Source organism: Lactuca serriola, chromosome 9 (genome assembly GCF_051521515.1).
Source record: "Lactuca serriola cultivar US96UC23 chromosome 9, Lser_US96UC23_V15, whole genome shotgun sequence".
Taxonomy (NCBI): Eukaryota; Viridiplantae; Streptophyta; class Magnoliopsida; order Asterales; family Asteraceae; genus Lactuca; species Lactuca serriola.
The window spans coordinates 134,202,091-134,274,179 of NC_136416.1; positions in this window are offsets into that span (position 1 = coordinate 134,202,091).

Genomic DNA, 72,089 nt, shown 5'->3' on the forward strand with positions numbered 1-72,089 from the left:
CCTATAAATAATCATTAGGTTTACTTTTGGTGTAAGCTTTTTACTAGATTAGGGTTTTTCTCTGTACGTTCATGAGATAATCAATATACAAAAACCCTTTATCAGATTACTTGCATATTATGGTGATTGATTCTTGATTGTTCATGATATTCCGCATTCGTCATCTCGGATTTATTCCCAACACTCCTCTTACCAAATGGACCAGAGATCATCCTATCTCTCAAGTGGTTGGCGATGTCTCTGAGAAGGTTCTGACCCGATCACAACTGAAGGCAAAACAGACATCCTTATTTTCAAAGGTTGAATTTTGCATGTTTAACTCATTTGTATCAAAAGTTGAACCGAAGACAGTTAACACTGCCCTCGATCACTCTGATTGGGTTCAAGCAATGCAAGACGAACTGAACGAATTTGAAAGGAACAAAGTCTGGCGCCTTATTCCAACTCCTCCAGATGCTTCGGTTGTTGGTCTCAAATGGGTCTTTAGGAACAAAATGGACAAGGAAGGGAATGTTATAAGGAACAAAGCTCGTCTGGTTGTAAAGGGATACTGTCAGGAGGAAGGAATTGATTATGAAGAAACCTTCGCTCCTGTAGCTAGGCTCGAATCTGTAAGAATATTTCTTGCTTATGCTGCCCACAAAAACTTTGAAGTTTTCCAAATGGACGTCAAATGTGCATTTCTTAATGGAGAACTCGAAGAAACCGTGTATGTGGAGCAACCTCCTGGGTTCGTGAACGAAAAGTATCCAAACCATTGCTATATTCTGGATAAAGCTGTGTATGGCCTTAAACAAGCTCCGAGAGCCTGGTATGAAACGCTGACTAAATTCTTAAAAATGTCTAAATTCAAACAAGGTTCGGTTGACCCAACCTTCTTTCGCAAAAAGGAAGGTAACCACCTTATGATAGTTCAAATTTATGTCGATGACATCATCTTTGGCTCTACGAATCCCAGCTTAACAGCTGAATTCAGAAAGTTGATGGAGACTAAATTTGAAATGAGCTCAATGGGTCCTATTAACTTTTTCCTTGGTTTAAATATTAGACAGGGACCCGAAGGCATCTTTATCAATCAGGAAGCTTACACGAAGACTCTCCTAGCAAAGTTTGGTATGATGGGAGACTCGAAAGTCAAAGTCCCAATGGCATTCGGCACCAAGCTAACTCCATCCCTAGACAAACCGGCTGTTGATATCACGCTCTATCGTCAAATGATAGGCTCACTAATGTATCTTACTGCTAGCAGGCCTGACATCATGTTTTCTGTGTGTTATTGTGCTCGATTTCAGGCAAACCCACGCGAACCTCACATGCTTGCAGTGAAGAACATTTTACGCTATCTCAAGCGAACCACCTCCTTAGGTCTATGGTATCCATCCAACTCAGGCTTCTTCGTTCAAGCCTATTCTGATGCTGACCTTGGAGGATGTGGACTCGACCGAAAAAGCACTACTGGTTGCTGTCAATTCCTTGACGGGAAGTTGGTCAGCTGGCAATCCAAGAAACAAACGTGTGTGTCGTTGTCTACTGCCGAAGCGGAATACATAGCCGCTGCTTCTTGCACCTCACAAGTGATTTGGATCCAGAGTCAACTTCGAGACTACGGACTCAATATGAAGAAGATCCCACTATATTGTGACTCTGAAAGTGCAATTAGGATCTGTCATAACCCAGTGCAACACTCTAAAACCAAACACATAGCACTGAGGTATCACTTCATCAAAGATCATGTGGAAGATGGAAACGTCGAAGTTCACTTCGTAAGAACCACTAATCAACTGGCTGACGTCTTTACCAAAGCTCTTCCTGAAGCATCATTCAATAGAATATTGCAAGGGCTAGGTATGATGGAATCAGAGTCAGTACCTCACACTACCTCTCAACCTCAAACATAAGAAGCGAAACCAACCGAACGCTCGGGTTCGGTTAAACCATCTGACTCGCTCATCACTTCAAAGGTAGTTTTTCTTTGTTGTATATTACTTGTACAAAATTGTTTTTCTTAGTGTTGAAAATATTTTCCAATTGCATGTCTAAAATCCTTGGTTTCTTAAAATTTTCCAAAACCGAAACCTACCGAAGGTTCAGGTTCGGTTTCTTAAAATTTTCCAAAACCGAAACCTACCGAAGGTTCAGGTTCGGTTTTTCAAAATTTTGTTGAACCGAAACCTACCGAAGGTTCGGGTTCAATTTCTTAAAATTTTCCAAAACCGAAACCTACCGAAGGTTCGGGTTCGGTTTTTCAAAATTTTGTTGAACCGAAACCAACCGAACGTTCGGGTTCGGTTTTTCAAAATTTTCTGGAACCAAAACCAACCGAACGCTCGGGTTTCGGTTTTTCAAAATTTTCTGCAACCGAAATCAACCGAACGCTCGGGTTCGGTTTTTCAAAATTTTCTGCAACCGAAATCAACTGAACGCTCGGGTTCGGTTTTTCAAAACTTTTCCCAACCGAAACCAACCGAACGTTCGGGTTCGGTTTTTAATATTTTTTTCCAAAGTTTTTTTAAGCCTTATTTTTTTTCTCTTACTATTTTTTTAATTTTATTAAATTTTTTTCTTTTCTTTTATTTCTTTATTATTTCTTTAATAAATCTCAAAAACTCCAAAAATATTTTTTTATTTTTCTTGATGTGTGTTCGTTCGTTTATGAGGGTATAATTGATGAATTACTTAAGTGTCCCTAGAAGCATGCTGCTGTATGTGTCCCAAGCCTCATAAGATTTTGAATAACAGCCTTCATGACCTGGTATACACAAACCTTGTCTTCCCAATAAGGCTACCTCATTTATTCTAATCATGAGCTACCTCACTCTCTTCTCACATGAGTTAAGAGTTTTTCTGCTTGGTCCTTATTTTCGCAGCAGAGGTACTTTATCTTCTTACACCATCTCCATTACACTTCTCCATTACATTCGTTTCATCAAACGTAACCCTTGAGACTCTTAGAAATTACCACTGAGGTTTATGGTTACACAACATCTGTGTTTATGATCTTAGTTTCGTGTCACTACGAGCTGAGTGAAACCCAAAATTCAACACCAAAACTGAATTGACGGTGATCAATTAATTTGCTCAAGTTTTCACCAAAGAATTGACGAATAACCTTTCATGAAATCTCAAATTTTATTTTGTGTGATTCCTATGAAATCGTTAAATACCATAACATTTCTTCCCTTGGGATCCAGTTTCTATTTTTTTTTGAGATTTTATATTTTCCAAGCCAATTTTAAATACATTCCTACCTACTTGTTCAACAGACTACACCGGTCTCACAAGTACTTTGATCACTTTCTTTCTTATTTCAAGATTAGAATTGTTGCATCAAAGCGAAAGCCACCCTAAAGTAGCCGAATTAAACGAAGCCTTTCAACATTTCTTAAAAAGTGTTTGATCGTAATTCAACGGGAATCCACATTAACACTTTAAGGTCTCTCTTGACCTTGAAGGAAGAGATTCATGCCCGGGATCATCAGTTTCGTGTCATTATTGACATCACAGTTAATCCTAAAAAGAGTTGCTTTATTTCTTTTCTTTTTACACTCTTTGCACGAAAATCCTTGATTTTCCAAAATTCCGTTACTAATTAATTTCAGGCTGATTTATTGAATTGGTGGTTAATAATTAAGACGTGGTCAACAATCCTCCACGTGGGCAGTTAATTCAAAAGATGCGATTCAAAAAGATAAGGCGAAGAGTTGCTGACTCAGGCGGGAAATTAAAAGGATTGAATTTCAACCGGCAATTAAAATGGGCGCGTGTGAATTTGAAACGGCCACACTTTTACTGACAAAGTGGACGCGTGTGCGAAATCCAAGCGTCATCTCTCTGGCAATTAAAGGCGCGTGAGGAATTGAAACGGTTTTCTCCCTGAAACGGTGCTTGTTGGGCGGCGTGATCCTAGGAATCTGACACTCTCTCTCCTACGTGATCATCGCACGCCTCAACTGTCATCCATCTGTCACTCAGGAAACCTTTTCGTATTTCCATAAAAGATTTGAAACGATTTTTCTCTCTCCTATCACCCACTATAAAAGGCCGTCTTCACCACCATTTACCTCTTTACTGCCTCCGAAATTTCAAGCGAACAAATACTCCCAAAAAGCTTTCCTGTTCATCATCTTCTTCATACCTTCAACAATGGCAAAATCCTCTTCCGTCCATGCTACCTCACAAATCCTTCCCATCCGTCCACAATAATGTTTGGTGATTGATCTCAACCCTCTGGCGTACGACTCCTACATGTCGCCGATCATTGAGTGCTTGAAGTACTCCCAAATAGCTCCAGCTCTCTCAAGGATTGATTCTGTACCAATGGTGGCTCTCTCACAGGTGTATGCAACTGCGTATTACGACAAAGCAGTTGAGCGGGTATTCTTTGAAGTTGCCGATCACAAGACCTCAATTTCAAGGCAGTGATTCTGCACTATGCTAGGGTTTGCTGCTGACTCTTCAAGAATCCATCCGGAATCGATTCCAGTGGGCCATCTTTACAACATGTTTTATAACATGGGGTACACGGAGGCGCTCGTCTCCGTTGCAAAGTTCAAGAAGTCATGCTTGCCGCCGCAGTGGAATGGCATGTTCACAGTCCTCTTCAAGGGCTTGTCGGAACGGAGCTCAGGATCCGACGGTGCCAGTCGACTTTTCTTGTCGATCATGTATGCGGTCTACAACGGGATTAACTTGGACTTTGGGTTGGTCCTCTGGCAACAGCTCATCCAGAGCCTTTCTTCTTCATCTCGACATTCTGAGGTGTCGCTGGCCCGGTTCTGGATTCTCATCACCAAGTGGGCGATGGATAAGCTGGATATCCCTACTGCTGCTGGTGCAGTGATGTCTTCGGTTGGTACTTTTCATACCACCAAGATAATCGTCTCTGATGCGTCCAAATTTTCCTTCATTGGCTCAATTCCGGAGACAATGTATGGCGATGTTCCTTCTGACAGCAGGATCATCAGGACGATCAAGGAGTTCAAACAGTCAGGACCAAGGGAACTCACACCGGAAATGCTCAAGTCCATCCACGATGCTGACAAACCGGTGCCAAGGGGCAAAAAGGCGGACAAAGGGAAGCAAGCGACCAAAGCTACTAAGGGTCCTTCTCCCAAGAAGAGGAAACAGACAAAGGCTGCACAGTCCCCACAGCCGAAGAGGAGGAAGACTCAACCGAAGCGCAAGCTTGTCATCCCTTCCTCTTCAAGTGAATCGGAAGGTGAGAGTTCGGGTTCGGACGACTCTCAAGGAGGCGAAACCCCTCAAAGAGGCAACACCCCACCCCGTTCTCCTACTCCAGATATGGAACTCCACAACTCACCCATCCCTTCACCCACACAAACTATCCTTACTTCCATTCCGACCATAAACCCCACTACCACTATTCCCCCAACCTCTTTCCCTATACCACCACCCATTTTCACTACTACAACAACAACCACTGCAAAGGTTACAACCAACGTATCTGATACGAGGGTTCATACCAGTGCAACCGAAACCTCACCCGCAACCGAACCACCACAAACCAAAACCCATACAACCGAACATACCCACACTCAACCACCACCCGAAACTACCCCACCCCATACTCAACCTGAATCCTCAAAACCCACAACACCCCCAGCTTCACCACCCTCCATCTCCAGAAAATGCCTCTGATGGAGAAAACCCTTTCCTTGGCGGTGATCACATGACCTTTGATTCGGTCTACTTCAGTCCGTTTCAGGTTCAGAGTGATGAAGAAGATGATGCTCCAGTGACAAAGAAGCATCTTAAGGAGCTCAACGAGAAGGTTGACTTACTTCTCGCCTCCTCTTCCAACCAACAGTCCTCCTTATCTGAAGCTGCTCTTCAGAAGATTGTTGATGCGTTCTCCAGGGCTCAACATGATTCGGTAGCCTCAGCAACCGCCGCCATCGAAGCCTCTACCAAAGCCTGTGAGGCTGCGACCGCAAAAGTCGATAAACTATTCTCAGACGCCTCTTCTTTGCTGAAGTCATTGCAGGAGAGTGCGAATTCCACCAAGACAACTTTAGAACCGATTGTTCAGCAATTGGCAAAGTTCGTCTCCACGGAGTTGACTTCGTTTGCTGCCCTTTGCCAAACCATAAGCGACGACAACTCGGCCCTTCGTGCCTCCATCGATCAGCGTCTTGCTAAGCTACAAGAGGATCTTGCGGCTGAAAACTCTTTGATGGACGTTCTCGCAAGCAAAACCACCGCCCTAAAGGTCAAGAGCACTCAGCTATCCAACTCTCAACAACAGCTGGAAGCTCTTCGATCCGAAAGGGAGGTCATCAAGACATGTGTTTCGGATGTACACACTGCCTTATCCAACATCCTAGAAGCACATGATCCGATTCTAAACCATTCGGTAAGGCGAATCCTTGCTGAAAAGCTCTCTCCGGCCATGGACCTTCTCAGCAAAATAGAAGGCCTACCTAGTTTCGTGTCCATTCCGAAACAAGGGGGAGAAGAGAAGAAGACCGGATCGAAACCACCTCCTTCCTCCAAAGCTACTCACACAACCGAACCACCTCCGACTGGTCAAGCTTCGGGTTCGGGTGTGAAGGACAAAGGGAAAAATATAGCTAAGGAAGAAGATGAAGATGAAGAAAAGGAGACCATTGCAGACATGTTGAAACGAAAGAACAGTCGCAATGTGGATGAAGACGTAAATCGTGTGGCGCGAGAGGCTGAAGAAGCCGAACGCAAGCAGAAGGAAGCCCACGATCTCCTCGAGAGCAGGAAGACTCTCTTCCCTGCATGGACTCGAGAGAGAATGATCAAAGAGGCCATAGACACTCCCAGCATATTATGGATCGAGCCGGTGATTTCGTTCGACTGCGATAATTCTGTCGATTCGCAGTTCGACATGCCGTTGACTCGAAAGGCATTCATCTTCCATGCCTTCTCAAATATCTTTGAAGTCCCTCATCCGAACGCTGAGCTTGATAGGGAGCTCATCGACTTCTATCTGAAGGCTGCTCGTCCTCAATATCTAACTTGGAGCACCCAGAAGATAGTAAGCGTTCGGGTACTGAAGGCTTACACCGAAGGTCGATTCATAAACGTTCGGTTCAAGGTGATTCGGGGATCTGCAAGAACTTCACATCATATCTCCCTGGCGGATCTACCGAATTTAAATCCTCATGATTGGATTGTTCTGCACAACATCCTCTTGACAAATGAAGCTGAATATGGTCCGATTATAGACCATATCAAGAGGATGATTGTCTGTTATATCATGGAGGTTGCCCTGATGGATCAGGAGGTTGCTACTGTCTTCAAGAAGAAACCGAAGATAGCTCCTGTGGGATCGGCCAGTGATCTCAATCAGATGAAGATGGGCAAGATCGACCCGAGACGCAATTCGGTCATGTTCACTAGAGCAGAAGGACATAAATGTCTCTTTGCTTTAGCTGACAAACATCTCTACACCAATGCTTGTCTAGAGCATGTATTATCGATCATTCGAAGGTGTAAAGAGAATACAGCGGATGATGTTAAGTAGAATGACATGATCCAGTGGTACATCAGGTTTAGGCAGACAATTCTGTCTCTAATCTCTCGTCTGTTTAACACTGTGAAGAAGAAGGTACCTGGCTCCGCTGCTGGCCCAAGTAACAAATGAAGGTCTCGCTCCAATTGACGCAAAGGGGGAGATTGTTGGGTTGAAGATTTGCTCAAGTGTTGCGTCTTTGGGCTCGAATGTTTATTTATTTTATTTGTATTCCGGTTTGGGCCTGTCCAACCGAGAGCCCATTATGTTTAATATATAAGTATATGCTTGCATGCATATTAGGTTAACGATAATTCTAGAGCGTAACGATAGTATTATAGATTTCTTTGATCGTTCTTGTAACCTACCAATCCTCTACAGTTGATGTTCTTAATCGAGCTCTTATGAGGATTTTGTTTAATCATTCGACACGTTTGATTCTCTCTTGTCTCGTTCTTATTTTCGTGTTCTTACAGTTTTATATTTACTTACCTGTTTCAGATCTAATCGATCTTCATAGATTAAAGATTTTTAATCTCATCATATAGCTTGGATTACGGCATACCTCTTCTAAGTTATAAAATAGTTTGTTGGGTCCTAGCCTTAATATTTCATATTGGGTGTCATATTAAGGACTTTAAATCAACTATCTTGAATATCTCCCAAAAGATGTTTGGTTTAGACACCTATGATCTTCCCAAATCTCTTGAAACAAGGTTTCCTAATGAAGATGATGTCCCATAGATATCATACTTCTTTCACCTTCTCCAATTATTCTCCCTAACCCACAAGTTCTTGAAAAGTTTAAGGTCACTCAAGCCCTATTGGCAAGTAAAGGTCTATGTGTGGTCACATCTTGGAGATGTAGTCACATATTGACAAGCCGGGAGAGTTGGGTGTCAAAGTCTTGAGAAAGTTGGTGGTTCAATCACTTTCTAAGTCACATAGTGAGTTCCTTTGGGACACCTATGAAACAGACTATGACAAGACCCTTAATGATCTTATCTATTTGCTAGGATCAACTTCCTAAAACTTTATGGACAATTACAATGATAACATTGGATATCTAGTAAAGCTCTCTCTTCCCAATGGAAAGGGATCGGCCATAGTCAACTCGGTTGACCAAATGGTAAAGAGAAAAGCTAAGTCTGTGATAGTCTCGTGTACCATTATCAAAGGGTCCATATGTTTATATTGCCAAAGGAAGGGGCATTGGTTGCGAAGCTGCCAAAATTTACCTAAGGATGTTAAAGTCAATAAGTTTGACTCTACTTCAGGTAAAGTCCACTATCTAACTCTGTTAAGTTTCTATTATGAGATTCTTGATACATGATGTGACTAGGTCACATGGTGATGTTTTAAGAATCAAAGAAAAAGTGGAGAAACTTAAAGAAAGAATATGCTGAATCTGATAGCATAGATGGATTTCTATCGCATAGTTTGAAAAATCGGATTCTTGAGCTACTTCTTAGGAGTTATGAGATATTGCCTAGGAATAGATAACAACAAGTTTTCATATGGATTGTAAGGATAAGTTTTTCCGCAAAGTTTTAAAATAAAAGAAAATTTTTGATTTTATTTATTTTAAAATATCCTTACAATGGCATTTGAGGAAAAATTGTTGCTTATGTGATTCCATTAAGAGCAAGAGTGGAAATATGAAATTGATTCTTTCATTTGTGGTAATGTATAAATTTACCAAATAAGGAAAGATTCTCATCACCCAAGTTTCAATTGGACCGGAACTTGGAATCATGCAAGTTGTATAGCATGATGAATGAGAACTTTCAAGTTTTGGAAAAATTAAGACTAATTACTTGTTCACATGGATGTGTGAGTCAAGTAAAGGACTAAAGGATCAAGTACACATTCTTGTGCACTGATTAAGTCCACCACAAAAGTTTGATAAGACTATTCGTCATAGTTTACTAAAGCTCAGTAAATATGGTTATACTTACAAGATTAAGTGTAATTCTGAGACATTGTAAAAGGTTCCAATGTATGGCAGAGCGAATAAGAAGAATCAAATAAGGCAGAAGGATAAAAGTTTCTCAAATCTGAAAAGATGGGAGAGTACTTTAGTATCAGTTTTGTGATCATCTTAATGATTAAGAAACCATAGCACAATTAGTTCTCTAAGGAAGTCTTAGTGCATTCTTATGACTAAGAAGAGGGATCTTGAATTGTTGAAATGGTTAAATCAAGAAGATGAGTCATACTTCATTCCAATACAAGTTTTAGAGTCATACTCCAAGATTGTAACTTGAGTGACATGTCTCAAAGAAGGTTTAAAACACTTGTCAAATGTAAGAGTAAAAGTTTTCTACTCTTGTACATTTGAAATTGGTAAGTTGTGATGTTTTGGATAAAACAAAGACCAACTAAGGCCAATTATGTGAAGTGTTTGTCTTGATTAGAATCTGCACTATCTCTTGGATGTTTGACAAGGGAGTCTTATAGGTCAAGAGGACAGTGGGAGTCTTAAAGGTCTTGAAAGTCTCAAGAACTAATCAAGAATAAAACCTGAAGTTCTTCACTAGCACACGACTTGAGGTTTATAACCTATTGTGTTGACTTATTCTATGCCCATTCCAGTTAAAGTTGGCTTTGCATATGAGTTCTTAGAGTCCTCAAAGTGTTGGACAAACAACTTGGAAGCAATGGCAGGCCCTTGAGCTGCCAGGTGGCAAGAAATTAAGATTGAGTTCAGTCCATATGAGTTTGGATTTGTCATTATCTTTGTCTTGTGATTATGGTTTTGACAAATTCATATGGGTAGGAACTCATACACCATATAAATCTAAGTGTCATAAGGTTTCTCTCCGATTCATGAAAATGATGGTGAGGAAACACTTTCACTAAGTAGATTTTATCTAGATAGCAATGGTGATATTTGCATTCTCAAAGTCGTTAGTGGAGCGTGTGTGGTTTACCGGCACACTAACCTGGACTTGTGAGAAGTGGCAAAAAGGTCTAACCATTATGATTACGGCATCCCTCTTCATAATTGTTTAGACACACAAGTGTGCTATCTAAGGGAAGGTGTATGAGTTTGATAAAGTTTTATCAAAACAATCTAGTATCAGAAATCTGAACTTTGGAAGAAAGTCAGCTGATTTCTGAATACATGTCAGAGCTAGTGGGAGCATAAGTGTTATGCTAATAATCATCATGTTAGTGGGAGCATGATAATTATGATAAATATTGCAAGTTAGCAATGTTAATTATAGAAAACAAAAGGTTTCAATTGGGAAACGTTGTTTTGCTATAATTAAGGGAGAGGAAATTATACTTCATCTCAAATCTATAAGCTTAGATCGTGAGGTTTTAATCATTTAGTCAAGGATATATATGAATTTCATGTTGGAATGGCTCAACATAAGGAAATTCTGTATATGGGTCCATTATTTGCGTTCTAAAATTCGATTATGATTACGGCATCCCTTTTCATAATCTGAATTATGAGAACTTGGCAAATAGAAATGGAAATGTTATAGCAAAAGACTGGTTTAGTCTTTATGTGAGACATCATGAATCGTGTCCCATATGCTTCGGATATAGGATTGATTACATGTGCTATAATCATCCGTTCTAAAATTTTCCAAATGCCTGGGGCATTAAGAAGGGAAAAGGTTTAGAACTGGATATGACTAAAAGGATTAAACAATTGTCGAGAACAATCTAAGGTTTACAAAAGATTGCTTGCTCAAGGACGGTTGGAAGTACAGTGATAATTCTGGAAGGACCATATTGACATAATCTATAAGGAGGCAACTCTTTTTCAGAAGTGATAGTCAAAATGGAATCTGGAAATGTTTCAAAGTTAGAATTTTCAATCTGTGTAAGATTAAGGAAACTTAATGCTAGAAGGATATTTCCAAGGAGTTGATCTCCTTTGGAATACTCTGTAATGATTGTTGCCAAGTCTTTGTGAGTTTGTGCATAATCGTTACAAGAGGATCAATGCATATAAGTTTAGAATCTAACAGATTTCAGTAAATGGCATTGAATTTGGAATTCTTGCATTTGCAGTAAGGATTTGGGAGTGTGAAAAGAGAATCATTGAAGGTATGTTCAATTGATCTAGTTCACAAAGTAAAGATCATAGACAAACATAGTATGCATACTTGGTGTATGGCATGACTAGTGTTTAGAAAACATAGTGTACATGGTTGGAGCATGGGACAACTATTGTTTTAAATTCAAGAATAAAGTTGATAGCTGAAACAATATACAATGAATAATGTGTAATCATATGGTGATAAATAAAAGGTGTTTTATTTATGTTCAAAGGGTTGATACCATCTTGGATTCAATTATTATTGTGTTTCATTTTGCATGTTTTGACTTCCCGAATAAACTAGGTTATTCTTCTGGAATGACTAAGTTATTCAAACCATCCACAGTCGGTCATATGTTGGAAGTAGATATGAATTAAGACTGTCATGGGTTGGCTTGTAGAGGTCTAAGGTGTTGGACAAAGGGCTACAACACTCATGAGTGCTCATAAGTTCTGAGTATTGGATTCAACCCGCGCTCATTGGAATCACTTCATGGATTTTATCACGAGTGATCATGAGACGATAATATCTTATATTCTTCAAAACTAGAGATATGAGTTGTTACTATGAGTTGATAGTACATTGATTGCACGAAAACGCATACGGTAGCTTGGTGTTATAAAACGTGCCTTTGTGTATGATTCAACAAGTAGTAGAACAAGCCATATGAGTCGAAGTTTATCCGTTCCTTTTACCTTCGGGATAAAAGCGATATCTGTGGGCCCCTCGATGATTTGATGATGACAAATGGAAGTGCTCGGCCTGGCCAGGACTGATTTGATTTGTTCAATTAGTCAGTCGTCATAAATCGAAAATCGGGAAACAACAAATGGACAGAGAGAATGATTATAATCCATGTCTCAGTCCATATGATATCTAGAATGGAGGAATATATGATCCCTTATCTAATGGACAAGTCATTGACAAAGGTCAGAGTTCACCGACAAGGTCAGAGTTCGACAACGGCTTTAAGAGCTATGATTGCCAGTTAGGTTTGAAGTCATACGCAATAATAGTTTTAGACTTATCCAAGTGGGAGACTGTTGGATTAATGTCTAAGTCCATAACTATATTTGGTATGTACTTGACCCGACCCGGCATGGTCCATTTGGGTTGCACTTCACCGACACAATTTATATGGATAATCTTTTGAGAATAGTATGTTTATGATTAATATTAATATATTATAAGTTCTAATATATTATTATGGAATCATATTATTTAATTAGTATTGATCAAGAATTAATTTATAATTAATTAAGTGATCAAAAGGAACTAATTAAATATGGACTCTTATATATATGGAATGGGCCAAGGTCATTTAGGTTGGGCTAAGCTTTCATGGATAGTCCATGGAGTGTTTAACCCATGGATCCTAGGAAATGATAGGTCATGGGTATTAGGGTTTAACCCTAATCCTCCATACTATATAAAGATGTCCTTGGTTAGTGAAATGGGCACTAGTGTGGATACACTAAGAGGGCTAGCCGATTTCACTAAGAGAAAACCAAGTATTCATATTCTCTAAAGTCTTCCAAGGTGTCTTGGTGATTTGTGATTCCACTTGAGGCTTCCACACTATTGGGGCTAAGCTCTTAAAGCTTGAAGACATCAAGCTACATCAAAAGAGGTATGTATTCTATCTTGCTAAGTCATTGTTTTGTATGCTAGATTAGGATAATACCTTGGAAGTTCTTATTTGCATGTATAATAGAGAAAACATAGATCCAAGGTATTTAGGGTTGCATGTACACTTAGGAGTGTTAGAATGCTCAAAACCCAACATGTTGTTCCAAGGTTTCCAATAGTTCTTTTATACATATTATTATAATCTTCTATTAATCTAACACCCTGTTCCAAATCATTTCTTAATTCGGGGTCATGACCAGAAGATCAGTTATCATAAGGCTTAGGGCCTTTGGGAAAGAAAGATCTAGACCCATTTGGGTGTGGGTGATGTAACTTAGATGATCTAAGAGTCCAGGTTGTGATTTGGATCCTAAGGGTATATCTGTAGATTAGCGGTTCATACCTTTTATGAATTTTGGATTTTTGTTCAGAAAGTTTTATGGAAAGGATGAGTTGATAGAAGTGTCGAGCTTCTTGTTAACCTTTTGGGGATATAAGGATCGTCGAAAACGGACTTAGAACAAGGAAGTTGTGGCCTTCAGAAGATTGAGGGTTTGAGGTCTAAGCCTGGTATGCTGGGCGTACTTGGGAAGTTCGTTGGGCATACTAGGCGGAGATGTCGCGGGTGACCCTTGGAGAATGGTGGGCGTACCAAGAGTACGTTGGGCATACTCCAGTCTGAACCAAACCCTAATTTAGGGTCTTGGACCCTATTTAAGCTCCTTAGCTCAACACCAAACCCTATTATATTCAACCTCCATCCCTTTAAAATCTATAAATGAAGCCCTAGCCCCCATTTTGGTGGTTTTTGAGCTTTTGGTGGTATTTCATGCATTTTGGTGTTCATAGATGAAAAGGGAGTTTCTTAGAGAAGTGTGGGATTGCTTGAAGCTTTTGGATCCATACTTTGTGCACCTTGATCTATCTTCTAGATGTATAATGTTTCTATCTTGATGACAATATTCTTAGATCTTGTTATGGCATAGTTTCATAAGATTTTTGTCCTAAATTTTTTTATCTTTGTGAGTGTGGAGTACTCTAGGGCATATTAGCGTCCTTTTCTGTGGTCTTGGAGTGTTATGAGTTATAAAAATGTTTTCTTGATTGTTTCCATAGAACCATGGAAAAGTTAAATGGTTTAGAGTATTTTGAAAGTAAGGATTTTGGAGATTTAGCCCTCTTTATCCATGTAAAGGCTTAAAGTTTCTAACTTTATGGTTTAAGACATCATTTACCGTCAAAATAAGTGTTTTTATGCTTTTGTCTTAAACATTAAGAGCGTATTTAAGATTTTTGGGTCCCTGATGAGTACGTTGGGCGTATGTAGGAAGTACACTCAACGTAATGCTGGTTTTTTATAGACGAATTGTACCTTGTGCTTCGTGGGTGTGTAGGTGGGACGTACACCCTAATAAGTCTATTTTTGGCCTTCCAAGGTTTGGGCCTGGTTGGGGCATTAGACTTCTGTCTTTGGGCCATGGACAGACTTAGGGCTTTCTTGGAATTAGGTCCATGATGGTTTTTGGGCCCAATTGGGAAGACATGCCATATTGGGCCTTGGGATGCTATTAGGGATTTGAGATTTTTGAGCAAATGGGTTGGTCCTGGTTTTGGGCCTAGTAAGAAAATGGTAAAATGGTCTTTTTCCCTTTCGGAAGTTAGATTATGGAGTGGGCCTTAGATTTTGGGTTATCGGGTTAATTATTAATTAAAGTTGTATTTATTGTTAGCAATGGATTGAGGTGAGTCTTCCTTCGCGTTATCCGTAGGTCGAAGGCACAATGTCGGACCACTAGTTAATGATGTAGTGTGATGATTGTCTTTGTGACAAATGTCAGTTATGCTTGTATTTGTTTGATGAATTTGTGATTTCTACTATGCTATTATGCGGTAGTAGTAGGGGTGAAATATACCCGGTATTCAGTTGGAATTGACCAAAGGGGATTGCAAGTACCCAAATATGCTTGATAGTATCCATTTAAAATAGACCGAAGGGGTAGGCAATCACTTAGATATGCTTGAGAGTATCCAGTTGAAATAGACCGAAGGGGTAGGCAAGCACCCAAATATGGTAGGCAGTATGTTTTTTTTAGTATGTGGTATTCTGATGGAACTCACTAAGCTTTGTTCTTACAGTTTTCAGTCTATGTTTTAGGTACTTCCAGTTCGAAGGGGAAGGGCACGACTCGATCGCACCGCATCACCCTATGATTTTCGCATTTAGTGATTTTGGGAACTTGTACTCCTGATAACATGTTACTATGATACTCTTTCGATTATTTTGATAAGTGTTTTCATATGAGTACACTTTTGAATGTTTGTAAATAATAAGTGGTGTTTTATGGTTGAATTAAAAATGAAAATTTTACCTCATAATTTTTGGGACGTTACAAGCTGGTATCAGAGCCTTAGTTTGAGGGATTCATGCACACTCTCGGGTATGTCTGAACTAAAACTGAGGAATTGATAATCTTTTGAAAGAAATTGAGTTTCTAACAAGATTTTGTAAAGGGAATAAATTTCTAAAAGGATTTTATAAAGACAAAGGGGGTGTGATGCGTGCAATCAGACGGGCTCAAGTAAGTGATTCCCAGAATACCCATACTTGTTGATATGTTATATGATATGAATGTTTGCATGCTAGGATAAGGCTAGGGATACTTTCAAGAATTGCATGATAGATTGGCCTGATATGTCATGCCTTGTAACCTAGTAAGCAGTAGATGCTAGAATGTAAATATGTAACGGTATCAACAATTGCTAAGAGTATGCTTTATAAACATGTATACGATTAGGATCACATAGCCTTAGAATGATTGATTTGACGTTATTTCCTGTTCCTCATTTGGTTGTGATCCTGGGGTAGAATCTTTTATTTGATAGTCTATTTGAACCTATATTATGTATAATTTGCATGCATGAGGCAACTGACAGCGAGAGTGGAAGTTTCTAGCATGAGTTGTATGTTCCTTGGGTATTCTATGGCTGAAATATTATTGCATGAATGTCGCTTGCTTTGTGCATTGTGGAACTCTTAACGATACCAGTTAACTATTAATTGATATGTTGAGTCACATGTTGTAAATATTAAATAATCTCAGAGTGATGGATTTGACTCTATTGCACGACTTTCGTTTGAGTCTAGCCGTTGTAGGGTCGAGTCTATTACTCGAAGGATTATATAATCTCTATGGCATGTGATTCTTTTCATGTGGTAGTTAACTAATATGAGCGGGAGTTCTTCAGCAGCTGATGGCAGGGTGAGGTCGGAAACCTAGGAAAGCCTAGGAAGTGCTTCAGTGGGTTTAGCTGAGCTCTTTAGCGAGTACTTAGAGTACCAGTTTGAGAAGGTGACCTGGAGGATTCGAATGATTCTTGAGGAAAGTATGGATATGTGTGGAAGGTAGTATTGGGCCCGTACTACTGATAGCACAAGTTCCATACTCGAATTGAGGAGAGTCTTGGAAAATCTAGGAAGCTTGTGGGATCAGGATTCATGGTTTTGCTCTGATCATTTGTATGGTTGTTTTCAGAATAGTGATGAGCAATCATGAAGGGGGTTTAGGTTTTGGTTTAGGATCTAGTCCAAGTATCGAGCCGGATTATGAGCGGATACGGGAGTTCATCTCATTGGAGGTTACCCACAGTGTTTTGGATCAGACTCCGATGGTTTTCGGTGTATTGAAGGAGGGGATCACGAAGTTATTGGATGGTCATCTTGGGGCTTTTAGGGCCGAGATTGAAGTAGGACAGTTGGGGGTTCATCGGGAGCTCGAGGCTTTTGGAGCCCTAGAATCTTTCATGGAGAAGAATCTTATTGCTAGCCCTTGTCTTGAGGGATCCAATGTGGTTGATGCATCATGCATTTCCGGAGGATCGATTCCATGATTGGATTGCCAATGAGGTTTCACATTCCGCACACAGGGAGTTACCTGGCATTATGTGTCACTGGCAGATTGATCGGCAGGTTCGAAGATTAGATTTTGACTATTCAGGGAGTTGATGGGTTGGTCATGGTGACTCAAGAGCAGGAGATTGGTTTGGAGAGGTAACTGGGGAAGAGGAAGTGGAATCTTGGTCCGACTCTGCTAGCAGCATCTGACTAGTTGGAAGTTGCCATGTATAATGTAAGAGGCCTGAGGGGGCACGATGTTGATGCGAAGAATTAAGGAACACATGAGCGTGTTTGTGGAAAGTATAAATGTGGCAGGTGCGGAGAGAAGGGCCATCTCCACCTGAAATGCACTCTAGAGGTATAATTGTGTCATCGTTGTCATCAACCTGGCCATGTTAGCGCGAATTGCCCATGCTTAGTAGTTGGGACAGCTCGGGTTCCATCGTAGGTTCTTCGACAGGATAATGGGAGTAGTATCCTGAGGCACTATGAATATGTATTGTACTCTTCTCTTTCAAGTTTACTCTTTATATTTATAATTCCATGCTGGTGGATCTGTGAAATGTTATGTCCTGATGGAAGCACTTGTATGTCAATTTATGCGAAAAGTTATCATATGCCATTTCGTGTACCCGGAGAAGTGTTTAAGGGGGTTTTAGCTGAGCCATATATGAATTGTGATGTGGGAGGCATTGGCTATCGTCGGGGTAAGGGGAAGCAGATCGACAGTCGAATTAATCTTTAGTAGTTTCGGCAAGGATTTCGTGAGGTGGTCATGTAGGGTTCAGATGTAGAGTATATAGGGGTCCCTCGTGATTTCAAGCAATAATGAATGGGTTGATCGTGGGCTTGAGATCATTAGTTACCAAGTTTGTACATCTGTCTCGCGGCTAGTTCAGGTTCGATTGGAAGTGCTCCAAGTGCTAGAAGGTCGTGGGATCAATATGTTACCCGCTTTGATGTTTGTGATGTTTTCTTTTGTTATCTGATAAGTTGCCAAGGTCTTGTAGTGGGGTCAGTGGTAGGTACTTTGGATTATTGAGCTTAGTGGCATTTCAAAAAGTATTCGATTTTAGAAAGTGCATGTGCTTATGAAGATCGGCTAGTAATAGAATGTTAGTATGAGGGTTCAAGTTGCTGTTAGTTTGAATTATTGGATTGTAAGTTTGGTTGAAATCCATCAAATCTTGAGGATTGGAAGAGCGTAATAGAATCCAAGTAGGGGAGAATTATTTGGTCTATGGGTTTTCTTAGGAGTGGATATTCAGGTCTCATTTCATATCAGTGTTGAGGCATGGTGGGTAAGTGGATGGTTGAGTAATAGTCAGACGCGGGTTTGACTCAGGCTGATTTTGGTTGGAATAATACATGAGTGGTAAGACCATAGACGGTGACCATGGCAGAGTAGGAGTGTTGTAAGACTACAGGATGGTCGTAACATTCACTCAAAAGGCATAAGTGGTAGTGTGGTAGTGATGTAAGACTGTGGGGAGGTTAGGCAAGTTATGGAGCCTCAAAATTATAGTAGTAACGTAATGGATCAACATTTGAGGGATAAATAGTTTACTCAGCATTAAGAGGTTCTGTCCAGAACGTTGGTTTCCAGGAGGGTGGTAAAGACTGACTTCGAGGATGAAATCTAATTTAAGTGGGGGGGAGTTGTAACACCTTGTTCCAAATCATTTCTTAATTTGAGGCTGTTGTTCACACGCTGTCGTGCACGTATCAAGCAGATAAATTATCACTGCTGGTTGCACTAAAAATATAGCACATGGAAGCAGGGTTGAATCCGCAGGGACACAACCTAATGGTCAATGCCTTTTTGCAACAGGCACAGTATAGTCAAGACATAAATTATTAAATGGGGGATTTGAATTAAACTAAAAACTAAAACTGCAGTGATATTGTAACGCCCGGGTTTCAGGGCTAAGCATTTTTGTCAATGTAATAGTCTAGGTCAACTCCTATAACTCTTTTTGAAGTAATAAAGATGAAATATTTGAGTATTATGTGAATTATGTGTGTTTATGTGTTTATTATTTAATTATAAATGTATAATTAATAAAGAATAAAAATGAGCGTCAAAATTAATGTGTGAGATAATCCCGATATCTCTACATAAAGTTGTAGAATATGTCTCAAGGTTTCCGTACATATAAAGAATGCCGAAATCCGAGTTATAACGAAGAAGTTATGACCCGTCGAAGTTTCGCGACAGAACCGACACGATACCGGAAAGCGTAAATAGTGAATTTACGATAAAGCGAGATGTAGCCTTAGCGATCTAAACGAAATTCGTAGAATATGTTAAACTAAGAACATCGATAAAAGAACGCCCAAATCTGACTTCGTATGAAGAAGTTATGATTTTTCGTAGTTTCGGAATAGCAGTGTACAGCCCAAAATTCGAATATTAGATCGAACAATTTTTAGCCGACACGACCTAAATGAGAATCGAAGATCTCGTTGAGAGTAGCGTAACGAGAAAAAGATGGGCGAAAACGGATGTCGTATGAAGAAGTTATGAGGATTTAACGGACCAATCGTGTCCCGGCCCGTTAATAATATAAAATTTAAAATCGAGCCAAAATTAACCGACGGAGTCTAAATGAAAGTTGTAGAGTACGTTCCCACCTTCGTGTGGATATAAAGAACGTCGAAAACGGAGGTCGTACGCGAAAGTTACGAATTTTTAAAGTTGAAGTATGAAAATGCGAAGTCTGTTGCGAGGTTGATGACGTGGCTGTATCTGGGCCGCCCATCGCTGAACGCGCTTCGGATCTTGACACGTTGCCCTTCGCATACGCCCCGCATCCGAAGTCTGTACGCCCCACGTACCCTCGCCCTGATCTACTCTGAGTGATAGACAGATGGAATCTCGCTGGAGCTCTTATCCAATGGCTACGCCCCGCGTAGGTCCGAGGTACGCCCAGCGTACCGAGGCCTCGCAGGGCTATAAAAGGAGGCCAATGGTTCTTCATTTTTCACACCAAAATCACTTCTCTCTCTAACTTCTTTCTCTCTATACAACCCCAAACCACCCCTAAACCCTAGTTAATCCCCTTAGCACCCTAGGGAAGCCCCGAGGCTCCCGGAGTCCCGAGAAAAAGGAGTTTTTCGGTTTCGAAACGCTGCTCCAATTAAGTCTCGGTTCTCAATAAATTTCGCTATAAGTATGCTACGCTTACGCAATTTTTAATATAGCTTTCAAATAATTATAGGAATGTTATTAGGTCCTTAAAATAATTATTTGGGCTATTATCATGAGTTATATCGAGTATTATTAACGCTTAATAATACTCAGACTAATTAATTTGTCGCGGTTATCGTTAAACTAAACCCTAGTGGTATCGATACTAGGTTTTATCGAAGGAATATCATTTTGAGAGTATCGAAACGCTGTCCGAGTGCTGAGTCACCACCTAATCAAGTGAGTGCATAGTTACTTTCAGCTTACCCATAGATATGAAGTATTTTATATAAATTACGTGCTATGTGTGCATATTATCTGAGTACTTGCTATCTATGCTGGATGAACATTGTTATACATGTTTTCAATGATTTAAACTGTACATGTATTTTATATCTACGAAAATGTTGGGGTAAAACATGGGTAGATGTAATAGGTGATGTGTGATAAAATGATGAGAGGCCTCGATGTTGATGTTGTTGTTTCTGTCATCTAGCGGAGTATGGATGACGACCACGGACTCTTCTAGACAGTCCAGTGGAACACTAGCAGGCTCGCAACCTGTAGGTGTTTGTGAACGATGTGTTCACCGGTGTACTCCATCCCCCACATGGTTGCCTTTAGGACATTTATTGCTGAGGAATCCCCTTAGCAGTAGTGTCCGTCCCGATGATGATCCTTAGGCTAGGTCCCTTATGATAGGTGTTTAGGGACGTAAAGTGAGGATAACGGGAACGGGTAATCGGGTTATTGTTGATTGATGAAATAAATAAACTTATTTATTGTGGGTTGAAAACCCTATGTGCTCACCAGGCTCCCAAGCCTGACCCACTCAGTTTTATGTATTACAGGTAGTGGCGCATGAGCATAGGTGTGATGTTTTGGACGAGGGATTACGGATATAGGCCTGTAGATATGAAATAATGTATTAAAGCTTATATTGTACTGTTTGTGCTTTTGATCTGTACGAACATGACATCCCAAGTCTTTTAATGAAATACATTTCTATGGAAATGCTTTTGATAAATCTTTATCATATTTTTGTTTTGGGACAAATTCCGCAACACTTTCATTTAAAATGTAACTCTGATTTTTAAACAAAGCATAAACAAACCGGTCTTTTCTGGCCGTGATTTTGGGGATGTCACAGTTGGTATCAGAGCAATAGTTTAAGAGAACTAGGAATTTGTAGGATTTCTAGATTTAAACTTAGAATGCTAAGAGATGATTGTGAGGTGTGAGCACTAGCTTATTTTAGGAATTATGCCTAAAATGCTTTTATGTGCTAAATGCTTTGTGTATGATATGTTGTTATTTGTTCGGATCTATGGTTTGTTGCCGACCGGATCTGGAAACCTTATGTGCTTAGGATTCTAAACGTATGACTACGATATTAGAACTAGCATATAAACGTTTCGGAGAGATAAGGATGATTTGAACATCAGTCCTAAATAAAGATCTAAATTCACCTTATTCGGTGTATAGATCAAGATGGCAAGGACCCGTAGCGGAAATATGAATGCAAATGGGAACAGAAACCAACCCCCAGTGATTGAGAAAATACCGGTGATGGAAGCCGCTACTGAGCCAGTCACCATGGCCAGAGTGCAAGCGATGATCCAAGCGATGTTGGATCGTCAAATGGAGGAAACTAGACGTTTGCTCCAGCAAAATCGAGAGGAAGCCACTATTCAGATCGAACAGCCCGTGTTGAACGAAGGGCAGACTGAGGAAGGAGACTACAGTGGAACTGTTGGTCAAGTCAACCCACCAATAGTCCAACAAAACAACCAAGATGACGGAGTCGAGGGAAATGGATGCAAGTACAAGGACTTTCTGACTTGCAAGCCATCGACTTTCACGGGAAAGGAAGATCCAATCGGAGTCATGGATTGGATCTCGGAGATGGAGTTAGCCTTCATGACATGCAGTTGCATAGGGAAACTACAGACCACGTTTGCAGTGCGTCAGTTTCGAGGAGGCGCTGTACGTTGGTGGAATACCTTGGGAAAGACTTTAAGCCCTAACAAGCCCCTGCAACTATCATGGGCAGAATTTCTGGTGCAATTCAAATGAAAGTACTGCTCAGCTCAAAACCTGCTCGAGCTAGAGAACCAGTTTCTAACCCTAAAGAAGGGGAGCATGTCAATCGACGAATACACGAACAACTTCACTGAAAAGACGGAATTTGCCTTGCGTCTTGTTCCGGATGAGCTGACAAAAATTGATAAGTACGCAAAGGGACTTCCATGGGAGTACGCGGTGCCAGTGCGTCAGGCACCTACTCTGGAGGCAGCTATCTGGGCTGCGAAGTCTGTGGAGGACATGATTAAGCGAAGAGCTGCCAGCAAAGTCGAGGTGGGAGAGAAAAGGAAATTTGACAGATCCTCAAGGTCCGGTAAGAAGGGTAGATTTTTGAAGTCTGGTTCGAGAGGAGGAGGATCAGAAGCGAAGTGGTGTGACAAGTGCAAGAAAAAGCACTCTGGGAAGTGTGACGGAGGGGTCACTTGTTACAAATACGGAAAGCCTGGGCACTACACCAACGAATGCACGTTCACTAAGAAGGTCTGTTATGAGTGCAACGAGGAGGGGCACATTTCAAGGGATTGCCCGAAGAAGAAGGAGGCAGGAAGACCCAACATACCACCGAAGCCGAAGGCGAGAGCCTTCCAGATGACGCTCGAGGCTGTGAAGGTGGCAGCAGACGTCGCTTCAGGTACCTTTCTTGTAAATGGTTTGCCTGCAAATATACTATTTGATTCCGGAGCCAACTACTCCTTTGTGTCGCATAAATTTGGTGGGAAATTAGCATTGCCTATAGAAAAACTAGATAATGCCCTGATTGTAGAAGTTGCCAGTGGCAAATTCGTACCTGTTAGTAATCGTATTAGGAACATCGTCATTGACCTAAACGGAAACGAATTCCACGAAGAGCTATTACCCATAGAGTTAAACGGTTTCGACATCGTTTTGGGTATGGATTGGCTTAGCGCTAACGATGCTGAGATTCAATGCCGAAAGAAGATAGTAAGGGTGAACCCACCCGGAAAGGAATCATTTATGGTGTACGGGGACAAACGCAGAGTGAATTCTGGAATCATCTCCCTGATGAAAGCCAGGAAATGTTTGTCAAAGGGATGTGCATCATACTTGGCATTCGTAATTGATGCCAAGAAGGAGAAGAAAGAGGTGCAGAATATACCGGTTGTGTGTGATTATCCGGAAGTCTTTCCTAGAAGATCTTCCTGGATTACCTCCTGATAGGCAAGTGGAGTTTCGTATAGACTTGTTACCAGGAACAACACCGATAGCAAAGGCACCTTACCGATTAGTACCGACGGAGATGAAGGAGCTCATGACGCAACTTCAGGAGCTGTTGGACAACAATTTTATTCGACCTAGTTCATCACCCTGGGGAGCTCTGGTGTTATTCGTGAAGAAGAAGGACAGAAGTATGAGAATGTGTATAGACTACCGAGAGCTGAATAGGGCAACGGTAAAGAACAAGTATCCATTGCCGAGGATTGATGGCCTATTCGATCAGCTGCAAGGTTCGTTTATGTATTAAACTATCTACTGTTGTATTTAACGGAAATTCAGAACTTTAACTAAACTGTTTTTATAAGAAATATGGGATTTTCTTGGATAACAACTTTTCAGAAAAAACAAAGGAAACATAATCTTTTTACAAAAACAAACAGCTTATGAACTCACCAGCTTTATGCTGATTTTTTTAAAACAGCTTGTATTCTCAGGTTCTCCTTAGATAGGTATCCCGCATTCTTTTGCAGAAGACGGAGCATATGGAAGTCACGTCTTACTTTTTTTTTAAACTAATGTATCTATAAAACTTGTATTACTTTACTTTCAAACAAATGTAACAATTCTATGTAATGTAACGTTTTGTGTTTACTATGCTTAGTATGTACATTGGTTACGATACTTCATGACGTCCTCCGCCCCGGAACGTTTCCGCCTTCGGTTTCGGGGTGTGACAGATTGGTATCAGAGCCCTTGTTTATAGTGAACTAAGTATGCCAAACCTTACATGGTATAAGACTATAAACACTAAGGGGCCTAAGTGCTCTGAACTAAAAGTATACTTCAAAATATAAGTATTTTCAAAAGTATACAAGTATATCTAACCTTCGAGATCTGTAACTACAAGTAGAACAAAACATAAGTAAATAGGTGTTGTTTGCTGCGGTTAAACCTGGGCAGTTATGTAGTCGTGTCTAGGTCAATATAGCCTGATCAACTATATTCATTCGAGACACGGCCAACATGTGCTTGGGAGTGACTGTGGTATGCTGCATGCCTAAAACTTACCCAATACCCAAACAATGAGCCATCGTCACAGCGAAACATAAAAATACTATGGGAGTATTTTAGCCAAAGCCAAGTACGTTGTAGAAATTCATTCCGAGTATTGCTACTCGTTCCTTCTTTAGCGATAGTTTATCTGCTTTGATAACTCTTTCCTGCTTATTGCTTATGGAACCTTATATCTATCATAAAGATATATCCCCTGTTTCTTATCTCTTGATTCAATTCAGAGGACTTACCATCCTCTCTTTCCTAATCATTTTAGATCATCATGTCACCAAAGAAAGGACCCAGCTCTAGGAACAACAACTCTCCACCACCATACTCTCCTCCGTTCGACCCTGTCTTATTTCAGACAGCTGTTACTGCCGCAGTGACGACTACAATGACACTATTGTACCCTAGCAGGTTCAGTGGACCAGGAAGTAATATCTACCCCCAAAACCATGAAATTGATCAAGAGCATCAGACTGAGCGTAATGAGAGTAAAAAGGTTATCTGGAAAAAGAAGCGAAAGGGTCAGAGTTCACAAGGACCCTCCAAGAGGCATGAAACTGTGGCAGTTCAAGCTGCCACTGCTCCTGCTGCTGCGTCTACAGCTCAAGCACCTATCACTGGGTATGTTGGTAACCTCCCTTGGTGTAATAGATGCAATTACCACCACCGTATCCCTGGTCCTTGTCGCGAGAATTTTTGTAAAAACTGTGGCCAAGAGGGTCACCTTTCGCGAAGCTGCAGAACACCAACCAATCAAGCTTCCGGATCGAGTGCCGAATAAGTCTGCTATGGCTGCGGAGAAGTCGGGCATTTCAAGAGAAACTGCCCCAAAGTGGCAACAACTAGCAACGCTGAGATGGCTCTAGCTATAAAGCAGGAGGAGGTAGCCGCCGACCCCACCGACGTCGCGGGTACTTTTCTTCTCGAAAATTCTTATACTCGCATTCTTTTCGAATCTAGTGCCAAAGAAGTTTTATTAATCATTCATTCAAGCATCTTCTTAAACATAGTCCTTGTCTAGTAACCAAACCATTTACCATCGAGATAGCTAATGGTGAGAAAGAATACGTCAACGATAGATTCATTGGTTGTACCCTTATCCTAAACGATCATTCTTTCTCCAATGACCTAATGCCAGTTTCTATAGAGAGCTTTGATCTTATCATTGGCATAGATTGGTTGAGTTCCAATCATGCAGATATCATTTGTTACGAAAAGCCATCCTTCTTAATCTCCCCTCTGGTCAGACTCTTATGATCTACGGCAATAATCTTAGTTCAAATCTTTGTATCGTTTCTTACATCAAAGCTCAAAAACTCTTGCGAAAGAAGTGTCATGCATTATTGGCTCATGTAATCAATGAGGAACAGGAAGTTAAAGACATCGAGAGCATCCCCGAAGTCTGCAACTTCCTGATGTTTTTCCCAAAGAGCTTCCAGGAATTTCTCCCGAACATCAAGTCGAGTTTCGCATTGACCTAAATTCCTGGGGCTACCCTCGTAGTCAAGCCCCCATATCGATTAGAGTCAGTAGTAATGCAGGAGTTATCTAGTCAGTTTAATGAGCTACTCAGCAAGGGATTCATCAGACCGAGTTCCTTACCCTAGGTAGCCCCGGTATTATTGTGAAGAAGAAAGATGGATCCTTTCGGATGTGTATAGACTACCACGAGTTGAACAAGTTGACCGTCAAAAATCGATATCCTTTTCCTCGAATAGATGACCTTTTTGACCAATTTCAGGGAGCCAGTTATTTCTTGAAGATAGACCTCAGATCAGGGTATCATCAACTTCGAGTTCACAAGAATGATGTTTCCAAGACAACATTCAGGACTCGATATGGACACTACGAGTTCGTAGTGATACCCTTCGACCTAATCACTGTCCTTTGTCACATGGTAAACAAGGAAGGCATACACGTAGACCCATCCAAAATTTAAGGCGATAAAGAATTGGTCAACACCGAAGACACCCACAGAAATCCGTCAATTCTTGGGTCTCGCTGGCTACTATCGCAGCTTCATCTAGAATTTTTCTAGAATCGCCAAACCCATAACCACTCTGATACAGAAAGACTTAAACATAAGGCATCAACGATGGGTAGAGATGTTGAGTGTTATGAGTGTGAAATCCGCTACCATCTCGGCAAGGCCAATGTGGTAGCAGATACCCTGAGCTGAAAAGAAGAGTTCAAACTGCAAGATGGAAAGACTCACGCGAACCTACATCCAAGAGATAGTTTGACTACACAGTGTACCTGCATCCATTATCTCTGAATGAGATATCAGGCTTACCTCAAGTTTTGGTAGTCCCTTCAGAAAGCTTTCAGAACTAATTTGGACTTGAGAACGGCATACCATCCTCAAACAGATGGACAGAGTAAGACAACTATCCAAACCCTGGAAAACATGTTGAAAGCATGAGTCATCGATTTAGGGAAGTCATAGGACACCCATTTACCCTTGACCAAATCATTATAGACCTGCATTAAGACTACCTTGTTCGAAGCTTTCTACGGTCGCAAGTACAAGCTCCCTTCTGTGCTGGACCGAGATAGAGGACGCGCAGCTAGTCAAGAGATCATTTCCCTGACAGCGCCTTCTCTGGTACTTAAAATCACCCGTGAAACCGCCAAGAAAATCATCCAAATCTGAGATCGACTGAGAAACTTCACGAGACAGACCGAAGTGTACGCCGATAAACTACGAAAACCATTAGAATTCTAATTAGGAGATCGTGTCCCCTTACAGGTCTTGCCCCGGTAAAGCATGATACATTTTGGAAAGTGTGGAAAACTTAACCCAAGATACATAGAACCTTTCGAGATCCTAGCCATGATCGGTCCTGTAGCCTATAAACTCCAATTACCTCAGGAACTTGGTAACATTCATACTGTATTCCATGTCTCGAATCTTAAGAAGTGCCTATCTGATGAAACCCTAGTAATCCCTCTTAACGAGATCGAGATCAACAAAAACCTAAACTTCGTGGAGGAACCAATCGAAATCATGGATCGAGAAATCAAACGTACGAAACAAAGTCATATCCCGTTAGTGAAGGTTCGCTGGAATGCCAAGCAGGAACCCGAGTTCACTTGGGAGCACGAAGACTCGATAAGACAAATATCCACATCTTTTCGATTATATGATTTGTATCTTAAGTTTTGAATTTTGGGACGAAATTCCCTCTAACAAGGGGATAATGTGACAACCCGAAGTTCGTTCCGTCATCGTAACCCATTTCCGTCCATAAAATTTATCTTTTTCGAATTGTTTCCGTTTAAGTTTTTAAATTAAGTCATTATTTTTTAGACTTCCGTTATGACTTAATAGGTATCCAAACACGTTAGAAACCCAAGAAAACATTCCAAGTTATTATTGAGAAAAATTTTAGTTGCGACCATATCGGGTTACGACAACTTAATCGGTTGCAACCAAAAGCCTCGTCTATCGTCAGTATCGGGTAGAATTCCACCGTGTCCCAAACTTGAACCATATATAAAGCTTAATTGAATTTATTTGAAGCTTTTTCACCCTCTCTCACTACTCTCTCTCTACAACTCAATTCTTGGTCCAAAATCATTGAATTCAAGCCCCAAATCATCAAGGTAACCATTCTAACTCATTGTATAACCTCTTCAACCTTCAAATTCATGTTTAATCTATGAATTAGGACCATTAGCATGAGTTTACGGCCCTAGAACAGTCCTAGGACATAAACTCAGATATAAGGGGTTTTTGAGCCCCAAAACCCGCTCAAAACACTCTTGGAGCTTGGAATCGACTTAAGGACTTATTGGAATGGACTTAGAACACCTTGAACTCAACATTTAGAAAGTAAACATGAGTTTACGGCCCAAGAACATGCTTGGGCCGTGAACACCAATTTATAGGCCGTAAACCCCTTTAAAGGTGTTAAGATGCCCCTTAAACACATCATAAGCCTTGGAATAAAGTCTAGAAGCAACCACAAACGATTTAAGGGCCTTAAACTTGATGAAAACCACTCCATAAGGAGCTTACGGTCGTAAACCCCCTCCCCCCAAGAATGGGTTCTTGGGTCGTAAACTCCTAAAACTTGGTCAACTGGTGCCTTAAATCCACCCCATGACTTGTAAAATGAGTTTAAATCACATGTGATTAACCTAGGACCATCAAAGCACATAAGGATTGAGTGGGTGGGATTTTACGGCCATAAACTCCTAGTTTACTACCGTAAACTCATCAAATGGTCCATATGTTGATTTAATTCCCTCCCAATGCCTCAAAAACCAAACCTAGCATCATCCCTCAAATGTTATAAGGCCATTTAGCACTCAAGAGCACCACCCATGAGTTTACAGCCGTAAACTCATGGGGATGTGGTGTTTATGGCCGAAAACTCTTCTAAGAGTTTACTCTTGAAGAGTAAACTCCATTCCTAAGCCATACACCCCTTTAGATGCCACCCGGGTCACTCCAAACACTTGAATTGAAGTGTTTTCGTGTCTAGAAGTGTTTACTCTTATTTAATTAATAGACCAAGGTCTAATTAGATACAAATTATGTATCTCTTCATATTACATAGGAACCTCGCGTGTTTCAAGCCCTGAACTGACAATTAGCATCCAACCGACACCTCTCTCGTCTGGTGAGTTCATACCCCTATGCCTTTTTCCGTGTTCTTCAATGTTTTCAGGGGGGAATACAAGCAAAATTAGAAATGTTTTCTAAACTTAAAACTGATGAAATTCTATAAATATCTGGCAAACTTTTAGATATCGTTACCCCTTTTGTATCATGCGGAGCATAAGGGATGTTTTACTGAATATAACTAAGTAAATTTCAATCACAGTGTAAGAGACAATCAAAACAATTAAATTATTATGGGATTAATTTGGGATCTTCAATTCTTGTTTTAGGAGCACATATTTATGTAAAGTTGATAGATAAACTATGTCTTATTCAGTTTATCTCTGTTTAATTTAGAGTATTATGCAAGATGATTTCATTGTATTAAACTGTTTTTACTGTATTATGTTTCAAAACGATAAGTTTGTTTGATAATGACCGAGAACACCGTGAATAATTTAATACTAGCTTGTGAGACTAACTTCTTTAAACCCTTCAGGTCAGCAGTAAATCCTCCCCGGAAGTGTAACCAGAGTCTCCTGGAGGGAGAGCGTGGAATTTGTGAATAGATCTATTCAAGACTGACAATCCCACACCTAATCTGCTAGCTACAGTTAGGTGGGCACGCCTGGGGTGACAAATTCTGGATATCATCCGACGCTTGAAGAACGTCAAGGAGGTCTCGTTGTCATATTAGCATGGTTACCCGACTCACAATACGTATTAATGTAAGTTTATTGACAAATTTTTATATCTATCTTTGATCTATAGATTTTATATCTAGTACAGGATGGTATTCCCATGGTTTTCAATTTATAGATTTTATATCTAGTGCGGGATAGAATTCCCATGGTTTTTAATCGATAGTTTTACTGGATGGTATTACCAGTGGTTTTGAACTTATATCTTCTCTTAATCTATAGTTTTACTGGATGGTATTCCCATTGGTTTTAAATCTATAGTTTTATATATTAAAATTACCTACTGCTGTACTGGATGGTATTCCCAGTGGATCTTTCAATATATAGTTTTATGTATTAAACTATCTACTGTTGTATTTAACGGAAATTCAGAACTTTAACTAACCTATTTTTATAAGAAAATATGGGATTTTCTTGGATAACAACATTTCAGAAAAACCAAAGGAAACATAATCTTTTTACAAAAACAAACAGCTTATGAACTCACCAGCTTTATGCTGATTTTTTTTTAAAACTGCTTGTATTCTCAGGTTCTCCTTAGACAGGTATCCCGCGTTCTTTTGCAGAAGACGGAGCATATGGAAGTCACGTCTTACTTTTGTTTAAACTAATGTATCTATAAAACTTGTATTACTTTACTTTCAAACAAATGTAACAATTCTATGTAATGTAATGTTTTGTGTTTACTATGCTTACTATGTACATTGGTTACGATACTTCATGACGTCCTCCGCCCCGGAACGTTTCTGCCTTCGGTTTCAGGGTGTGAGAATTCATACCTCCAGCAGCAAAAACGGCACAGCTGCGATCGCATGTACACAACCTGCGATCGTAGGTTTTGAAATAAACACATATGATGCCGATTTAATGAAGTAGGATGATATTTTGACATTTTTTGGCCAACCTGCGATCGCAAGGAGACAACCTGTGATCGCAGGTTTTGAGTTTTCACTTCCGGATGAATTTTGGGCACAAAAGAACCTCGAAGGCAACCTGTGACCAAAATTACGATTTCGAAAAGGTCACCTGCGATCGTAGGTTGTGCCTATGACGTCCGAATTTTTGTCTACTTTTTATATCATTTCGAATCGTGTCAATCGGAGTTACGGTTCTCGAGATATGGTCAGAATACTGACAGGGGGTCAAAGCTTCCAGCAACATCCTTTAACTTTGATATTGTATATTCTATCTTCGTGTGATCAGTTAAGTCGAATGTTTCTTGACCAAAGCATCTACCAGACATTCCTCAACATACTCCAGAAGTTCCAAGCTCCATTTTAAGCTCCAAACACGCATCCAGCTGCTCCCAAATCACTGCTCCACTCAAACTATCTGAAATCAACATAAAACATGAGCAGTACGGGAATTCTAACGAAATACATGAGCTGAACGTTATTTAAATAAATGACATGCAAATGTACAAAATATGATGCTAAAATGATGATAAAAACTACCCTCTAAGATGCTTAAAATGGAATCTAACAGCTGTGACCCAAAGATCAGTTATTATAAGGCTTAAGGCCTTTGGGTACGACCCATATGGGTGTGGGTGATGTAAGTTACATGATTCCGGAGTCCAGTTTGTGATTTGGAGCCCATGGGTATATCTGTAAATTGGTAGTTCGAACCTTCTATGAATTTTGGATTTTTTTTGGGAATTTTTAAGGCAAGGATGAGTTGATAGAAGGTTAGAGCTTCTCGGTAACTTTATGGCGATATAAGGATCTTCGAAAACGGACTTAGAATCTCCCCAACTTAAACCTTACTTGCCCTCAAGTAAGAAAAAGAATAAAACATTATAAACAAATGGAAATATGTTAATGACATAAAAAGGAATTTAGAATAAAATAAAATAAAATAAAAACTAAAGTACTTCACTCTTTTTTTGGCATATGATCAGATTTCACAACGAGGAAGCTCCAATGAAATCACTACCTAGACAACAGTCTCAATACTTTATATTAACGATTCATAATTATATTTAATAAATTTAACCAAGCTTGAGCAAATAATTTTTGAAAACAATGTATTTATTAAAATAATTTCACGATAATTCATTTTTAAAAACTTAGCTTGACCAACCCCTCCTTTTTTTCCGAACTCGTCCAGTAAACACGGTAAGCTCCATTATGGACAGAAAATCCAATCTTACCCCTATGATTCCACTATTGAGGGATCAATCTCATTATACCACACATATTCTTTATCTTGATCAACTCTTTAGATTTAACTTGCTTGCTTCTTGATTTCGACTTGAACTTGACTTGGATTTGACTTTGAAATTCAGATTTCTTCAAGTTGCTTGATATACCATTTCTAACATATATATATATATATATATATATATATATATATATATATATATATATATATATATTGATTGGGCGTGAATTTTACTTTGAGGCCCACCATATCTTCAATACTTAAAAAATGATAACTATTTTGTGGGTATAATGAGAGTTCCCTCTCAACCTCAAAAGGCGTAGAAACTATAGGGTTCAATACTTCAAGGAATGATAAGGGTTATCCAATCTAGGTTCTTTTTAAGGCATTCAAGGAAATTATTTTCAAAACACAGTTCGTTTTTCCATCCCACACTTCCATTGTAAAAATTATCTGGCTGTTATGTTGGTTCATATTGAAAACATTTAAAACACTTTAAAAGATAATTCTTAAAATTGATTGTAATGAAAGCACCAAAGGTAAGCAGTTCCCAGTCGAAAGATAAAATTATTCTTAGCAGTTAAACAAGTGAATGGAATTTTTTGCCCCTATTGGTTGACTGGGTTCCCTAGTGTCATCATCGACCCACTCCTGCACCATCTCATCGTTAGTGAATAAAAAAGGGTTCTTGTGCTTCTTAAGTAGCATTTACTTACCTTCTTCATCGAAGGTTTCCATTGATAGGGAACTGTTCTATCTAATGTGGCATTATCACGTGCGGCAAGTGTTTCTGCCTCATCCCCACCCCGATGGCTATAGTCGAGCAGAAATGACTTATCTATTTAGTAGCTGAACCAAAGAGAAAGTAAGCCCCGTCGCTCTCACTACAGCCTTTCATTTTAACCGGGCATAGGCCCTCTTTCCTAATTCATCTACTAGTCTTATCTTACAAGCACCAGAATGAGAGAAGGACTTCCTGGCTTGACTTTCTCACATAAAAACTTCATTAGTATAGATCTGTAGCCCGTTCTGGGTGACTATTGCTTTTGGTAACTATCACACTTCATCTTAACAGAGCTATCGAATGTAAATAGATATCCTCATCTCATGTAAAAATTTTAATTTTTTTTTTGTTTTGGAATGCAAAAAATGAAAATAAAAATAACTAGAAATAAATTTTTTTTGGGTTTTTCTTTGTTATGAACGCATAAAAATAAAAATGGAAATATATATATTTTTTTGATTTTCGAATTTTTATGTGCAAATGGAATAGAATAAAATGCAAACAGAAAAAAACAAAATTTGAAAAATTTAAATGAAAAACTGAAAAAATAATTTTTTAACAAAAATGCAAATAAATTTGTTTACACTAACCCCCTCCCCAAGCATAAAATGATGCATTGTCCTCAATGCTTAGTGAGGAATGAACAACTCAATAAAGTAAAATAAAAGCAAAAATGTGCAGCTAGGAAAGAATGTACCTTATAAGTTGGTAGAAATCTGATTTTGACGACAATGTGGCAAAAAATCTTGATTTCAGCAACTCTGAAGATCCTCTGATTTCCCCAAGCTTGCTTGGAACTGCGGCCATCTCTTTATTGAAAGCATAAAAACTAAAAGCTACTCATCGGGTTGCCTCCCGGAAATCCGCCCGTTTTTAAAGTCGTTGGCTAGACTTTGTCCAACCAGATTTATGAACCCGTGTGGTTGGGACTTCCCTGAAGCTCAACTCTTTTCCTGGTAACTCCAGATCCCTTCAAATATGGCAATATGAGTGGATCTGGGACTTGTTCAACAATCGGGAAAAACTCCAAATTTTTATCAAATGACTCAAATTTTAGATTTTTGAGCCGTTTTCTTTTTCCATTCTTCTTGACAACGCTAAACTTCTTCTTTTTCTTTTTTAGCTTTCTTAGCTTCATGTCATAAATCATCTTTTTCTCATCTTCCCCAACCTTAGCTTTTTCCATCAGCTTTGTACCAATTCCTCCAGCAGAATTTACATGATCTTTCATCTCCCCAAGCTTATCTATGTTTAGGTCCTTTAATGTATAATTATCTAATTTCCTGTCTAAAGATAAATCTTGCACAAAACCATTAGAAAAATCACAGTAGTCCTTAGAAAAAGGACTGCTGATACCCATATAATTAATAGAAAATTTATATGGGCTGTTTTGAGGGAAGCAGGGTCGAATCCTCAGGGACACAACGTAATGGTCAACATCTTTTTGCATCAGGCACAGTCTAGTCAAGACAGAAATTATTAAAAGGGGGATTTGAATTAAACTAAAAACTAAAACTGTAGTGATATTAAACTAAACGTAAATCAATATAAAAAAACGATTTCAGTTCTGCTGCGACTTTCCAAATCATGTAACTGATCCAGATCTGATTATTAGAGATGCGTTCTATCTAAGCTGGTACTGAGAAAAACTAACAAGCTCTAGTAATTTCTCTTTTACCTAAATTAGTTAATCAAAACAAGCTCTTCAATTAACCGTAACTTTTTACTGTTTAATAAAACAAGCTCTTAATTAAATCAGAGAAGCAGCTTTATGATCTGTGTAAAATTCCCAGCAATACCCAATACTTCTCACAAGCTCGGAAGCGTAAAGGTATGATTTTTCAGTTTATAATAAAGTCAAATCCCAAACACGGAACCGATTTATTACATGTTACTTATTACCAGTTGATAAGAACAATTACGTATTCTGTAACTGATTAACTGGAATGATAAAACCCTAGCTAGGTGATCAAACTAACAAGAATCAAAATCAAACATTCATTAAGAACAAAACTGAAGAATCTAGATAGAAACACAAATCAAAAATCAGATCTAATGATCAATCACATGAAAAGGACTTGTCTTATGCAAAAGTGAAAACTAGGGTTTAGCCAGACATGGACAAAATCTGATAAAAATAGATGAATAGAGACATCAAACAACTAATCATACTAATCTACTTGAAGGAGATGATCCATAGTCTTCAGATCTTCAGAAATTGATGAAATCAGAGAAGAAACACCTCCAAAATCGTATTTTCGTCGTCTGGTACCTGTGGAATCGCCAACTTAGGTTACATGAATGCTATCAGGGATTATTTATACATCCAACAGCAAAAACGGTACACCTGCGACCACAGGTTTTGAAATAAACACATATGATGCAGTTTTAATGAAGTAGGATGCTATTTTGACAATTTTTGGCCAACTTGTGATCGCAGGTTTTGAGTTTTCACTTCCGGATGAATTTTGGGCACAAAAGAACCTCGAAGGCAACCTGCGACCAAACTTGCGATTGCAAAAAGGTCACCTGCGATCGCAGGTTGTGCCTATGACGTCCGAAATTTCGTGTACTTTTCAGATCATTTTGAATCACGTCAATCGGAGTTACGGTACTCGAGATATGGTTAAAATACTGACAGGGGGTCAAAGCTGCCAGCAACATCCTTTAACTTTGATATTGTATATTCTATCTTCGTGTGATCAAATCAATCGAATGTTTCTTGACCAAAGCATCTACCAAACATTCCTCAACATACTCCAGAAGTTCCAAGCTCCATTTTAAGCTCCAAACACGCATCCAACTGCTCCCAAATCACTGCTCCACTCAAACGATCTGAAATCAACATAAAACATGGGCAGTACGGGAATTCTAACGAAATACATGAGCTGAACGTTATTTAAATAAAAGACATGCAAATGTATAAAATATGATGCTAAAATGATGATAAAAAATACCCTATAAGATGCATAAAATGGAATCTAACAACTGTGACCCGTAGATCAGTTATCATAAGGCTTAAGGCCTTTGGGTAAGACCCATATGGGTGTGGGTGATGTAAGTTACATGATTCTGGAGTCCAATTTGTGATTTGGAGCCCAGGGGTATATTTGTAAATTGGTAGTTCGAACCTTTTATGAATTCTGGATTTTTTTTTTGGGAATTTTTAAGGCAAGGATGAGTTGATAGAAGGTTAGAGCTTCTCTTTAACTTTATGGCGATATAAGGATCTTCGAAAACGGACTTAGAATGAGGAAGTTATGGCCTTCAGAACATTGAGGGTTTGAGGGCTAAGCCTAGTACACTGGGCGTACATGGGGAGTACGGTGGACGTACAAGGCAGAGTTGTCTCAGGTTCCCCTTGGAGTATGTTTGGCGTACCAAGAGTACTCTAGATGTACTCCAGTCTGTACCAAACCCTAATTTAGGGTCTTGGACCCCATTTAAGCTCATTAACTCAACACCAAACCCTATTATCTTCAACCTCCATCCCTTTAAACCCTAGGAACAAAACCCTAGCCCCTATTTGAGTGGCTTTTGAGCTTTTGGTGGTATTTTTTGCGTTTTAGTGTTCATAGAAGAAAATGGAGTTTGAGTGGTTTTTGAGCTTTTGGTGGTATTTTATGCATTTTAGTGTTCATAGACGAAAATGGAGTTTCTTGGAGAAGTATGGGATTGCATGAAGCTTTTGTATCCAAGCTTTGTGCACCTTGATCTATCTTTTGGAGGTATAAAGTTTATATCTTGATGAATCTATTCTTATATCTTGTTATGGCATAGTTTCATAAGCTTTTTGTCCCAATGTTTGGATCTTTGTGAGTATGGAGTACCCTAGAGCATATTAGCACCCTTTCTGAGGTCTTGGAGTGTTATGAGTCATAAAAATGTTTGCTTAATTGTTTCCATAGAACCATGCAAGAGTTAAGTGGTTTAGAGTGTTGTGAAAGTAAGGATTTTGGAGATTTAGCCCTCTTTAGCCATGCAAATGCTAAAAGATTTCAACTTTATGGTTTAAGACATGATTTAAGGTCGAAATAAGTGTCTAGATGCTTTTTTTCTTAAACATTAAGAGCTTATTTCGGCCTTTTGGGTTCCTGATGAGTACGTTGGGCGTACGTAGGAAGTACGCTCAGTGTAATGCTAGTTTTGTGCATAGACGGCTCATACCTTATGCTTCGTGGGTGTGTACGCGAGGCGTACTCCCCAATAAGTCTATTTTGGGCCTTTCAAGGTTTAGGCCTTGTTGGGCTGTTGGACTTTTGTTTTTGAGCCATTCATAGACTTAGGGTTTTCTTGGAATTATTAGGGATTTGGGAAAATGGGCCATATTGGGCCTTGGGATTCTATTAGGGATTTGGGCCCAATTGGGGAGATGGGTCATATTGGGCCTTGGGATGATATTAGGGATTTGGGATTTTTGAGTAAATGGGTAGGGCCTTGGTTTTGGTCCATGTAAGAAAAGGGCAAAACCTGATCCGGTGTACCTGCCTACTGATTCCCTGAGAATACAAGTTATTTTGAAAGAGAGTATAAACATTTAAGTTGGTGAGTTCATAAGTGTTTAGTATTTAATGTTTGTATTTAATCTATGAAAGTGTTAGTTTATGTTCTCCAGAAAATCCCATATTTTCTATAATAAATGAAAAGTAGTCTCCAACCCTAAGACCCAAATGTTTGTATGTTTTGTTGTAACAACATAAATTTCCAAAACAATTTTTCATTTTTAAAACATTCATTCACTCATAAAATGATGTCAAAACACATTGTATCAAATGTTATCATCACAAAACATCTCCCCAGAATCTCAAACATAAACTCCAATGCGTGTGTGTACGAATCATGCCGGCCCTAAGACCGTTTAAATAGGTCTCAAACCCTGGAAATTAGGGTTTCATTAAACAGCATGGCCTCGCTGAGTCCACTCGTGAACTCGCCGAGTCTAGCTGTGAACTCGCATTCGATTCCGCGACCATACTCGGCGAGTTTAGACGCCAACTCGCCGAGATCCCCACAACATTCAAAAATAAAGAAACAAAATATAATACCTGAGAACCCGGATGTTACAATTCTCCCCCACTAGAATTAGACTTCGCCCTCGAAGTCTCTCTCTGCAAACAACTCCGGATGCTGCTCCCGCATCTCACGCTCCGGTTCCCAAGTCAACTCTGACCCTTTCCGATGCTGCCACTGGACCTGCACCAGAGGCACTTCCTTGTTCCTCAAAACCTTGATCTTCCGATCCCTGATTGCCACCGGTCTCTCAGTATAATTCAGGCTCGCATCCACCTGAACATCTTATAATGGCACCACTACCGACTCGTTGGCTATACACTTACGCAGCTGCGACATGTGGAAAGTGTCATGAATCTGACCCAACTCTGCTGGCAACTCCAAACGATAGGCTACCATGCCTACCCTCGCGATCACCCTGAAAGGACCAATATATCGGGGCCCAAACTTGCCCCTCTTCCTGAATCGGATCACTCCTTTCCAAGGAGAGACCGTCAGGAGCACGAAGTCGCCGACCTGAAACTTGAGCTCGGACCGGCGTCTGTCCGCATAACTCTTCTGACGACTCTGAGCAGTCAACAACCTCTGTCTGACCTGCTGGATCTGCTCTGTCGTCTGAAGCACAATCTCGGTGCTGCCCATCACACGTTGCCCTACTTCTCCCCAGCAAATAGGGGTTCGACACCTCCTCCCATACAACAGCTCAAAGGGCGGCATGCCAATGCTCGAATGATGGCTGTTGTTGTAAGAGAATTCCGCCAAGGGCAAATACGTGTCCCGACTCCCGCTGAAATCCAGCATACATGCTCGGAGCATGTCCTCGAGCGTCTGAATCGTCCGCTCACTCTGCCCGTCAGTCTGTGGGTGGTATGCGGTACTAAAATGTAGTTTTGTACCTAATTCATCATGAAACTTCTTCTAGAATCTGTAAGTGAAACGTACATCTTGATCTGAGACAATCGAGATCGGCACCCCATGCCGCGATACCACCTCTCTCACGTACGTCTCTGCCATCTTCTCCGCGGAAGAGCTCTCACTGATGGCCAGGAAGTGAGCACTCTTCGTCAACCTGTCCACAATCACCCAAATTGCATCGACACCCCTCGCGGTCCTTGGCAATTTGGTGATGAAATCCATGGTAATCTGATCTCATTTCCACTCGGGAATCTCTAATGGCTGCAGCTTACCATGTGGACGCTGGTGCTCAACGTTCACCCTGCGACATGTCAAGCACCTTTCTACAAACCATGCGACATCCCTCTTCATACAGGGCCACCAATAATCCGTTTTCAAGTCCAAATACATCTTAGTGGCCCCGGGATGGATCGAGAATTTCGATCGATGGGCCTCCTCCATCAAAATGGTACGCGTGCCGCCCACAGACGGTCCCCAAATCCGACCCTGAAATGTCATAAGCCCTCGGCTATCGGTAACTAATTCTGATACCAACCCGACAACTCGTTCTCTCTTCTGGCTCTCTGGCTTCACAGCCTCAGTCTGGGCCCCACGAATAGCATCCAAACCGGGGTCATCACTGTCAATCTCAAACAAACATCTCGTATTGGGGCGCCCTCCGCCCTACGGCTCAATGCATCGGCTACCACATTAGCCTTGCCTGGGTGGTACAGGATCTCACAATCATAATCCTTTACCACGTCCGACAACCTCCTCTGGCACATATTCAGGTTGGGATGATACATCAAATACTTCAAGCTCTTGTGGTCCGTGTATATCGTGTTGGATTAGTGTCTAACCCCATAACTATTTTGGTATGTACTTGACCCGATGGTGCATGGTCCTTTTGGGTTTCCTTCACCAAAGCAACTTGATTGGAGAAATAACTAGAGAGAGAGAGAGAGGTTATTATGATTTATTAATATGTTATAAGAATAATATATTAAAGGAGAAATCATATTTGTTTAATTAATATTGGTCAATCATTAATTAAGAATTAATTTTGTGATCAAATGTAATTAATTAAACTAGAGGGGTTGAATTGTAATTATGTGATAGTTACAAAATAAGGTAAGGATTATCTTAAGGATAGGTTGGACGAATTTGAGGTGATAAGGGCCTTAGAATTCAAGCATGATAAGGATTCAAGGCTTATCTTATGGGTTGCTTGGTAAGCAAGCAACTAGATAAGGATAAGGACTGAAACCCTATCTCTACACCTATATAAACCCACTTTGGCTCATGATTTCGTCCAGACCTTCACAAGGCTTCTTAGGGACGAAATCTTATACCTCTCCTCTCTCTTTATACCTTCTCCACTTGCTTATGGTGTTTGTAAGCCATTAGAGGAGTGATACTTGTGACTCTAAGCCTTCCAAAGTCAATTCAAGGAGGAATTGGGATTGTTATTACTACATAACAATCAAGGTAACATCTTAAGCCTAATTATATGTTAATATCGATTTCCATATGCTAGAATTAGTGTTTATAGTCTTGGATAACTTGCATGTACAATAGAGAAACCTAGATCCAAGCATTAGGGTTTGTATGAGCACATAGGATGTCTTATGACCAAAACCCATCAGTGGTATCAGAGCCTAGAATGGTTTCAATTGTATTGATGCATTACATGTTCAAAAAATTCGATTTTTGATGTTCTGGAGGCTGGACTCGCCGAGTCCATAGCTGAACTCGTTGAGTCCATGCAGACTCGACGAGTCCAAGCTTGACTCGACGGGTCAACTCATCAGATGGAGTATATCTCGGGATTTCTTGCTGTTTTTGCTTTGGGATAGTTACCTTATCATATTAGATCAATATAAATCCGATTTTATGATATATTTGACTATATTCTTGATCTAACTGAAGATATTTATCAATTAATAAAATAATTGTTTCCTTATGTGATAATTGATTAATTATTTTGACTAAATTGATAAATTGTTTTGCAAGAAATCATTAAATAAATCAAATATAGATAATTATGTGATTAATTGTTAATTTAGATTATTTGTTATTTGATCCTTGTTGTTATGAAAAGTTTCATATTTTCCCTTTTAGGTTTTATAGTTTAAATTTGAACTCAAAAGTTTTGTTGTTTTGAAATTTAAATAGTTAAAACCCTAATGTTTTGAAAACGGTTTCAAAACTTGCCCTCAAGTTTTGGAGTTTAAATTTTGATTAAATGGTTTAATTTTGATGTATATTTAAATTCTAAACACTAATGTGTTGAAATGTTTCAAAACTTGCCCTCAAGTTTTGGAATTTAAAAGTTGATTAAAAGTTTAATTAGGAATGTTAAATTCTAAAACTCTAGTATAGTTTTGAAAAAGTTCAAATCACACCCTTATGGTTTTATTAATTAATTAAGGTGTATAATTAGAAGAGGTTTAATAAATCCATAAAAGCTTAGGTTTACAATTTAATTGAATTAAAAGTATAATTTTTAAATTAGACCACCTAGTATTTTGAAAGTATAAAATACACCCTATACTATATATAACATTAAAAGTCTAACATTATATATATGTATGAGTAAAAGTCAGTCTTACCATTAGTAGGCCTCATTCACGAAACTGGTCTATAAGGGGTGTTTAAGGAAATTGCTTATAAAATGGCGATTGAATGGGTATCCACTCTTACCCACCGCACTCTTGACTAGTGGAGGGTCGTTAGCCGAACGGGTAGGATAGGACAAAACCTTCCATTATAAGTATAATGAAGTACAAAAGTAACTAAATGTTTTTACAAATTCCCAATCTTAGTTACTTAGGAAAAAGTGAATTGATGCAATTCCATGAAATTACACTTTGTGCCCTTGCAAAGACGTTAGTGGAGCGTGTGTGGTTTACCGGCACACTAAATGGTTCTAAGCAAAGGTAGCAAAGGGTGACTCAATGTTTGTCATAGTTCGGTGGAGCGTGTGTGGTTTACCGGCACATCGAATAGGTGACTGTAACATGTGGGGGCACCATGTAATTTTTCATGGTTATTCACACCCGCTTTGTGATCCTCGGCATCCCAGTCACAAACAAGAGGGGCATATCGAGATTTAAACATGCCATTGAAATGTTCAATGAATCTCAAAGGATCTAGGAGTTTTCATAGATTTAAAACTTAATTTTCCTTTTCGTTTTTCGTGGTGGAAATTAGTGAATCGTCATTCACTTACCTTCAAATATTCTGCAATTAGGGTTACGGCATCCCTCTCCCGAGTTGTAGAATATTGTGTTAGGTCCTAGCCTTAGTATCTCATTTGGGTGATTTACTAAGGACTCAATCAATCAACTAACTTGAATTTGTTTTTTCTCCCATTTTGTAGATGTCAAAGTTCGACAACTATGGTCTTCCCAAATCCCGTGGAACAAGCTTTCCACATGAAGATGATATTCCACGATTCGAACGAGGAACAAGAAATCATGCTTCACTTCCTCCACCTCCTCCAATTATACACCCTAACCCACAAGTTCAAAGGCTTGAAAAGTTTAAGATCACTCAAGCTGTTTTGGCAAGTAAACATAAAGAAGGAAAGCCGGTGTGTGCACACGTCCTAGGGATGAAGTCACACATTGATAGGTTAAGAATGTTTGGATCCGTCGTCTGTGTGGAAATGGCTGTTGATTGGGTTCTTCAGTCACTTCCTAACTCATATTGTGAGTTCGTAAGAGAGTACTATATGAGGAACCGCGACGTGACCCTTATAGATCTCACCTATATGCTTATTGCTGCTGAATCAAAAATGGTTTGGCGCAATAGAATAGCAAAGTTGATTGGTGAATCTGCCTTCAAGACCTCTATGGATATAGACAATGTCAACGAAAGACATGCTATGATCGAAAGGTTTGATCATAAGAGAAAGGAAATGTCTGAATTAGTTCCATGTCATGTTCCAAAAGAGTCAATTTGCTTTTATTGCCAAGAGAGAGGGCATTGGAGACGTAGCTGCCCCATTTACCTAAGAGATCTAAGAGATGGGAGAGTCGAAACGAATGGCTCTAATATAGGTAAAATCCATTAACTAACTCTTTTAAGCTTCTATTCCAGACTCTTAATACATAATGTGATAAGATTAGAATCAATGTTTTGTAGGATCGAAGAAAAGAAAGGAAGCTTAAGGGAAGAAGTGAGCAGAATCTAACCGTGAAGGAATGGATTTCGATCGCATTTCTCGAAGATTAGATTCTTGAGCTAGTACTTAGAGTTAGAATTAGATTGCTAACAAAGATGTATTAGCATAGTTTTTCAATGAATTGCATTGTAAGGACAAATTTTTCCGCAATAAATAAATTTTGATTTTATATTATCATTGCAATGGCGTATATGAAAAATTGATGTTTGAATGTTTCTATTATTAGCAATAATGGCTTTGGTTCTTATTATGTTATTTATGGAAAGTCGAGAATTTACCAAATAGGGAGAATTTCTCATCGCCTAAGTTTCAATTGGACAGAAACTTGGAATCATCCAACTTGGTTGCACGATGAATGAGAAATTTCATATTTGGAAATTAGAATAATTCATTGACAAAGTGTCAAGTGAAGGACTAGGAGATCGAGTACACAAAGTTGCATGTTGATCAAGTTCACCATAAGAATAACAAAGATATTCATCATGATTTACTAAAGGTTTAGTAAATATGATTATACTTACAAGATTAAGTGTAATTATGAATTGATTAAAAGGGTTTAAATCAATAGCAAAACGAATAAAAAGAATCAAGTAGGCAGAAAGATAAAAGTTTCTCCATTCTAAGAAGAAGGGAGAGTAGATTTTATGCTTTATGATAGGTCTTAATGATTAAGAACCATATCTCAATTGATCCTCTAAGTGAGTCTTAGTACAATTGTATGTTTAAGAAGAGGAATCAAGGATTGAAGAAATGGTTAAATCAAGAAGTCAATCATACTTCGTTCCAATAACAAGTCTTAAAGTTAAGATGGTGACATTGAGTGAAATGTATTAAGAAGGTTTGTAAGATTCATCAAATGTGCAAAGTTGTGATGTCTTGGATAAGAGAAAGACCAACTAGGACCAATTTATGAAGTGTTTTGATAAAAACTACACTAACTCTTGAATATTTGTTTGTCAAGAAATGTTTATTGACAAGAGAATCTTGAATGTCAAGGAGTCAGTGGGAGTCTTAATGGTCTTGAAAGGTTTCAAGAACAAATCAAATAAACCTTATCGATCATCACTAGCACACGAGTTGAGGTTTACAACCTATCATGATGACATTATTTTGTTTCTGTGCCAATCCAACGAGTTAATTATGAATGTGAGTCCTATGAGTTCTCATTTGAATGCATAAAAGGCAAGGACCTTGATCAATGGAAAGTACATTGATAAGAAAAGTTGAGCTGCTTAACTACTTGGAAGACATGGTGGGCAGCTGTGCTACCATAAGGTAAGAAATCAAGACTAAGAAAGTTCGATCCATATGAGTTTGAATTTGTCGTAAACTTTGGTTTTGACAAATTCACATGGATAGGAACAAATACACCGTTTAAATCTAAGTGTCATAAGATTTCCTCCTTCATGAAAATGATTGTGAGGAAATGCTTTCACTAAGAAAGATTTTAAGAAGATAGTGATTGTAAAATTGCATTCTCGAATTCGATTATGGTTACGGTATCCCTTTCCATGATTTGAATTGTGAAGTTTGGCAATTAGTCTTAATTGTTTAGACACACATATGAGCAATCTAAGACAAAGGTGTATAAGTTTAAGAGGCCTTGATAAAAGATTATCAAAGCATTAAGTATTAGAAACATGGACTTAAGAAATTCCATAGGTATTGTCTTTCTAGAAGTTAAGATGTTTATGAATACATGTCGAAGCTAGTGGGAGCATAAGTGTTATGTTTTATAATAATCATCATGAAAGTGGGAGCATAAATGTTATGATTGTATGATTATTAAGGCACGTATTGCAAGTTGGCAATATTAATTATAGAAAACAAGAGTTATACCTTGCAAAGTCGTAAGGGTTGTAAAGTTGTTTTGCTATAATTAAGGGAGAGAATATTATGCTTCATTTCAAATCTAAAGGCTTAGGTTGAGAAATGTTAATAAATTTAGTCAAAGGTACATAGTGTGTTCTTAAAATTTCAATTATGATTACGACATTCCTCTTCAGAATTCGAATTTTGAGAACATAGCAAATAAAACATAATGCATCGTGTCACATACGCTTCGGGTATAGGATCGATTGCAAATGCTTTAATATTTGACCATTCTAAAATTTTCCGAATGTCTAGTGCATTTAGAGGGAAAAGGGACTAGAATTAGTTTTTGACTAAAATAATTAAACAACTATCAAAGGACAATCCAAAGTTTGACGAGGATTGGTCGCTTGTGAGTAGTTGGAAGCATGATATTGGATGGACCATATCGACATTATTATGAATAGATAAGATTCTATTAAGAATAAGTTGTCATATGGAACATATGGAAACGTGTCCATATTGGGAATCGAATATTGAAAATCTATGTCTAGATTAGAAACTTTTATGCAAAAGGATGTTCAAAGGAATGTACTTTGAGTGAGAGACATCATATCTAAGGAATTGTCTTGTAACAATTTCTGATAGAAGACTATGTAATATCATTGGCAATAGTCTTTGTGACTTTGGTGCAGTGATATTACGAAAGGATCATTGCATAAAGTGTTAGAATCTAGCATATTCTATAAGTAGCAAGAATTTGATATTCTTACACTTATGAAAAAGGATTTGGAGTTGTGAAATGAGAATGATTGGAAATGTGCTCAATTTGGTCTAATCACAAAGTAAGAACCATAGGTAAACATTGTGTGCATGCTAGGAGCATGGGACAAATGTAATAATTCAAGTAAGAAGTTGATTACCCGAAACGACAAATAATGAGTAATCGATATGGTGATAAATAAAAGGTGTTTTATTTATGCTCAAAGGTTTGAGGCCATATGGGATTAGTATTATTCTTGTGTTTCACTTTGCATGTTTTAACTTCCTGAATAATTTAATTGGTTAAGAACAGTCAAATTATTCAAACGGGCCACAGTCGTTCATATGTTGGAAGTAGATATGAATGAAGACTGTCATGAATTGGTGTGTGGATTGTCTATAAGGTATTAGACATAAGCAAATGTTTGATGCAATGTTAATGAGTGCTTATGAATATGATTTGAGCAATGGATTAAACCCACGCTCACTTGGATCATTCCATGGATTGTATCACGAGTGATTGGTGAGACGATAACATCTTATATTCTTGAAACCGAGATGTGTGAGTTGTATCTTGCGAATCGGTTGCACATCGATAATTTGTAAACGCACCAGTAACTTGGTGTTATAAAACATATTATTGTGTTTGATTCGGTGAGTGAGTGCAAGCATGCATTGTATCAATGTTTATCCGTTCCTTTAATTCAAAGTAGGATAAAAGCGATATCTTTGGGCCCCTCGATGATTTAGTGATCACAAACGTAAATGCTCGGCCGGGCTAGGGCTAATTTGATTTGTTCAATTAGTCAGTCGTCATAAATCGGGAATGGAGATATAGTACAAAGAGAATGATTTGAAATCATATCTCATATGATATCTAGAATGGAGGAATATATGACCCCTTATCTAAGGACACGCGTATCTGATATGATCAGAGTTGACAGCGGCTTTGGAAAGCTACGATTGCATATCAGGATCTGAAGTCATACGCATAATAGTTATTAGACTTATCCAAGTGGGAGACTGTTGGATTAGTGTCTAAGCCCATAACTATTTTGGTATGTACTTGACCCGATGGTGCATGGTCCTTTTGGGTTGCCTTCACCAAAGCAACTTGATTGGAGAAATAACTAGAGAGAGAGAGGTTATTATGATTTATTAATATGTTATAAGAATAATATATTAAAGGAGAAATCATATTTATTTAATTAATATTGGTCAATAATTAATTAAGAATTAATTTTTTGATCAAATGTAATTAATTAAACTAGAGGGGCTGAATTGTAATTATGTGATAGTTACAAAATAAGGTAAGGATTATCTTAAGGATAGGTTGGACGAATTTGAGGTGATAAGGGCCTTAGAATTCAACCATGATAAAGATTCAAGGCTTATCTTATGGGTTGCTTGGTAAGCAAGCAACTAGATAAGGATAAGGACTGAAACCCTATCTCTACACCTATATAAACCCACTTTGGCTGATGATTTCGTCCAGAACTTCCCAAGGCTTCTTAGGGACGAAATCTTATACCTCTCCTCTCTCTTTATACCTTCTCCACTTTCTTATGGTTTTTGTAAGCCATTAGAGTAGTGACACTTTTGACTCTAAGCCTTCCAAAGTCAATTCAAGGAGGAATTGGGATTGTTATTACTACATAACAATCAAGGTAACATCTTAAACCTAATTATATGTTAATATCGATTTCCATATGCTAGAATTAGGGTTTATAGTCTTGGATAACTTGCATGTACAATAGAGAAACCTAGATCCAAGCATTAGGGTTTGTATGAGCACATAGGATGTCTTATGACCAAAACCCATCATATCGTACACCGAACCCCATACAGATAATGTCGCCAGATCTTGAGAGCGAACACTACCGCTCCCAGCTCCAAATCATGAGTGGGATATCTCGACTCATGAGGCTTAAGCTGCCTCGATGCATATGCAATCACATGCCCCCCTCTGCATAAGCATCGCTCCCAATCCGGATATCGATGCATCCCAATATACCACAAAATCTTCCATCCCTTCTGGAAGGGCTAACACTGGGGCTTCGCATAACTTCTGGCGATGTGTCTCAAACGAGGTTTGCTGCTCCGGACCCCAAGAAAACGCAACACCCTTCCAAGTCAACTTGGTGAATGGCACGACGATCTTGGAGAAATCCTTAATAAATCTCCGATAATAGCTGGCCAAACCTAGAAAACTCCAGATCTCGGTGGGTGATCTCGGCTCCTCCCACCTCATGACCACCTCAATCTTGGCTGGATCGACCAATATCCCATTCTGGTTAACGAGGTGCCCCAGAAACTGAACCTCTCGTAACTAGAACTCACATTTGGAGAACTTGGCATAAAGCCTCTCCAATCTCAGAACTCCGAGGATCTCCCTCAAATGCTCCTCATGCTGCTCTCTGGATCTCGAATACACCAATATGTCGTCAATGAACACGATCACTGAGCGATCCAAAATCGGTCTGCACACCCTATTCATGAGATCCATGAACACCTCCGGTGCGTTGGTGAGTCCGAAAGGCATCACCACGAACTCGTAATGCCCATAACGAGTCCGAAATGTTGTCTTCTGGACATCCTCCTCCCGCACCCTCACCTGATGATAACTAGACCTCAAATCGATCTTGGAGAACCAAGATGCTTCCTGCAACTGATCGAACAAATCATCGATCCTCGGCAATGGGTAACGGTTCTTGACCACTAGCTTATTCAACTCACGATAATCAATGCACATCCGGAGCGAACCATCATTCTTCTTGACAAAAAGAATAGGCACCCCCCATGGCGAACTGCTCGGCCTGATAAACCCCTTCCCCAGCAGCTCCTGAAGCTGTGAGGATAACTCCTGCATCTCCGGAGGCGCAAGGCGATAAGGCGCCTTGGCGATAGACGCAGCTCCCGGAACCAATTCAATACCGAACTCTACCTGCCTCTCCGGAGGCACACCCGACAACTCCTCTGGAAACACATCCGAAAACTCGCGCACTATCGGAACCTCACCAACCGACTTTGGTCTCTCTGAAAAAACCCTCACATCCATCACATATGCCACAAATCTAGTACAGCCCTACTTTAGACTCTGCCTCGCCCTGGCGGCCGAACAAAATGCTGACCCCGCACGTGTACCCTCTCCGTACACCGTAAGAACTCCCCCACTAGGGTCTTGAATCGTCACCATTTGATGCTCGCAGTCTATCATTGCTCCATATCGGCTCAACCAATCCATACCCACTATAACACACACGTCCCCCATCGCGATCGGAACCGGATCTATCGGGAACTCCACACCGAAGATCTCAAGGACACATCCTCGAATCAAATCCAAAGCATACACTGCTCGCTCATCAGCTATGGAAACTCGCAGAGGACGATCCAACGCCTCTCTACGGATACTAATACGCTGACTAAATGCTATAGAAACAAACTTCCGACTCGCACCCGAGTCAAATAATACCAACGCAGGCACATCACTCACAAGAAAAGTACCTACGCATATCATCATATAAGTATAAAAATTCAACTCAAATAAATGATGAAAAGAGAATACATACCAGCCACAACATCGGCCACCGCACGGACCTCCTCCACGGTCAACTAAAATGCTCTCCCACTAGCCTTCGGGGCCTCGGCCTTCACCGACCGAACCTCGGCAGTCCTAGCAGTAAGCGTAGATCCCTGAAGCAGCTGTAGACACTCGGCCTTCCGATGACCGGTTTGGTTGCAATGAAAGCAAACCGAAAGTCCCTTGGGGCAATCCCTCGCGATATGCCCCTCCTTCCCACACTTGTAGCACACCCCATCCCTGCACGACTCCTCGTGACTCTTACCGCACTTCCCATAAGTGCGGCATTTCGCGCCTCCAGATCTCAAATCAGCGGGTCTAGCCGGCTTGGCTACCAGCTGAGATTGAGCCGACCGCCGATCCACCCTCTGAGACTCGGCCTCCTCCCTGGCCTGAGTCTCCAACTCAATCCCCCTCTTCCGGGCATTTGCTTGAAGCTCAGCAAATGTCCGGTAACTCGAGTTCGCCACGAACACCTGAATATCTCTCCTCAGCACACTCAGATAACAGCTCATACGAGCCTGCTCAGATGACACCTGCTCAGGGCAAAACATTGCCCTCTCATGAAACTTTCTGGTGATCACTGACACAGAATCAGTACCTTGCCTGAGGGTCAAGAACTCCTGAATCAATCGTTCCCTCTCCACCGGGGGAACGTACTCTTCTCTGAACATAGCGGTGAACCTCTCCCAGTTCACCTCGGAAATCTCAGCCAACGTGAAGTTTGCCATCACGAACTTCCCCCAATCCTTCGCTCCTAGGCGGAGCTGGTTCAAGGAGAACCGAACCCTCAAGTGCTCTGGACAAGAACACGTATAGAAACATCCCTCGATATCAGAGATCCACCTCATAGCGGAAATCGAGTCCTGCTTCCCGTCGAACTCTGGTGGCTTTGTGTTGCTGAACTCCCAGAACAATAACGAGTCACCTCCCTGAGGTCTGGCAGCAACAACAACAGCAGTAGCTGCAGCTGCAGCAGCCTCAGTCAGCGCTGCGTACTGCTCATCAAAAGTCTCAATCAACGTGGTCTTGATGTCCCCAAACATCTCAGGAATCTCAGCCCGGATGGCAGCAGCCACCTCCTCATGAATCAATTGACGAATCTCCTCGAGCATACACACACTCGATGACGCAACCCTACTTGTCCTCTGTTGTCCAAAAGGTTCTTACTTGGAATGCCTACTGATCTGGTGTCTTCAGTAGTACGCGCCCAATAATAATACTGACCACACCGCATCAACGTTAACTCCAAGTCCTCCTCCTTGGATCTTGGATTACAAGTACTCTATTCTCATGAGCTCCTAACTGCTATCTACTCGCTCTTAAAGCATCTCAGCAGCAGAAATCTCCTAGGCTAAGGCATCACAAATCAGGCCACTCTAGTCCTAATGTGTATACCTAGCCTACTCTAGCATGTATAATGTAACATAACATATCTCATAACACATAATGTAAGGGTACTTTTGGGATTCACCATTCGGGCGCTGGCAGATTGTACACACGACTCTGCTCTGTTTGTCTCAAAACTCTTTTTACTCTTTTCAAAAATTTTACTTCATTATCAAAATTTTCCTCAAATCCTCAGTTTGAGTTTAGATACGCCCGAAGATGCATCCGAATCCCTCAAACCAAGGCTCTGATACCAACTTGTAACAAAGTAAATTTCCAAAACAATTTTTCATTTTTAAAACATTCATTCACTCATAAAATGATGTCAAAACACATTGTATCAAATGTTATCATCACAAAACATCTCCCCATAATCTCAAACATAAACTACAATGCGTGTGTGTACGAATCATGTCGGCGCCTTCCCGCGCTCATCACTAGTACCTGAAACACATAACACAACAACTGTAAGCATAAATGTTTAGTGAGTTCCCCAAAATACTCCATACAACAAATACGCCACTCGAGGCTATAATACGACCTTCCGGTCGATGTGTCTCAACGGGACCCTCCAGTCCCGTAGCTCGTTGGAACCTCTGGTCCGGTGATAGCTCGTTGGGCCCTCCGGCCCGATCTGTATCGTTGGACCCTTCGGTCCGGTATATAACATCATACATATAACACATAGCACATAATCTCATACATAACACATAGGACCCTCTGGTCCACACAATATACCACTCTAGGTAACGTATAGTGAGAAGACTCACCTCGATGTCTCGGTAAGTATCTGACTCGGTAGAAATGTGATCTAGCCTCCGCTTAATAACATAAAGTAAATACTCTCATAAATACAACTGTACTCAAACCTAAAAGTCAACAAGGTGAATGGTCAAACTTTGATCCGACTCGTCGAGTGCACTAGGGCGACTCGGCGAGTCTACATGTGCCCACTGACTCTCTTAGTCCCCCTATTGGCACGTCGAGTTCTTCCCCTGTCTCGACGAGTTCCTCCTGGCATGAATCGCGGGGCCACCTGAGTCAACTCGCCGAGTCTCAAGAACAGCTCGGCGAGTTCCACTTGAACTCAGTCCCCCCTGACTCCACATGACTCACCGAGTTATTCCCCAACTCGGCAAGTCCACTCACTAAGTGATTAACGGACAATCTTCATACTACTCGCCGAGTCTTTTCTTCGGACTCGGCGAGTGGATTCCATGCACAAACTCTATACAACTCTTGAGGTCAGATCTGTTCCATACAATCATAGATCTAGCCTCCCCAAGCATGATAATCACGTAAAGTTCAGACCTTGGCACTCATATAACATCTAAATGGTCCAAAATGGTGGTTTAGCCCCAAAAACTACATCCCAAGCATATGGCTCCCAAAGTGACTCATAAAGGTCCAAGGGTTAAGGCCTCCGGACCTCTTTGGGTCCAGATGCAGAACACAAACTCGAGAAGGGGCCAAATGCTCCACTTAATAAACCTCTAAAAGGGTTAAAAAACCCTAACTCAAAGAATCAAAATCAAACTGAAGAAGGTACGAGAATAATACCTCAATATAGTCTCTATGAACTCAAAAACCACCAAAATTGCACCTCCTTTAGCCTCCTCTTGTCTTGATCACTTCCTTCTTGCAAAACACCCACAAAAGGATCAAGAATGGCCTCTCCTTCCTCACAAACGCTCTAGATCTCTTACGGTTTCTCTCTGGGGGTTGGTGGCCGCAAATGACGGCCCTAAGACCCTTTAAATAGGTCTAAAACCCTGGAAATTAGGGTTTCATTAAACAGCATGGACTCGCCAAGTCCACTCGTGAACTCGTCGAGTCCAGCTGTGAACTCGCATTCGATTCCGCGACCATACTCGGCGAGTTTAGACGCCAATTCGCCGAGTCTCCCCACAACATTCAAAAATAAAGAAACAAAATATAATACTTGAGAACCCGGATGTTACATTTGTTCTCTGTAACAATGTAAATGTATGTTTCGTTCTCTATAACAGTGTAAATGTATGTTGTGTTCTCTTTAATAGTGTAAATGTACGTTTTGTTCTCTATAACAGTGTAAATGTATGTTTTGTACTCTGAAATTGTATAATGTATGTTTTCCATAAAATTAGACTATCCTTACTAGAAAAATAGTATGCTTGTTCATGTATGAACCTTTCTGTGTGTAGGTAACGGAAAATAATAACTTACAGTAGTATTGTTTTAAAATACAACACTAAAGTAAGTTTGTTTTGTAAACCGACTGTAAGATTACTAATCAATTGAAGTTATATATATTACTCATAAATAGGTTGGGATTTTCTCCCTGTGAGTTCTTATAACCATACTAACCCTGTCTGCCTGATAACAATGTTTTTCAGGCGTCGAAACTGTTAACAAGATTTGCGATTCCGGGCCTTCCGTCCGGAATTTAGCTAACAGTCGGGATGTGGGATTGTCAGTCCCAACATAGATCTATACACATAGATCCTTTTTGTTTATAACTTATCCTTGTGAAAATAGTTTTGTTTGTCCCTTAACTATATTCGTTATAAATTATAAGTCTGTTTCTGTTTTGTTATGGAAACTGTTGTGTTCTAACATGTTTGTAAATTTTTCGTAATTGTAATCATGCGTATGTATTTACATGTAATTGTTACTTTAAAAATAGAAATTTGTATGATCTGACCTCAAAACTATACCTATTATAGTTTACTAGTATGTTAGTCTATATTGTAATTGTTTTAAAGAAAAGACCCATCTACTCAGCATGTACAAATGAGTTAAGTATGTTCTTGAAATGAGTTTTAATACTCATGTATATATTTAGCATGTATAATTATGATTTAACCGACAGTCAGACTAGTGATCCTACCCTAAGCCCACAACCAAACAAGGAACATGAGTAAAGGTATTTAACAATAGTCCTAAGTCCGTTAAAGCATGATTATACAAAAACATACAAATGAATATGATTTTGATACTAAACATAAATCTAAAATAGTTTAAAAGAGTTTGAAAATGATCTTTAACAATATTTGTAAGCATAAGAAATCTTTTGTTTGTTTGTTTCCGTATATAAGAGTTAACACAATTATGTTGTGTTCTACTTGTATCCCTCCTAAAAACATTTAAAAAGGTAAATTGTAGGGGTATGAACTCACCTTTTGTGGGTGATTCGTTTAAAGGTTCGATATAGGATGATATTTCCATGAGTTTGATCCCGAGACAAAACAAGTTCGAAAATGCATTTCACGTAATATAGATGGATACAATTAGTGAAAAAAAATGATAAGGAATTGGGCTAATTTTTAAGTTTAACTTACAAATACGAGTGTTAGAAGCAAAATGGAAGGCTGCTAGGAGTTTACGGCTAGCCTGGGGGTTTACGGCTCAAGAAAATCGTGGTGTTCTTGAGTTTGCGGTTGAGTGTTCTCGAAGGAATGAAGGAGATTCAAGGGTTTATTTCCCAATGATCTTGATGAATGAAGAACACTTTAAGATCCTAAGCAAGATCCTAAGAATATTCAAAGGAAGAAGGATGATAGTTGAGAGAGAATGAGGGTTTTCGGGTGGTGTTCTTGAGTGTGGGAGGGTGAGTTTTCGTTTGGAATTGAAGAAGTGAGGAATGATTTCGGTTGAAATCTTATATATACACAATAGTTTTTGGCTGTAAACACTTCCCAAGGAGATAAGATCCGAGGATTTTTGGTTCGAGGAGTGGGTTCTCGACCATGAACCCTGTTTGCGGCTGCGAACCATTTGCGGCTCATGCGAGGATTTGCGGCTGCGAGGGGGTTTACGGTTCGGACAAGGTTCTTGTTTTCATGTGATTCCCTCCTAGATCAAGCAACAGTTCTAATTTAAAGGTTTTAAACCAATCTAGAATTTAAATCTACTTAAATAAAATAGATCAAGAAAAGTAGTTTGACTTTAGCTCGACTTTTATAATAATGAAAACAATAGGTTGTCACATCATCCCCTGTTAAAGGGAATTTCGTTCCGAAATTAAGTCTAAGAGATACACATGGACTAGGGGAAAAGATACAGATACTTATGTTTCATTTGATCCTCCCGCTCCCAAGTGAATTTAGGTCCTCACTTTGCATTCCAGCGGACCTTCACTATCGGGATACGACTTTGTTTGGTTTGCTTGAGTTCTTTATCCATGATTTCTACTGGTTCTTCCATGAAGTTGGGGTTCTCATTAATCTCGATTTCATCAAGTGGGATATCAAGAGTCTCATTAGATAGACACTTCTTTAAGTTGGATACGTGGAAGCTAGGGAGTACGTTACTAAGTTCTGAAGGTGGTCGGAGTTTGTAAGCTACTAGGCCGATTCTAGCGAGAATCTCAAAAGGCCCAATGTACCTTGGATTTAGTTTGCCACACTTTACGAAGCATATCATGCCCTTTCAGCGTAGTTTTTATGTCTGTCTCTAGAGATTTTCAATCGTTCACGAATTTGTACAATCTTTTCAGTCAACTCCCTGATGATTTCCGGACCAGTGTGAGTGTTGTTAGGAACTTGTCCTTTAGCTAGCTGCGTGTCACCCATCTCAGCCCAACACAGAGGGTATTTGCACTTCTAGCCATACAGGGCTTCAAATGGAGCAACTTTGATACTAGTATGGTAGTTGTTGTTGTATGAAAAATCGACCAATGGTAAATGGATATCCCATGCTTTACCAAAGTCGATCACACAAGCTCTCAGCATGTATTCCAATGTTTTAATCGTTCTTTCGCTCTGTCCGTCCGTTTATGGATGGTAACAGTGTCATAATAAGAATCATATAAAAGTATTTAGAGGAGTTAAACTCTACGGTTAAGCCTAGACAATTATGTAATCATATCTGGGATAAATATAGCCTGATCAACTATATTTATATGAGATATGAACAACATGTGTTTTGGAATGGTCGTGGTGGGCAACAAATCTAAAACTTATGAACCTTATATACCAACAAACTCTATAATCAAACATAAAGATTAAAATACTATGGGAGCATTTTAGAATACTACAATATCATACACTTAAGCCTTTCGTGTATTTCTCATATCTCTATTCTCGCATAGACGTCATGGCAGGGTTCAGATGCTCGGAGACCCTTACTCCCCTAACCAGGGAAATGGTGAGTGTGTCGAAGAGGATCCAGAGGAAGAGGAAGAAGAAAAGGAGGACTCGAACGCATAGTCTGAAGTCATAAATCCTCCTTACATCGTTCGTATTCCCGCACATTGTATGGGCTACCAGGGACCCACACCTCACTTTGCGGAAGATTTGGAAAGGGAGCAGACAGCAACACCAACGTTCTCCATACGACATAGAGCAAGGTTTCTATAACCTCAATCATGGAGGACCAACAGACAGGGCCCTCCCGGTTATGGTTCAACGAGTCACACACCTTGGAGATCAGACGAGGGTGTCGGCGAATCGGATCATGGAGCTGGGGGCCGCTGCTGAGGCCACTGGTGCACACACTCGACTATGGGAGATGGACTACCCCCGAACATGCCATTTCTTAACCGACTCCATGAGGACCTCACCACCGCACGAGTGGAAACGAGGGAGTTCCAGGAGAGACACCCGACTCTTAAGGAGAGGGTAATCGAAACTAAAGCTAGGACAGACATAGCAGAGCAAAGAGCACAGGAGGCCACTCGTGAGATGATTAAGATGGCAGGGCACTTTGCCAGTCACCGAGGCATATGATAAGCTAGTATTTCCTAGTGAGTTGGTGACTATGCTACTTCCACTATGTGTTAGACTTATTGTGTCTTTTACCACAATCAATAGTAGTAAATCAAGCAAGATACGCCCTCCGAAGCCAATGTACCTCGAATCAACTTAATGTTTTGATGTTTAGGTTCTCTGATGGTAACTTAACATTTGTACAACACCTACCACTACATACTACCATAAAAGTACATTACGATGATGTTGGTCGAAACATTTGGGAATCGTACAACAAAACATGTAGTTTATATATATATATATATATATATATATATATATATATATATATATATGTATATATATATATATATATATATATATATATATATGGGATACAACTAGAAAGGACCATAGTTACTTACGAACTCGTTTAATACCCTACATCAAAAATCATGCCATCAACCGGAAGTAACAAGCACAGCGGCACAACATCAATTCTACGAATGGGCCCCGCTACATTCCAAGTCGCTGTAACAGCCACCATGATAGCCATCATGGCACAGCTTAGCGCTAGTAACACAAAAGGAAACGAGAACGGTGCTGACAATTCCCATCGTGGTGACAACCAAGGACACCAAGAAGTGTGTTACTGCAAGGAAAACCCAAATTACGAACCTAAGAACTGCCACAATAATGGGGGAGTACTACCCAAGAAACAAAAGTTCTGGAACCATAGAAAGGGCCGTCCGACTCAAGGACCTGCCAAGAGACAAGGAACTGTGGCGGCCCATATCACCACTATTGTCCCTACAGCCTCAGTACCGACAAAGTCATATGCTGGGAACCTACATAAGTGCAGCATGTGTAACTTCCATCATAAAGGATCCTACCGGGAGATGCACTACAAGAATTTCAATAGAAAAGGGCATACCTCTCGCTTTTGTAGGGTGCCAACTCAACAGAGCACCCAATCCACTAATGTTGGACTGGGTCAGGCTTGTTACAGATGTGGATGTATGGGGCATTTCAAGAGGGTGTTCCCAAAATCTAATAATAGCAATGCTAGAGGCATGTGAAGAGTTTTAACAACGAGACCTGAGGAAGCGACAAGGAACCCCACTGTGATTACTAGTACGTTTATCCTCGAATAACTCATATGCATGCATACTTTACAATAGGGGTACAGAGAGGATACTCGTGAGTCACAAGGTATAAATACATATTCAAACAAAAACCCCAAACATTCACAAAAATATTTCTGGTGGAGATAGCTAGGGGAAGAACCGAAACCACCCACAATACATACCTAGGATGCACACTAACTATAAGCAAAAATTTCATCTAAATCGACCTAATACCAACGACAATCGGAAAATTTGACGTAATCATTTGCATGGTTTAGTCAAGCCCTCATCATAACAATACCATAAGTTACGAAAAGGCCGTTCGACTTAACTTACCAAATAATAAAACCCTTGTTATCAATGCTGAAAAATCCGACACAAACCTCTGAATTGTACCTTGTATCAAGGATCAAAAATACCTAGGAAAGAGGTACCATGCTCTTCCTTAGGCCGCGATAGGAATATGAATCAGAAAGAGGAGGACATCCAAGAATATTCTAGGAATCTGTAACTTTCCTGATGTACTTCCAGAAGGCCTTCCGATAATACCACTCGTACACGAAGTCGAGTTCAAAATCGAATTAATTGCTAGGGCCACCCCCGTAGCCAAATCCACATACCGCTTAGTGCCAGTTGAAATACGGAACACTATCCGCTCAGAGTTCCAGGGAAAGAGGTGCTCGAGACAACTCAAGACTCGTAAGGTCAACCTACACTATACACGAACTAGAACTAGGAGCACTAGTATTTGCCCTAGAGATTTGGAGACACTACCTGTATGGTACCAAACACACCATCTTCACAGATCATAAGAGTCTACAACACATCCTCAATCAAAAGGAGCTCAACATGAGACAACGACGATGGGTTGAACTGCTAAATGACTATGAATTCGAAATTCGTTATCATACGAGCAAGGCTAACATAGTAGCAGACTCCCTAAGTCGAAAAGAATACTCGAACCACCGAGAAAAATTGTTGACCATGACCATCCATTCACACCTGCCCACCCAAATAAAGGAGGCGCAGTTAGAAGCCTTGAAGCCCGATAACGTCGTAGGAGAGGCCTTACGGGGAATGGATAAAAACCTTGAAGTTCAGGATGACAGAGCTTTTTGTCCCATGAATCGAATCTGGACACCGAAATTCGGCAGGTACAGAGACGTCATGAACAAGGCTCACAAGACAAAATACTCTGTTCTTCCCGATTTAGGTAAGATGTATCTGGGTCTCAAGAAACTTTATTTCTGGGCGAATATGAAAGCAGAGATCGCTACCTACATGGACGGGTTCCTAATTTGTGCCAAGGTCTAGGTTGAATACCAAAAGCCCTCGGGTTGCTTCAGCAACTGGACATACCCGAGTGCAAGTGGGAGCAGATAACCATGTTGCCCAAAATGACGGGTGGAATTGACACCATTTGGGTGATCGTTGACATATTAACCAAATCTGCACACTTCCTACCAATAAAAGAGACCGACAAAATGGAAAGGCCAACAAGGACATACATTAAGGAAATCATGTGACTACATGGGGTGCCAATATCCATCATCTCCAACCAGGATAGTAGATTTGACTCACGGTTTTGGCAATCACTCCAAAATTCCTTGGGAACCAAACTCGGTATGAGTAGAACTTATCACCCTCAAACAGATGGTCACAGAAAAAGGATCATTCAGACGCTGGAAGACATGTTGAGAGCATGTGTGATAGACTTTGGTAAGGACTGGGATACCCACTTAACACTCATCGAATTCTCCTACAAAGATAACTATCAAACTAGCAACAAATTCGCACCATTCGAAGTCGTATAGGGACACAAGTGCAGATCACCTCTGTGTCGAGCTGAATGGGGTGACACACAACTAGCAAAGAGGCAAGTGCCTGATAGCACACTCATCAACCCAGAGATCACACGACAAACTACGGAAAAGATCATTCAGATCTGTCAACGATTAAAAGCATCCTTGGATCGGCAAAAGATCTATGTTGATAAGCGACGAAAACCCTTGGAATTCCAGGTTGGTGACCGCGTTCTGTTGAAGGTCTCACCCTGGAAGGGAATGATACATTTTGGTAAATGTGGAAAAAAATCCAAGGTATATCGGGCCATTCGAGATCCTTGTTAGAATCGACCAAGGGGCTTACAAACTCCGAATACCACATGAACTCAGTAACATACATCCCACCTTCCACGTATCCAACCAGAAGAAGTGTCTGTCTGACGAAACTTTTGTAGTCCCACTCGATGAAATCGAGGTAAACTAGAGTCTAGACTTCATAGAGGAACCTGTAGAAATCATGGACAAGGAAACCAAGAGAATGAAACAAAGCCGAATACCAAAAGTGAAGGACTGCTGGAACGCCAAACGAGGACCCGAATTCACTTGGGAACAAGAAGATCAAATGAAACAGAAATACCCATAACTTTTCCTCTAGTTGCAAGAACTATTCCAAGATGCAAATTTTGGGACGAAATTCCCTCTAACGGGAGGATGATGTGACAACTGGAACATTTCAGAACAAGCAGGGTATAAAATGTATCTATGTATAAGTACAACCACAACGTAACCTTGTTGCAATAAAACTTTGAAAGCCAAAAGGACATTGGTTGTATAAGTATATATATAGGTATATGTATATTTTGAAAATCATAATTGTAACAAACACTTGAAAGTAGACAAGAAAGACTAAGAATAATAAAAACTTGCATTTACATTTAAAGTATTTAAGGCATAGGACCCCACCAACCTAGTGATTTCGGTTTGCTTAGGACCGAAATCACCCTTTAGTGGGTAGCAAAAAACCGAAATCCCATGTTAAAGACCACTAGGGCTGAATACCCCTTTAATGGGTGATACCAAAATCGAAAACAACATTAGAGGATGATGTAGGACCGAAATCACAAGCCTAGAACACACTTAGGCAGAAATTACCAAGACCAAAACCACTAGGACCGAAATCAGTTGGTCAAGGTCATACCTAGAGCCGAAATCACATGTGATTTCGGTCATACTAAGGAGTTTTCAATGAGTTTTTGGCTGGAAAGAAGATAAGGAAGTTGACTTTGTGATTTAGACGTTTCCTCCCTTCCAATGCAAAACCATACCCAGCAAATATCATTGTTATTAACCAAAAGATAACAAAGTAAACATCACCTCATATTTTCCTTTTTATACACGACAGAAAACCACTCCATATCTCATTCTTCAACTTCTTTCATTTCCCTTCATCCCTTCTCTCAAATAACCAAGTCTAAGCTTCCAAGGATTAAATCTCCAAGCTTGTTCCTAGAATTTAGTAAGTGTTTGTTCGAAATCTAGTGTTTTTATACACTATCACGTTAGTTTCACCTTATTTACACATACTATTATGTGTTGAAAACTCTTAGGATAATATCCTTTCTAAGGAAGTTCATCAACCACATCCAAGTGTTTAGGATTGGAAATCTTCACACAATCTCTTCAAACAACCCACAAATCCACTCAAGATGAGTTCACACCCCCACATTTTCGAGTTTTTCATGTTTTAGGGGGGAGTGGGGGGGGATACAAGTCAAAAATTTGTTTATCATACAAATACTTGCATGTTTCATATTTATGTTAAAGTATAAGCCATTATTTGCATAAGATGTGATTACTACTAGTTTTTGTACATATATTTGTGATAGATTAGTTTTCAAATGCAAAACTAGCAAAAACAAAAGATGAACTATGTTATAAAAATCGTGAGAAAAATTATGATTTGTAAAACTATAAGGTTTTTGGAAACTTTTTTTTCTTTCCCAAATATAGCTTTTCTAACAAAAAGTAGTACATTCTAGTTATTTCACTATATTGTGGGTTACAACCCAAAAAAATATGATGTTTGATCTTACATTTTGAAACTAGATAAGATAATTACTATGTATTTATATAAATGATTATATAAATGTTCTTTTCAAACAAACATGATAAACTATAATTGGTATAGTTTGGGAGACACAAAACTACTTTATCATTTTAGAAGAAACATATAATTATTTAAAGGTATAATTATTTCGATTACAAGAAAACGAATTTTCAGCACAATAGATGTAAACCGGTTGATACTGGTTGTGAGACATTTAGCTTCACCGTACCTACCAGAGTACACAACTAAGACCTTCATCATAAGCAGAGTCTCTTGTTGGGTGACAACCCCGCACCTCAGCTGTTACCTATAGTTAGACCGGCCAGTCTAGGGTGACAAATGTAGTAACAGTTCCGACGCCAGAAGTGTTGGATTAGTCTCTAAGCCCGTAACTATATTTGGTATGTACTTGACCCGGTTGTGCATGGTCCTTTTGGGTTGCCTTCACCAAAGCAACTTGACAAGGTAATATGATGAGAGAGTGAGAGAGAGAGGATATTGTGATTTATTAATATGTTATAAGATTAATATATTAAAGGAGAAATCATATTATTTAATTAATATTAGTCACAAATTAATCAGGAATTAATTTGGTGACTAAAAGAGATTAATTAAATAAAGGGGCATAAACTGTCAAATGTGTGATAGTTGAGTTTTGGGTTGGGAAACCTAATTGCCTAAGGGGGAACGAAATTATGATGAAGAATCATCATATTTTCATCAAAGGCCCTATTCCAGAAGGTTCCTTGGGCTGCTTGGTGGCTAAGTTGTCCATTAGGGTTTAGACTGAAACCCTAGCAGCCTACAGTATAAATTGAGAGCTCCACTTGAAATTTTCGGCTACTTGATCTCTAAAGAAACCCTAGGCCGAAAATTAGCATCGTCCCTCCTTTGTCATAGTTGCCTTCTTGCTTGTGGTGTTTGTAAGCCATTAGAGGAGTTACACTTGTGACTCTAAGCTCCAAGAGAAGAAGATTCAAGCGACTATTGAAAAGGTAAACATGTAGATATGATTCTATATGTTAATTTTGAAATATGTATGCTAGCTTATGGTTTATAAGTCTTGGATACATTGCATGTACAATAGAGAAACCTAAATACAAGCATTAGGGTTTGTATGAGCACATATAATTGTTCTTATGCATAAATCTCATCAGTGGTATCAGAGCCTTGATTGGTTTCTGTTGTATGTCATGCTATGATCGATCATTTGCTGAAAATAAGTTTTCTGCCATCTGCCCGAACAGACTCGGCGAGTCACTATCTGGACTCGGCAAGTCTGCCCAACTCGGCGAGTCCAGGTAGTGACTCGGCGAGTCCGGGCCCTGAACACAGGGAGTTTCGGGATTTTTAGCTGTTTTGATAAAGGATAATTGCCTAATCTGTTTTTAACTGATAAAATTCGATCTTTTATTGTTATTAAAAGATTATCCTTGCCAAAACACATGATAATTACCAATTGATTAGATAACACATTCCTTATATGATTAAAATTGATTATTTGAATTAATTGGGTAACTTATCTTGCAAGAAAACGGATTAGGTCAAATATAGATAATCACTAAATTAATTGTGTGATTTATATTATTTGTTATTTGATCCCTTGTGTTTTGAAAAGTTCAAAAACTTGCCCTCAAGTTTTGAAATATAATTTTTGATTAAAAGTTTAATTTTGAGAAATTTTAAATTTCAACCCTTAGATTTTTACAAGTTTAAAAATCAACCTTATACATATTTATGACAAGATTTATATATATATATATATATATATATATATATATATATATATATATATATATATATGTGTGTGTGTGTGTGTGTGTGTGTGTGTGTATAAGAATAAGCTAGTCTTATCGCTAGTAGGCCTCATTCATGATGCCGGTCTATAAGGGGGTATAAATTTGCTGCCTATAAAATGGCGCTTAATGGGTGCTCACTCACATCCACTTATTCCTTGATTGGTGGAGGGTCGTTAGCCGAACGGATAGGATAAGGCATTTAATCCTCATAATAAGTATCATGAATATTGAAAAGTGACTACAATGTTTTTACAAATTCCCAATCTTAGTTACTTTAGGGTAAAATGTGAAGATGATGCTATTCCATGGAATTACACTTTGTACCCTTGTCAAACATTAGTAGAGTGTGTGTGGTTAACCGGCACACTAATTTGGGATTGACATTAGTGGCGAAGGGTGGCTCGATGTTTATCATAGATCATTGGAGCGTGCGTGGTTAACTGGCACATTGATTAGGTGATAGAGACATTGAGTGCACCATGTTGATTCGCATGGTTATTCACAACTTTTTTGTGATCCTCGGTATCCCAGTCGCAAAATTGAAGTGCATATCGACATTTAAACATGCCATTGAAAGGTTCAATGAATCTCAAAAGATCTAGGAGTTTTCAAATACATTTAAAACTTAATCTCTTTTTCGTTTTTCATTGTGAAAATTAGTGAATCGTCATTCACTTACCTTCAAATTGTTTACTTTTAGAGTATGGCATCCCTTTCTAAGTTGTAAATAATGTTGTTGGATCCTAGCCCTAATTTCTCATTTGGGTGTTTAATTGGGGATTCATTTCTAATCAAATTTTGTTCCTTTCTATTTCAGATATCTAACGCAAACGCAAAAAACAACACTTCTGGGTCATTCTCACTGATGAACCTATGTCAAAAGGTAACATTTGATGGTTCAAACTTCAATGAGTGGATGAGATACATTCGTATGATCACTCACTATGAGGACAAAGAATATGTCCTCGATGAGAAGCTGGAAAAGATCAACCCAGATACTGCTACTCCTAAAGAGTTGGCCGCCTTTGAGGCCCATGAGCGTCATGCTACGAAAGTTCATTGGGTTATGCTGGACACTATGAACTTTGAACTCCAAAATTCCTATCAGGACATGTATCCATATGAGATGCATCAAGATTTGCTAGACAGGTACCACCAAAGCGCGAGGCAAGAGCGCTATGAGATCATTACTAACATGATCACCGCTAAGATGGGGAGTAGAGAATCCCTAACCTCACATTTGAAGAAAATGCAGAGGTATGTTGATCGTCTTCTCAAACTTAATGTTAAGTTTGATGAGGATTTGGCCATCGACATCATCCTCCACTCCTTGCCTTCCTGTTACAACCAGTTCAGAATGACCTACCACATGAATAAGGAAGAGGTCACCTTAAGCAAACTTCAAGGGCTCCTGAGGACTGCTGAGAGCAACCTCAAGGACAAATCTGTTGCATCATCCTTTACTATGGCTGCTTTTGTGTTGGCAATTGGCCAAGGAAAGGGTAAGAAGAGGAAAGCTCCTTCCAAGAGCCACCAAAAGGGTAAGACCCATGATAGATCCTCTTCTAGTAGGACCAAAGCAGGCTCTGTTAAACCCTATTCTGACCCCAAGGAAGTAGAGTGCTTCCTTTTCCACGAGAAGGGCCACTGGAAACGAAGTTGCCCTAAATATCTGCAAGATATTAAGGATGGGAAGATAAAGCCCACCTTTGGAGGTATGTATTTAATTAAATCTAATAACTCATCACTTGCTACTTCATGGGTCCTTGATACTGGATGTGGTTTCCACATTTGTTCTGATTTGCAGGGGCTAAGCGAAAGTAGGGAAGTGGAGCATAAGAGGATAAACTTGATAATGGGAAAAAAAAGATCATCACCAGTCACCAAGATCGGAGTTTATTCCTTAGTGTTGAGTAGTGGGTTAAAGTTAGATTTAAATAATTGTTGCTATTTGCCAGATATGACAAGAAACATCATTTCTTTTCATGGATTATATAAACAAGGTTTCATATATTCATTTGATAAGAGTAATGGTTCTATTAATGTTTATTTGAATGGTGTTCTTTTATTTCAATGCATCACCTTGTAATGGGATTTATGAATCTGTGTTAATTGATGATAATTTAGAAAATGATGTGTTGAATATTGATTCGTCCAATAGTTTGGACAAAGCATGCTTGTGGAATTGTCGCCTTGGCCATGTAAACAAGAAATGCATAGCCCAACTCCAAAAGGATGGAGTCTTGGAGTCATTTGTGTGAGTCTTGTTTGCTTGGGAAGATAACCAAGTCACCCTTTACTGGTTCTTGTGAAAGGGGTGAGGGTTTATTAGATCTCATACATACAGATGTATGTGGACCCTTTAGATCCACCACAAGTGTCACACCCCCAAACCAGAACGGCGGAAACGTTCAGGGGCGGAGGACGTCATATTCAGTATCATAACAGTTCATAGAAAGGAAAATACACACCACCATATATAATAAAGTTTCCAAAATGTTTACATAATTGTATTCGTTACATGTTCAAAATTTAAATACATAAACATCTTTCAAAAGAAGTAATTAACGTCAGCACGTTAATCCCTAAAAGTTGATTTCCAAATCTGCTTAGCGGTTCCCTGAGAATACAAGTTATTTCAAAGAAAAAGTGTCAACAATTAAGTTGGTGAGTTCATGAGTAGTGTTTTGAGAAAATGTACACCATTCGAAAGTTCGTGTATGTTTTCCAGAAAACGCAGTATTTCAAATGTAAAGAGTTATGATTCGTTGTGTTGAAAATGAATGTATTAGATCCAGAAAATCCCATATTTTCCCTAAGAGTTGAGATATGAATTGTTGTGTTTTCCAAGAAAAACCCTTATTTTCTTATAAAAGTATGAAATGCATATGGATGTTTGTGTTATAAGTTGTAAATAATTGCACCAGGAAAATCCCTTATTTTCCTATTAGTTGTTTGGTTTGTATACAGGAAAAATCCTTATTTTCCTGACATAACTGGCAGTCTCCAAGACCAAAAATCGCAAGCAACCGACGTGCTAAAAGTTGTGTCATAGCTTTACATAGTAAAGCTATACGAAGATCGCACTTGTTAGATGAAGAATAGTTTTAATAGCTACTCGTTCATAAAAGCATAATACCATAATAATTGTATATCCGGTGAGTTTTATAACCATACTAAACATAATATGCCTAGAGCGACGTTCTTCAAGCGTCGTAGCATTATGACAATTGTCACCACAAAAGACGGACTGTAGCTAACAGTCAGGGCGCGGGATCATGACTTCCCGTATAGATCTATACACATTTGACACGTTCTCCGAATAGGAGACTCTGGTTATAGACAGGACTTAAAGCGATACCTTTTAGCAAAAAGGTAGTATTTGAAGATGTACACGTCTCACGGATTCTCAACTAAGTCTGTATTAAAATAGTAGTTTTGTATGCAAAGTTTATCCTTTTTCACAATGTTTGACAAAGCATAAATCATAAGTTCTTTGAATGCATAAAATGGTTTAGCAAAGATGGTTACCCTTGATATAATGTATTTGTATGTATACGTATAAATAAAACATATTTCTATTTATAAACATATTGTATCCCAAGAGGGTAAAGTTGTGTTGTGAGGTGTTTTGCATGATAATGAATTCATAAGATAGTTAAAACAACAGTATGAAAAGTATATAAAAAGAACGATGTTTCACACGATTTTAGTCGTGTGTTTACTTGTATTCCCCCCCTAAAAGAGTATAAAAAGCATTTAAAAACGTATTTAAAGTGTGTTTGCAGGGGTATGAACTCACTTGGAAGTTTGAAGATAGCGAGATGGCAAACCGGGCAGAGTTTCGTCTCGGGAAACAGATTTTTCTCGGGATTCTCGGGAATCTCGGGAGTAATATCGACCCTCGGGACTTGAGCAAAAAGACCAGAGCTTCGGGGTAGTGCGGGCACGGAAAACGAGGCAAAACGCAAGAAAATAGAGAGAGAATGAGCAAAATTTCCAGAAACCCTCGCATCCCTTTTATAGGGGCTGAGAGGCCTCGGTATGCGGGGCGTACGCACGTACGCAGCGCGTACTCGTGCGTCACCCGTGACCGAGTCCTCGACTGCCTCGGCTTCGGATGGGACGGAAAGGTGGGTAGCTCGCATAGGGGCGACATGGATGGTCCGAGACCAAGGCCCTCGCGTACGCGGGGCGTACTGGGTTACGCGGCGCGTACCTCGGATGAGGACGCTGACTCTTCCTTCGGATATTACCGGATTTTTGAATTAAATTTATATATAATTTATTTAATAAACTTCAAAAAATCATATCTTCTTCATACGAACTACGTTTTCGATGGTCTTTGTATCCCCGTGTAGGTGAGACTATGCTCTACAACTTTCGTTTAGACTCCGATGGCAAATTATGAAATTATTTTTATTATTTATTTATTAAAATGACGTGATTAAGGAATTTCTTAAAAAATTCATAACTTCTTTATCTGACGTTGGCTTTTGCCAGACTTTTTACCGCTAAAATACCAATGTCGAGACCTTCGATTCTCGTTTAGGTCATTCCGGCCAAAAGTCGCTCGATCTCCGATTCGAGTTTTTACGTAACTTCGTATTGTCGGTTTTTGTCGTAAAACTTAGAATGGTCATAACTTCTTCGTTATAACTCGGATTTTAGTGTTCTTTATATGCTTGGAAACCTTAAGACGATATCTATTACATAGCGTACTCCAAACAGAGCCTTTGAATACTTCATTTTTCGATGATATTCTAATTACTTTTTCAAAGAGATTACAAGACTCGAATTTCAAGGACCTGATATGACGGGTTGTTACATCATCCCCCGTTAGAGGGAATTTCGTCCCGAAATTAGAGTTCATGCTACATATAGAAGTTTTATTTACTCCTCATGTTCTTAATTGAACTCGGTTCCTCGCTTGGCATTCCAGCGAACCTTTCACTATCGGGATACGACTTTGCTTCCTTCGTTTGACTTCACTGGCATGATAACTCTTCTTGGTGGAACGTATGTTGAATGTTTTTGTGGACTGTGAGAGTAGTACATCTTGTATCCTACAAGTAGTGTCTCCAGATCTTCGAAGTAATTACCGATGCTCCTGACTCAAGATCATGTGTTGTATAGTTAAATTCCTGTGTCCTAAGTTGTCTTGAGGTATAGGCAGTAACCTTTCCTTTTGCATGAGAACACAACTAATTCATACTGATTATGATGTCAAAATCTTGGAAGTGGATTAGATGCCATGAAGATCTAAAAGAAAGTATAATTACTCTCGAACTAAGGAAAAAGGATGGATATTTTTGTTCTATCCGTCTCTCTTGAACCAATCGACAGAAAGGGGCATGTGTTGCGCTTCTATGTTTATTTGTATGGTAGCACGATCACTCGTAGTCTTAGGCAGTCTCCGTCCTGAAGTTCATATTAGAAATTCATACATGGTTCAACGATCATAATCTTGTGTATACGAGTTGTATATAATTCAGATTGAAAGAAGTTAAAGTGGAATCGTCAATTCTAAACCTGCAGAACCTTGATTATATATCATCTCTATGTATACATTCATCAATGACAGATCAACTGTATGGATCTTTGGATTTGAACTTGACGTACTGTACGAGTGGCACTTCAGTGGTTTTTTCGGAAAGGAAAAGAATTATGAGGTACTCCATTCATGAGTAATTGGTGCTCTGATATGACGGCTTCGCTGGAAAGGTGATTTCGAAGAAAGGGGTGTACGTATGAAACGGTTTTTGTGAGAATCAAATTGAATCAAGTCGTATGATAATGTTGGAATCATAAGGAAACTTAAAGACATTAGATTTGAACATAAGACGTTTACAGACAAAACATAACCGTGCAGCTGTCAATAGAGTTACAGTACTTTAGACTACTACAAGACTATTGCTACGAATAAGGTATACTACAAAGGCAAGTATATGCAGCATGAGTATCCCTATACTGACGGGATCCCGCAAAAGACAAGGCTCTGGTTGCACTAGTTTTGGATGGTTTATAAGTCTGTTACAACGAAACGTCTAAATTACATTAATGTAGGTTCGGAGTAGGTTCTCCTGCAACTGTGGTCCTGAGAATCCTACCGTCTATGCCAAAATTCTTTGTGATAGGGCAATCCTTCTCAAGGTGCCCTTATATCCTCGCCTTGGCGGCATGACTGGCTAGTGCTAGCCTCAGTGGCGGGAGTGAGGTGTTTAGCCAGTGTTAAGTGGACACGAGTGCCTTTCTCAATACCCCACCTTGGAAATTGCTTCCTAAGGCGTTCTGCAGGAGTTGCCACTTGTTTCTTTATGAATCTAGATCCTAATGTGTGTGTTTCAGCGGACCTTCGTTACTCCACCTATCACTTCGATTGATCGGAATCTTGTGGTTTTGGGTTTAATTACTTACGTTCTTCTAAATGTTAGCATATTCACTCGATGCATTAGGGTAGCTACGTTTTGAAGTTCATGGTTGAATTCACTACTAGTTTCTGGGCTTGGATTTGACTTGTTGCATGCATGGTATTTCTAAATGATTTGTTGGGGGATACTACGGGAAGGTTGTAAAGATTCCTCATATGAGTACTTTGGGGTTTTGAAACTAGAAACCAATTGGGGTTTGTGTGGGGTTTGTCATTATAAATCGATCGAGTTTCGTTTGTCGATGGTTAAAGTGAAAGGGTCTTTTATAACACATGGAACTGGTATGGGTAGGGCCACACCAATCCACTTCGAATGCCAATGCCGGTACTTCTCATTGTAAGACGTTCGTTAGTGGTATAGGGCATTCTACGTATGTGTTTTCAGTGCTTTTTAGTCTATCTCTATTATTACTACTATGAAAGTTTTGTTTAATGATTAGGGTGTTTGTTCGATTAGATTTTTAAACTTGTGACTCACGGAACTCTTCTGCGTTCCTACTATCAAATAGAATGTATGCAATTAAGTTATCAAGGAGAAATGTACCCAGAATAACCGTGGGGTCTGCAATAGCCTCCTCTTGGCCCATTGCGAATACTTGGCCTTCTCCACCAGCATTCATGATGCTTGACTCCAGGCAGTCCCTTCGGAAGTGTCCCGTTACTCCGCATTTATAACAAGCGTGGCCTACTCCTACATTTGTGGCTGGAGCAGTTAGTTGGGCTAGGTCTCTGCAGTAGCGGACGGTGTGTCCCTCTCTATTACAACTAACGCAATGCAATTCACGGCAGGGTCCGTGATGATGAAAGTTGCATCGGTTGCACTTAGGCCGGTTGCCGTTGTACGTCTTTTTGGGTGTAGGGGTATGGTTTGTTGATTGCTTTTTGGCGTTTCTTTGAGTTGATTTGCCTCCCCTCTTGCTCCAGGGTTTTCGTTTCATGTTCTTGTGTTCGCACCTTGCGGTATTCTTGTAGGTAGCTACTGGTAGGTGACTTCGATTGTTTCTTTGATTAGGATTTTTGATATCGTTTCCTTCCCTGCTTGAGTTGACAGAGTTATTGTATGCTATAATGGCTGCCACTGTGGCTATAACTGTAGCTTGCAAAATGGCGGTGTCCAATTGTAGGAATGGGGTTGCGTTGGTAAGTTGATTATTTCCGGCCCTTGCTGCGCCGCTAAAGTTTGCTTGAGACAGTGCAACTGTTACTGCCACAGCGATAGCAGATTGCACTATGTTGGGGTCATATTGAGGAGGTGGTGGTGGGGTTGCGTTTCTACGTGCTGATCTACGAGGGCACATTGTTCTGATAAGGAAATAACATGAAAAACTATAAGTTTTAATGATTTGAAAGTCGCGCATTAGTGATTTGCTATATCTGAAGTTTGGCTTACCCCTGAAGAGGGTTTTGAGTTCGTCTCATGAGGAGAGTAGATAAACTCATAAATTTGAGGGGTATGCAAAGAGTTTAATAAAGGAAATACATCATATATTATAAAACATGGTGCGTTACATTTTGTAGTTAGGAAAAATTTGACCTATCTAAAGGTCTCTGATTACAAGGTTAAGAAAAGTAAGGGCTTTATCCGAGGTCTTATGGTATGACAAACTTTTGGAAGTCAGACGGGTTTTATTTTTTACGCGAGCTGGCTACATGGGCCTTAGATTCTGCCAACTGACGCTCCATCTCGAGCATACGTAAATCATGTCTTGCCTGGCTTGCCCGAAGTTCTATCACTTCGGTTTGAGTTGCCGTTAGCTCTCTCTGCAATGCTTCATTTCGATTTACGATCCTCCCGTGAGCTAATCCTAACTGTCGGATGCGAACTGTGTTGACTCCAGTGTTCGCATGATTTTCCTCAGTTCGATGGATGGTCGTCTGTCCTTGCTCACCAATGCGAGAAATCCGACGAACCAATATAGGAAGGGCTCTGTCTGCTGAGCCTCCCTCGCTTAGGTTGTAGAAGCTTCGGTCTCCGTTGAATGGGAGAGGTTGATCCTGTTCGCGGCTCCACCTATCCAGGTAAGTTGCCCAAAGGGGCGTCGAGCCATGAAATTCCGGTCGAGGATTAGGATTTTGAATTAGAGCCGTTAAGGGTAGGTTTATTGTTCTCTGGATCTGAGTGTGATTCTTCTTGCATTCCTTCTTCAGGATCATTCTCTATCCCTTCTCCATTACCTTGGTTGGGGTAGTAGGGGTCACCGGGGTGATGGAATCCAGCCATTTGAGTCTATACGAGAATAGGGTTAAGAATTGACTATAAGCTCAAGCACTTGGGGTTTACACTTAAGTTTAATGGCTGAAGGCACTCAAATACTCCCTTAGTATTCTTTAACGATATGCTTTTGGTAAGTTGTAAATTTGTTGTCCATTGCAGACACTCCTTGGCATACGTTAGTCGACTCTTGGACAAATATAGTTGATCAGGCTATATTCTTCCCAGTTCCGATTACATGTCCCAAGGCATACCTGCACTGCACAACTTATTTATAATACTTCTATATTGTTTTTATTATGATACTGACCATTAATATGAAATGAATGCATGCCCACTTTACAAAAACTAAATACATTTAATTTTAAAAGTATGACTCTTACTCAGAGTGTTTTTGCCCAGTTGTGTTTATAGCTGTATACCAAAATGGTTTTGATATACTTAATTCACTATAAACAATGCTCTGATA